Source organism: Wolffia australiana, chromosome 11, assembly GCF_029677425.1.
Source record: "Wolffia australiana isolate 7733 chromosome 11, ASM2967742v1".
Lineage (NCBI taxonomy): Eukaryota > Viridiplantae > Streptophyta > Magnoliopsida > Alismatales > Araceae > Wolffia > Wolffia australiana.
This window is the reverse complement of record NC_135845.1, coordinates 17,187,049-17,238,590: the sequence shown is the minus strand read 5'-3', so window position 1 is coordinate 17,238,590 and position 51,542 is coordinate 17,187,049. Positions and strand designations below refer to the sequence as shown.

Sequence of the window (51,542 nt, the reverse complement as noted above, 5' to 3'; positions counted from 1 at the left end):
GTCTCACGCTGGTGATGATGTGCAGCTTACGTCGTTATCATCGTCATCCTACAGTATCATCAACTTCATCATCGTCATTATCTACAGCATGAAGAAAATTTTACAGTTACAGAACGGGACAGAAAAATGGATTAAAGAGATACTATCCATGAATTAGCAGGTCGCCAATCAACTCTAGATTTGACGAGCAAGATGTATGTGAGCTCAAATGGCAGGTTCCACAAGATGGGAGGGGCCATCCAATGGTGACAAGACAATTGTTTGGAAGTAAACTTAGTTTGGCATATTGGTGGGGGTTGTTGGCGATGAGTGAAATTGTAACAGATAGCAATTCAAAGATCAAGAGGTAGAAAGGGAATCGTGTTCACACTGTGCTGGAGTGAAATGTTCATAGAACAAAACTTATATAACTTCTCGACGATGGTCGAGAATCAGGCCTCGATCGAGGAAGGACGCTGCAGTAATGGTCTTCAGTAACGTTACATTTAAAATAAAAATTTAAAAATTAATTACGTCAGCCATGTTTTTGGATGGAGAAATGTCAATGACGTCGCCGGATTGGGTTGTAGGGCGCATCCAATGGTGTAATGCACACAACATCTCAATGCTCTTGACTTCCTAGCTTAATCGTTGAGGCGTGACAACCTGACCGCCGACTGAAAAGAGTCGCTCTGATGGTGTACATGCCGCTGGCATGAAGAGGCCCTCCATGGCCAACTTTGCCACATGTGGATAAGCATGCGCACTGGTGAACATCCACCATTTAAGAGGGCTTTCACCTTCTTGAGTAAGGGGCTCGTTGAGGTAGACATCCAAATCTTGCTCGAGTCTTGCTTTTGGATTGGATTTAAGGGTAGTTCTGGCCTCTTTTACTGTCTTCACAATTGCAGGAGTAAGCTGATGACCACCTCCAGCCTCATCCACCTAAATTCGATCAAGATGCTCATCAGTAATTAGTGAAGTATGGAGTCAAAACTGCAGGTTCGCAACAGAATCTTCAAGGGTTTGCGGATCTATGAGAGCCATTTTTGTTGGCGGGTCAAGAAGCGCTACTGTTGTGATGCATGTGATACTCTCATACTTGGCAAACTTAAACTTCATGGCCACGCATGCGTCCCGGAGGGATTCTCTCTATAAGTTTGGTAGCACGTTCATCACTGCAAATTTACCATCCCCGTCAAATCGGTCCATGACATCGTTGAGGTGGTTTGATATAGTCTTGATCACGACAAGCACCATCGTTGTAGTAACAACCTTCGAACTACTTATGAAGTTTGTTACCTCGAGAAAGACTTCTAAGATTTTTCAAAAATCTTCCAACATCCACCACTAATCTACCTCTAATCTATAATTCTTTGTGCTTGTCGAAATGAGCACATGCGCCATGTGATCAAGAACGTCTCGCTTATCTATGGCACCTCGCGGCACAATGTATGTCGAGTTTCACTTTGTCGGCCAGTCCATAAGCACTTTATTGTCGTTTGGCATTGTGAAATTCTTGCATATCTGCTTGTAGTCTGCCCTCCTTTGGGAGAAGCGAGAAATGGCCTTTACTAGTTCACAAACTCGGGTCACTGCCTCCCCCAAGGAGGTTCAGGTGCGTCCATACAATGTGTCGATGGGATCTCTGACTTCATCAAAAACACACATTTCTGTTTCCTTGGGTGTCGCACCTAGGCTTTTTAAACAAGCCTGCACAATCAGGTTCAAGACATGTGCAACACATGGCACATGTTGATCACTACTGAAATCTGGATTTGAATCACACAAGCTTATCACCAGAAAGTGCATCATAGTTGTGTTATTTGCAGGATTGTCGTTGGTGATAGTAGAAATATGCATGTTATTCAACATTGAAATACATATGCTAAAATAATTATCAGTAATAACAAGTTGCTATTGGAATGTTTATCACACCTTCGATTGAAGGTTGAAATCTTCTACGACCTCAACGATAAGTCCGCTCATCGTCTCCCCGTCATGCTTGTCTTTCATAAGGCGTAGGCCAAGCACCTACTCTTGAAGCTTCCATTTTGCATCGATCCAATGGCCGGTTACGCCTAACATTGAATAGCCATTTGGAGTAGTCCAGGCATCTACTGTGAGGGCCACACGGTGGACATCATTAAACCTATTCGCTATGGCTATTTTTTTTGGGTGTACACTGTCCTACTGATCTCCTTAATAGCCCATCGTCCATTCATCTTTATGTTAGACTGAGTTGTGAATCTCCATTTCCGTTGGAATTGCTCGGTATCGAAAAAGGACCAAGGCAATGCACTACGGGCAATAAGCCGTAGAATTTCTTGCCTCTACACCTCCGGAGTTACCTTGGTGAAGTACTGCTTCATCGATGACAAATCCGAAAACTCCTTTGCAACAGAACGTTGCGAATAAGGTATACCTTTCAGTTCATCGTGTATCTTTTGATGAACCGTTAACGAATATCATCAAAAAAAACATTTATGATCCCATATTTAGGCCGTTGTAGATAGGCTTTAATGACAGGGTTCATAGCACTACAAAGTTCACATATCTACTTTGAGTCTTCCGCTGCCGTGAAGTACTCAAAGATTTTTTCTCTAGGTGGCTTCCTCGAATTTTGACTCCGACCCTGACGGTCGTTCCTAACCTCATCCTCAGCCCACACTGTCGGCACAACGTCATTGGTCTGTTGTGGCACATTGTCGGCACTAGACTCCATACCACGCTTAAAATTTTGAGGATATACTTTTTCTTAGAAAAATGTCCAAATTTATCTGAAAAATAACAAAAAAAGTATGTTGCGTATTTAAAATGACAAAACATATACATCTACACTAAATATAAACAACAAGGCCACAGCATTTTGACATAGATCAACTCAACTAACAGCTATAGCAACACCAACTATACGCAGCTACACCAAAGCAGATTAATATCTACACTTGCACCAAAGCAGATTACCACAACAATCAAAATAACATCAACAGCTGCACCCTATATAAATAGCGACAACATACCAACGCGTTTACAGTTACACACAACATAAACAGCTATACAAAACCAAAGCATCTAGGAGCATAACGAGCTTGTGACTTGGCTCATCTATTCCGAGTGAATCAAACATATGAAAAGTAAATGGAATTGATTCGGGAGGTGCATAAACCATTACATTGTTCCATAAAACAATTCTCCATTTTGACATCACTTGATTATTTAGGAGCTATTTGGGGGAAAAAAATTAATATTCTTTATCGTCAATGAAAAACAGTTTTCTGCCGGATGCATCTCTTTTGCATTTTATCTAAGACTCTTTTGCAGAATCATGTTTGCTTATAGGGAACATATAATTGCCTTGTAATCACGATGTGAAACAGACTGGAAATTTCCCATTCTGATTTATGTTGAATTTTTTTATCATAGAGAGAAGGAAATACTTGTATCAAAAAACTGTGTTTGATTTATCATTACAGGAGTTGGGTCTGATTAACAACACATTTATAATCACTGCATATCAACAAAATATAAACAGCTAGCAACACAAAAGCATTTCCAAATAAATAAATTATACTATCAGAATAACATCATCAGCTACAAAAGAATATAAGCAACTAGCAATACCAAATCATTTTGGACCAGATCAACTAAACTATCACATCTACAGCTACACACAACATAAACAGCTATACAAAACCAGAGAAATACCTGTTGTGTATTCAAAATGTCAAACACATTTCTAAATTGATAGAATCTCAAATCACCAGGCCCAATCAAAGATCCAGCGAGGAAATATCCAGCAATCACCTGCATATAATTAAACTCTTAATCAATGTACATGCTATACAGAAAATACAAGCACAAGGTATGAGATGATTATACAGCCATGTACCACAATAACATCCCATCAAAAATCTAAATTCTGAAGGAGATGACTAGAAACTAATTTGATGTATAAAGACATAGGCCCAAGCACCTATTCAGGGTCAAGATATTCATCTTATTGGAACAAAATGAAGGTAAAAAAATAAAAAAACAAATAAAGATTTTGGACTCAATGCCGATGGAGGATACATGGGAAGAAGATGCACCTCTCTTGCTAGCACCACAAAATCTGCAACCTGATTCATCCGAATTCACAGATTCTTCATGGATTTGTCTGGCATTGCAAGAATGTAGCGTTCAAAAAAGCAAGATCCGCAAGCCCAGGAAGAGTTAGAGAGCTGAGAGACAGAGAGAAGGAGATGCGGCGACCGTGGAGGGGGGGAGAGATGCTTCAAGGAGGAGAGAAGGGACAGACAGAGAGAGGGAGAGGGGCGAGATACATAGAGGGGGAGAGAGTGTCTGGTTGAAGAGGGGGCAAGGCAACAATGGCAAAGGGGAAGAGAGAACTGAGAGCAGTGATAGACGCGCGGGGGAGAGGGTGTCGGAGAAGAGGGGAGAGGGGGAAGAGGGCCGAAGGGTTCATGAGATTGGGGGGGAGGGGGGGGGGGAGGAGATCGCTGGAGGGTTCGGAGAAGGGGGGGTGTTTTTCATTTTTCATCACCAAAACATCCATTCTGTACTGTTTATATAGTGTAGGGACACGAACAAATGAATTTTTCATCCCGTGGGATGAAAATCGTCCCGTCCTTGAGAGTCAGACGATTTTTAGGACGAAAAATTGTCCGTTGGTCGTTGGGATGGGACGATTTTCGTCCCATGGGACGAAAAATTTGTCCGTCCGAAAGGTTTGGACGGTTGATGGACAAATTTGGACGGCAAAAAAAAGGAAAAAAAGAATATTTAATCCCCTACGAAATGTAAGGTTTATGATTCAAACTAAAATTCCTAATACAGCAAACTAATTATTATTAGAATTGAGTTCAGTTCCATTTTATTGAATCGAATTTATTTGGGTAATTTACTAAATGAACATTAATTATAGATCTGGAGAAATATTATGTGTATGGGTTCAATTTTGAGTGCTTAATTATATATACGTTGAAATTAATTGTAGTATTGCTGAAAAAACTAAGAAATTGCACTATTACTTATTATTCTCGACCTATTAAAATATTATGTTCATGGGTTCAATTTTGATTACTTAAGTCAACTAATATTGATAACCGATACCTAAAAGGGCTGTTCCCTAATTATTTTTTATATTGCTCCTTCTTCAGTTTAATCACTCGATCTGAGTATGTAAATAAAATAAAAATGGCAAACCTTTAATTTTTCAAATTCAAATAAGTTGTAGACATCAACTTAAATGTTCAACAAGTATTTATAGTATTTTCAGTATGAAGGAAGTGGATCAACAATACGACGCAGAAGACTGGTAAGCACCGAAGCCGCACCGTAGCCACACCATAGCTGCCTCCCCCCGACCAAAGGCCAACCACTTCCTCAAAGTACATGGAATGATCAATGTGAGTTATAATTGACTGTTAAGTAAGAACCAAAGTATATGACAAAATAATTCTGAACCAAAATATATCTCAACGGTTCGGAATGTGTTCATCTGAGGGAAGCACATTGGTGGGTGCGACAATAAGCACCGTTGGCCCCCATGTTCTTATGTGCTAGGATCGTTGACTTTGACTCATCTTATTGCATTGCCTTTGACTTGTTTCTAGCTTTGACCGCCATACACAGTGGGGGAAAGCTTGTGCCCTTCTTGATTCAGTCTAGCGCCCTTATCAATCCACCAGCTTGGGGAAATAAGATTAGTATCTTGTTCTCGCTATATTTATATGAATATTGTATGATGATGTCTTGTTTCTATGGAGTTTCTGTATTTCTGTAGGAGGTTGGTCATTGCATTGAAAAGTGTGTAATTCATTTGAGCGATAAATTCATGCTGGAATATCTCAACGAAAATGCACATGTCATGGAGTCATGCCCAAGAATATCAACTTTGAGCAATAAGACAAATCAACATATCTCAACTAATTTTTAAGGAAAAATTAAACGCCACGTTCCACTGCTGTACACCATAGGTGCTCACGAATAATCAGAACATGTCTACAGCAAAATTTGTAGAGCAAAGCTGAGACAAGTTTAACTTAGTATTTGTTTTTAATCAAAATTGAAATAGTAATTGGTAGAGAGAGAGAGATTGAAATAGTAATTTGTAGACAGAGTGTACTTACAATGACAATATGTGTGGTGAGAGAATGACACAACGCGATCATATTGTCTCCCCCGTTACTCTGTAACATGAAATGTAGAGAGAGTCAATAAAAGAGAAACATGTTTCTGAAAAATGGAAAGCGATAGAGCATAACCCACCATCACCCGAGCTGTCATCATCGTCGGAGTCATCATCGAATTCGTTGGAGTCCCGCTCTACACGACGGAACCATGCGCGAAGCATCATCAACATCTCAATGCTCTCCGCATCGAGCCGTGATCATCGGTACGTTGTGATGCCTCGGCTGACTGAAAAAAGTCCCTCCACCGGTGCGCTGGTCGGACTGATGGCGAGGAATTGGCGAGCAATTACTGACAGATTCGGCAAGTACCGCATCCCAACATCCTTCCACCAACCTAGGGGGTTGTCTTCCTCCTCACTACATGGGATGTTAATATACGTATCCAGCTCTTGCCTCGGCATTTAACGTGGCCGTTGACGAGAACAAGAACGCGTATATTGCCGCTTGGATGAATATTGCTTTGGACGTCGACTTAGTGACAACATTACCCGCTCTGAGTCGCATTCATCTGCTTTCGTCATAGCTGTAGACTCCAATAGACTGCCAAGATAAGAAAGCACACTCTGTCTACACGACGAATGAACCACATCTAATTTTGAGAGCGGATCTAATGTCGACACTGTAGCGACGGTATTATTGCCCCGAAGTACTACATCAATTTGCATACTACATCAATTTGCTATGCATAGCACCACATGCTAACCGCAAGGCATTCCGGCGATCGGCATCCAATGCTGCCCCTGCATTGTTTGTTTGCATACTATTATTGCCCCGAGCACACAAAGTCAGTTCCCTGGCATAGTGGCCGAAGGACGCCCAGGTATTCGTCTATCAACTCCCAGTCCTCCTGACATAGGCCATAATCTCTGGTGGGCGTGGAAAGGAATCGCATAGCCATGTGGTCTAGGACATCTTTCTTACCAAGAGCACGCTTCTAACATCGTGAAAGTTGAGTTCCAGCGTGTTGGGCAGTCGATCTTTATCTTGTTCGAGTCCGGTAAATCAAACATCTTGCACATGTCAACATATTTTTCTATACGCTGCGTGGATCCTTGAATGGCATTCACAATGGCTCTCACGCGTGAAACGGCTACCCCCAAAGGTGCAACTAGTGCCGCAATATCTTCCTCGACATGAATCAGTTGGGTCTTCCGTGTCCAACGGTGTTACTGGGCGAAGATCTCGGACACGTAGTAAATTATTGTATGGGGTTCTAGATTGTGAATGACTTTGAGACCAGCCTGAACGACGAGGTTCAGGACATGGGCAAAGCATGGTACATGTCGGTCCATGGTGAATTGGGGGTTTATTGTCTTCAACTGATCCACAATGGAAGCAATCATTGTTCTGTTGTTGGATGCATTGTCCGTGGTGATGGCACATATCTTCGACTCAATGCCGTAATGATATGCAAATTCCACGACGATCGTCGCTAAGTTTAAGCCGCTATGTGATCCCTTGATCTATCGCCGTCCTAGAAGAAGCTCACATAGCGTCCAATCGTTGTCGATCCAGTGGGCAGTGATTCCTAAAAAGGCAATGTTGTTTTGGGATGTCCAAGCATCCACAGTAAGTGATACGCTGGAGACATCCGCAAACATTTCCACCAGCTTCCCTTGGACATTGGTGTACATCCTTTCGGTCGTCGCCTTGACCGCATCCAGACCAGGGATGTCCCCCACCACCTGTGTCCCATAGAACCACAGCCTTCGGAACGACTTCTTCTTCACAAGACGCCAAGGAAGATCGTTGTCGCAGATGAACCTAACGAACTCTTCTTTTGTCTGCTCCATGGTGATGTCGCGTAAGTATAACTTACGTGAGGGTAGTTTGTTGTGGAGAATGGTTGTCTGCTTCAGCTTGCGTCCCCTAATTTTGTTGTGAAATCTGCGGTGCACCTTCTCTAGATGTCTCCAAAATACATTTGTGCTCTTGTCTTTATTCCTCCTGATGACGACCTTACGGATGGGGTTCTCTACTTGACATAGCATGCACTAATACTCGTCCGGGCCAACTTCAACAAAATGATCTAAAACTTTTGACCGATTACGTCTGTCGGTACGAGTTGATAGGTTATCATCAACCTCGATTGTGATGCAATCTGCGAACATCGATGGCGTAGCCTTAGCGGTCGATTTTGGGGTAGTAGCAGAAGTGGATTCCATTACTCTACCTGGGCAATAAATAAGACGTAATCATTTATAAAGTACGTGTGAGTTATAGTAATGAGTAAATTCGATCGACCAGGAAATTCAGTAAATAATTGCAATCACATGATATCTTGCAGATATTTTCCTCGTACATAAATAAATTTGCCATTACCATGGTTGCTTGATGAACATTTACAGAAATCCTTGGAATTCCTTAACCAAAATCAAACTCCGCAATCCATAAAGTCGAATAATATATCGGCATAAAAAAATCATACCATCGCTATCCATCAAACGCAGTAAAGGAGTAAAAATATTAGTAAAAATTACTCATTATATCGTTATCCCAATAGGTAACTTCATTTAAACCGCTAAAGATAGAGAGAAGAGAGAACGCTAGATAAGGAGAGGAGAAACGCTAGACATAGGAAAACACTTTCACTTCAACAACAACTGTGTTCTTCCCCGTTACTGGAGATATTTAAAGAAATAGTAGTCTTAAAATTTTTAACCAACTAAGCTTGTTTTTGTACATGGCATGGTCGTTACTCAACTAGCCACCCATTGCCACCGCTATCCGCCAAGGGGACTGTAGTTGTATGTGCACCAATTATGACGTGGTCGTTGCGAAAAGGCTGGGCTACCATAACTCGTACTATGGCAATCATCTCCTGAGAAAAGTTATGGGCTTCCCAAAAAGCTGTATCCTTGAAACAATTTTCTGGTACCTTTTGGGGGGGATTCGGAACCCCGAAAAGGAAGGGCCACAGACGGGAGAGAAGACGGTGTGAACTTTCAATGATAAGGGCGTGCTGTCGAGGCATGCCATGTGGAAGCAAGACTGTTGGGGACGGAAGGAAAATTTCAGCCGGTGGTGGCTTCGAGGAAGGCTTCGGGGTGTCGGAGTCCGAATCTGAGGTAATGTCGATGACGTCTTCATTTGGGTGATGATAGGCCAGGCGTTGGAGGAGCAGACGAACACTACAGCACGGAACGCATCGACTACGATGCAGGGTATCCTCGCATGACTCGACATGATGTTGGGTTGTCAATGATGATCGAGGAATAGCTGTTGGTCAAGCCCGCGACTCCCGTGTACCTGCAAAGTACTCGTCCCACAAATGCGGAGCAAGTTTTAAAACATCGACCATAAACGGTGTGGCGAGAATGGATGCCTTCTGCTAACAATTCCATCAAATGAATTGTTGGAGTAAAACTGACCAGTTTTGGTGAATCTGATGAGCAGGAGAGCCTTCCATTGGATGAATTGTTGGAGTAAAACTGACTAGTTTACGGCCGGGAGAGAGAATTGTTGGAGCCTTCCATAGGAGAGAAAAGCTAGAATGATGAAGAAAGAGAGGGATGCGATGGAGGAAGAGAGACAAGATAGACTGTTGAAGACAGAGGGAGAATGAGGTTTTTCTATCGCGGGACGAAAAATCGTCCCCTCCTTCGTCCTTACGCTAACATAGGATGTTTGTGGGGACAAAAATTGTATGGAACCATCCTCGTCCTGTTCCGTCCCCATCCCTGAACTATTTTTGTCGGAAGGGTCGTGAACTTACAATAATACATTAAGAGAATTTTAATCCATCACAAATACTACGGAGCATACATTTCAAGATTTATAGGGATTAAAAAAAGATCTCCGTAGTATATACCAGACTTGGGAACTAGTGAGAAGAGAGTAATTTTGTATCGCAAGGATTAAACACTCCTCTTCCCCTGCGATCGATCTCTGCATAAGACATATCTACTTGAGCAGACCAATATTGGAAAAGGATTTTTACACAGCATACTTAAATCTTATCCAGAGGAGTAAGGATAAGAAGATCTCTAGACTGTACGGGACTTAGGGTTGTAAAAATCAGATTTAGGATATTTAAATGAAGTTTAAAATACTCTTCAAGTTCCCAAATTTTTTACTATCCACTAAAGGAAATCTGTTATGCTGGGATCAGATATGGACAAGGGGAAAAAAGAGTGATCATGGACACGATCAGAGACACTTACAACCGCAGCCGGACTTTGCTGTTTTGCCTTAATGATAGCCGACCGAATGGCCACCATACATACAAAACGCTAAACCAGATAATCGTCTCCAAATTAAGCTGTTCATAAGACCATCCCCAAGTCAAAGATCTCAAGGCATGGAATGATCGACGTGTCTCTTTCTGCTCGTTATCTTTTTAAGTTTTTTTCCAGGGCCAATGAAATGATAAAATATAGCCCGCTTTCTGCTTCAGTTCTTTGACGTACTAGATAAATTGCTCAAACCCAAATCTTAAATTTAGCGTCATATCTGAAAGAAACTACACGTGTCAACTTGCGACGTGGATTTAACATTGTTTATAATTCGGATTTTAAACATTGTGCATGTCCACCCCCCCTTCATCAATGACGCATGTGTATTGAGGATGACTCCTTAACGGAGCACATATGAGGGGAAATAAAATTTGATTTCCATGGGCGCAGCTGTATCCTGGTCATGGCGGTAGTTATTGAATGGTGAGGAATTGGAGACGGATTAAGTTGACTTTGGAAGAAGATTGGTCCAGAGATAGATTCAATGGAGTTAGAAAGGAGATAAAGTCGGCAGATCGATTCAATGGATTTAGAAGGGAGATAGATTCAGTGGATAAGGGGTATTTCCTAGAACCTTACAAGGAAATTGAATTGGAGAAATCAAGAAATCTTTTATTCTGCGAGTCGGCAATTAAGCGATACCTCACTGTTGGCATGTAAGAAAGCCCCCATCATGCGCAACCATCCCCTCAAATAATTAATTAGTTATTAAGGAAATAGGGGTCTATAAAATGGAAAACGAATGCGTTACACAACCTTTCTAGGCTTTCCAGACCCATTTTTCTGGCCAATGCAGGAGAAAAATAGATTTGCTAACTATGAGCACGGCTTCTGGAAAATGAATGCGTCACACAATAGAAAGGCGTTACGCACGGCACATAGGCGATGATCACGAGTTCACAACACAAATGCACTTAATGGCGCAAAGGAATGACATCAATCAAGCTAAGAAAAATGGGATGCAACAAAACGACATTATAATAAAGCCTTTGAAAGAGAAAGAGATGAGAACATACCTTAACGTCAAAGAAGCGGCGGAAGAGCGCCCTGCGTCTGCTGGGAGACTTCACGTTTCAGAATAAGACGACGGGTGAGAGTTCCCGAGTTCAGCCTCCAGAGTGCTTCCTCCTTCCTTCAGAGTTACAGGCTTCCAGTGGATGCCCTAAATCTGCCGGGCGCGGGAGAGTGGAGACTGGAGATTGGAGATTTAGGGCTCCAAATCTGGTCCGGCCGGGTGATTTATCATTTTTTCCACGATATATTTTTTCGTCCGGGATGAAGGACAGGACGGTTTTATGCCGGGACGGGATGAAAAACCGTCCCGTCATTACTGGACGGGACGGTTTTCTGTCGTGGGATGAAAAATCGTCCCGTCCTTCGTCCTTACGCTAACATAGGACGTTTGACAAGATTAAATTCATCCTGAACCGTCCTCGTCCCGTTCCGTCCCCGTCCCTGAACTATAACTGTTTATGTGAATCGACGAATGACGGAATGGACAAATGATGGAAACCTGCAGATGACGAATGACAAAAATGACAAAAATTTTTGCTCTAGACGGATATCAGAATGGAATTCTGTTCCGATACATTCCGTTCGTTCAATTTTGTCGTTAGTTTTCATCCTCCAGCTCTAGACTCAACAGCCTCTACCCCTGGGTATCATCATACCTTGTCTAGATGATGAGCTTTTATAAAGGGGGGACCACTAAGCTGATCTTACCGCACATGGAGGATCTGTAAGGTCAGATTATGACACTTATGGTCTCGAAGAGTCCTCTTAAAATCATCCATTTTTTCTACAATTCACCATCTTCCTGTCAAGAGACACATCAGCTACGGAAGACCCATGTGGGGCTCGTCCAGTCAATTCAAAGCACATGCAAATCTTGAGGATGGCTTTGTGAGCTCGGGAAGGCATCGAAGGAACTCCATTATTTCACAGATCTTGATGGATATTATGTGGCTATTTAGCCAAATCACACCACCATGTTTAATTTAACTTCGTTGAATAAAATATTAGTTCATTATTATTCCTATGTAATGCTTATAATGAAGTCCATGAATACATGTAAGAACCTAGTGAATTATGGTGAGATCATAATACAATGATTGCTAGTCTTTAAACTTGTATTCTGAATATTCATTTTTTATGAATATTCTAGATAGACATCAAATTATCTCGATAGAAGAACACTATCGGATCCTACTCATATGATAAGTATGGTTGATCCTAGAACTGTTAGTATGAAAATACTAATGATAGATGGTGGGTGCTCTTGGGATAAAGAGTTCATTGAATTTATTTGTATGAATCCTTGAATGGTATTATACCTAAACATAAAGCATGTTGATTCCCTTTCATGGTTGTATCTGTGATCCATTGACATGAGATACCAAAGACATATCATGGATGAACAACTATGTTTTGACTATGGCTTACGAGTCCATAGCCATGGGATTCAAACAAATCATGGCTCGTATATAGGAAGAAGCTCACATAACATCATTGAGTAATCAAGATGGGATCATCTGCCCTTGGTATTAGAAGATATTGACTCAAAGAACATGATAAAATTTAAAATCTGACGGGGGTAGTGAGGATATTGGAGAAAGTGATCTCCAATGATCTCTGTCACATCAGTACCAGTCAAATGACAAAATAGGGTTTAACGATCAACCATACCCAAAGTTATTTGAGAGTCTCACGCAGATGAAGGGTTATAGATATACGGTAACTGATGATGGTAAAGGTTCCATGTGGGAGTTTGAAAACTATTCAGTATATTCTAGATCATGAGGTGTAGCTTGGCATTTAACCTATCGATTGGGTTAAATAGATCCTTTGTTTAGTAATCTATATGTTGACATATTTATTTGGTAAATTTGGCTAATAATTATTATAGGGCCACTAAAGTTATTACCTAAATGGATATATGGGCCTCAAGGGTCACATGCATAAAATCATAGGGCCATTGGTGAATATATTTTACTTCATGGGTTTTAATTAAAAATCTTAACTAAAATATGAAAAAGGAGAGGGGCACCCATTTTAATCACCCAAGCCAACCAGAGTTGGGTGCCCACCTGATGATACCAAATATTAGTGATAAATATGTGTTTTATGACTTATATTAATTTATATCAAGAATACACACAAAAAGTATCACTTATTGATGTTGAAATTAAATTAACATTCATTTTTTGTAATTGGTCCTTACTAAGGGGTTTACTGATTTATGAACTAACCCTACTTGATTCCATGAATCAAGTTGTTTATTGATCTCATGATTTACTCAGATTTCATTGTATGAAAATACTTGAGTAATTGAAATATTAATGATATATCAAATGGTGGAGAAGTGAGGGACCTAAAGCACAATAAGGCCTAATATGGAGGAGGCCCAATTTGAATAGCAAAAAGAGCTTAAGCCGAGTTAAAGGAGAGGCCTATTTTTTAAGGAGAAATTCAAGTGGGTGGTTGTTGTTTCTTTTCTATTAGGGGGACAGAAAATCGACCTGTCAGATCCAAAAATTCTGTCCATACTTTCTAGCTTTCTCACATTGAGAATCTGGGATCCCAATTCTCCCACAGTGTAATTATGCCTGAATTTATGTCCAAATTCTACTTTGGCAGCCTTTAGTGTAGTAGTGTTTATTGGATCCACTCTATATGAGTGTCAGGTTGAGTGAAGAAATGAATCAGATCATCAAATTTGGAGGAAACTAAAGAAGAATGCATCCTTGGCCTGAAAGTGAGTGACGCCAAAGGTTTGTGCATCCTTGGCCCGAAAGGGAGTGACACCAAAGGTTCATGCATTCTCAGAGTTTCTTGCCTTAGACACTCATTTTCTCTCGTTTGTTCTTAAAGGATGTGATATTCAGAACCCATGTCTTCCCATGCCACAAACGGCGCTAAGAAATATTTCATACAACTCAAGTTATTGTATTTTTACTGAACCAAAAAACCAGAGATCCGCTACACATTTTTCAGCGCCTTCACACCAAGTTCGAGGTGTTCTTGCAGGCAAATCTTGGGTCCTCTACCAAGAAAATACTGTAAGCTATTTTAAGTAGTTATTATTTGATTTCTTAACATTAAAATATTTCAATAAGGTTTCTCTAAAATATATTTTAAATCATTCTCAATATAATTTAAGTTTTCCTTCATAGCATTTTCTTAAAAAAAAGAACTATTGCTTCTCTCATAGTTAGCTTTTGGCTTTATCTATAAAAATATGTAAATATATATCATCACATGAAAAAATATTCTAATTGATTTCTGTGGTTCAAATATTACTCAAGTCTATACTGAGTAAGGAAACATTATAAATTAATTTTTTAATCCAAGAATTAATGATGACTTGTTCCCTTTTTCTAGCTTATCACAACTTTTTTGTTCCTTCTGAGATTTCTTCACTCAATCAAGAAGATATTCTTCATGGTGAGAAGGTCTAAAATATTTTCAAGAAGAGTAGGAGAAGAAGTGGATATCCAAGAGCAACTTAATCACTTGGATACTTCTAGAGGCTAGGCATGTGAACGGCTTCAGAAAAATTTCAAAGTGAGAAAGTCAAGGGTAGACCAATTTCTTACGAGGTAAATGTGATGTATTATCTTTAAAGATCAATTTTTTCATCAATCAATGCTTATGTTGCTTAGATAATTATTTTCTGACATTAAATCAAGGCATAATAACCCAACAATCCCTATTCTTCAAAATAACGGCAGATCTGGCAGAATTCTAGAAACCTTGGTAGTTATTTGTGTGTTGATAATATTTTATAGAAATATTAAAGTCCAAAAATATATTTTAATAGCAGGTTTGAAGTATTTGACCTGGACGTGCCACCATAATTTTCTGTTTATTTTTCTTAATTTTTTTATTCTAATTTACCAAAAACCAAAAATTACTTATTAAATGTGTAAATCAACTAAAACATATTCTAGTAATATAATCTACCCCTGAACCATATATTAAGACATATAAATCTCTAATATATTCTATTTTTCTCTCATTGTAATCTCTTAAATCCTCGTAAGATATTAGCTTTAAAGTCCTATCCTATATCTATAATCTATCGTCCATCTCTCTTTCTCTATATATAATTGCTTCTTCCTATCTCTTTTATTCTTATTCAGTTTGTTCTAATCTTCCCTAATATATCTTCCAGAAAACAGATGCACTTTAGTACTACTTCCCACATCTTAGTATATCTTGAATTACAATATCTAAATTGCATATCTGACATATAACCTAATTATCAATTAATATTAATCATGCTATAGATATTTCAAAATAACTATGTTATCTTTACTAATCTCTTTAGACCTTATTTCTCTTATCTCTTAATCAAAATCTAAAAAACACAATTTCCACTTCCCATGTTAATATTTGATTTCCTTAAAATTTTATGAGTGTATTCATCACCCGATGGATTCGCTTCCTATTATATCTACAAAATACTAATCATATTAATAATATAAAATATATCTTATCTTATAGATTTCTCACTTCTACCTTTCTCTAGTTATTCCTAAATCTACTTATCATTTCTTGTTATTTTATTTCATTCTAATTTCTACACAACTTTAATAAACTTTTTCTAATTTTTACTTGTCTTCTCACCTTGCATTATCTTATTTATTATCACTTTATCCCTTCTATTATTGTAAAATATAAAAAATCATCTTATTTGTCTCATTATCACTTTTTTCTTCTTAATCCTAACTCAAGCATTATATCCGTCTTTAAGGGCCAATCCCTTTAGAAATGAACTCACTCAAAGTTAGACATACTGGAGTGAACTAAAATTTTATTTCTTAAAGGTAAATTAATTTACAATGATATTAAAATTAATACCCTAATTTGTGTTTGACAATGGGAAGACTTAGGATCAAAGTCATGAATTTTTTCAATGACTAGCCATTTACCAGAAGCTGAATTCAATTGGTGAGACTGATCTGAACTGCCAGTCTGATCTTGAGCAGTCCTCACGATCAGAACATATATTCTCTAGATATAACAATTAGGTAGACCAGATTAATCAGTCCTAATTGATGAGACCGCAATATAGGCAATCAGATTGATCATTATGGTTAATACGGCTATGATGTCATTTGTAGATCTAATGCTCATCCCCTACTTATCCTTCCTCACAATAAGGTTCTCTTGTGATTTTCAATTCAGAAACTTCACTCAGGGCTTAATAATTTGGTTATGTGGTATCAAAAATCAGATTCTTCTAGAGACCCAGGATATGTGAGTTCAAACCCAAGCCCTAACATTATTAATACCATGACTGCATTAGAAAGATTGATTCTCGCTGTCTCACTTTAAATTTTTATATATTCATTTTAGTTGTCAATGCCCTTCCCATACTAGAAAGTGATACTTTATCTTAAGACAAATTCTCTACCAGTTCATTATTATTTTTAGTTTAAGTGGAAGAGAGAGTGAGTCAATCATGGAGACCCACTCAATATTTCTTATAGAAGGTAGTGGGAGTGCATTTTAGTTGTATCATTCCTTCTTTTATTTCATAAACTCCTGATGTTTTATGTGGTCTCTAAGCCCATTGCATATTCTATATCTCATTTAATGTTCATTACTAAAAATATATTCATTAAAATTCATGTGGAGTATTTATAAAGAAGTCCAAAAATACATGTGATGGATAGGTTAATTATAATGAGATTATAATATAATAATTACTTAGCCTCAAAATTAAATCACAAGTATTCCATTTCATAAGTTATCTGATAAGTACATCAAAATATCTTAAAAGAATGACACCATCCGTTCATGCTCATATGGTGATGATGGTTGATCCCATAACTACTTATGTGTAGAATATAATGATACATACTAGGTGCTCTCAAGGGAAATGTTTCACTGAATTAGTCCATAGAAATCCCTAGATGGTTCTGTACCTGACTGTCAAACAATTTGATTTATTTCACAATTATTAAATGTTCCTTAGGCCTCGTTTAAAAAAGATATCTTGTGAATGGAATGTCATATTTTAACTATGATATATGAGTCCCAAATTTTTTAGTTCCAAGTTATCTTATATTGGATGCATAAACAAGTGCATAAAGGGGAATGTGTTATAAATATGTCATCCTCCATGTTTGGTATTAGAGGAGATATACTCACCTGTTAACTGGATTGTTTAGTTTTTCATGTTATTATTTATTTGTATAATTTTGGTATTTTTATTAGTTTATTTTAAGAATGAGAAATGTTTTATGTGTTCATTTTCAGAAAAAAGAGGAAGACAGTATCGAGACACACATTTATATAACATAATTATGCATTTTACGATTAGTAAACCATTAATTTTTGTTCATTTGAATGGGTTTGGCTAAATGAAAATTCATTCTAATGGCTTAAGAAGCATACATAGTATTTAAATTTTTATTTTCGATTTTTATTTATTTATCTTATTTTTAGAAAATAAAAAGTGCTGACATATCACATGCAATGTTTGGGATTCATAGAAGATTTGGCAAAAAAATTTCATTCTGCTTGCTGAGTTGGGACTCACAACTTTCTTGAAGTCAATCTCTCTTGTTCTTGCCAAGTCAGTATTTACAGCTGTCATGATACATTTTACTTCTCTACTTTAGAAAATTGAGTGTTGGGAAAACAGTTGGTGAATCATTTCATATCGGGTTTCAAAATGAGAAGAGTACTCTTTTTCACAACATTGAAAACAATTGTTCCTACAAGTTTCTACTGAAAAGAAAATTTAAATTTTAAGAGTTAATCAAGTGGTTTGATTTTATTTTTTCATTTAATTTTGATGATTCCCAAATTAATTTTTTCTCTATCATATTTATTTCCTTTGTTGATTTAATATCATTGCATTAGCTAATCAAGCTCATTTTTTATTAAGTTCTTCAACAATACCTTGCCATTTACGAATCATGATCTGCAATAATTTATTTTGAATATTTTCAAACCATTATGTCATTAATTATATTTGATATTTTTTGAATCCATGTACGCACCATTTGATGGATATTAATGTAGCCAATAAGCTAATTACAGATTCCATGTCTCATTCAATGCTCCTTTCGACAATGTAATCATTATAATGGATATGTGTAATGAATTCCTTGAATACATGATCTAACTTAGTGAATTATGATGTCAGGATATTACAGAGAAAAGTAAGTCTTTAGCAGGTGTTATAAATATTTCTATTTGAGGGATACTTGGGAAGGGAATCAAATATCCTTGTAGAATACAACTATTTAGTCTCACTCATATGATGAGTATGGCCAATCCCATATCCATTAGTTGGAGACATAAGGGATAAATATTGGTTGCTTTTAAGGAGAAAGAGTTCACCAAATTTATCCATATGAATCCCTAAATGGTATTATACCTAATTGTAAATCAAGTTGATTAACATCATGCTTGTGTGAGTGATCCTTAGGTCGGAGACACTAATGATAACTTGTGGATGGACAATTTTACTTTGACTATGGCGTACAATTTTTGGATAATGGAATTTCAAATAGTCTCACTTTGCGTGCTTGAGGAAGTTCATGAAGACTATTCAGTGGTCAAGATGGGATCCTCCACCTATGGTATAAGATGATATAGCTCAAGGAAGATGATGTAATGAATTACTTAACCAAAGTAGTTGAATATTATAGAATAGTTGTATGATGATTTCATGACACATCAGTGCTATCTCAGATGACCGATTAGACAGTCAACCATACCCTAAGCCATTCTAGAAGCATCAAGTAAAAAGGGGATTATACATACACAACAACCAATGAAGAAAAGTTCTATGAATAAGTCAATACACTCCTTTATAACTTCTAGAGCTGAGGTGTAGCTTGGCACGCCACGAGCTGAAAACTCCACCTATTGATTGGGTTATATTCATCAGTGATCAATTAATAAATTTGATGATATAAATTAAATAAAGGTTAGTAGACCACTTAATTTATTAACTAGACTGATACATGAGCCTAGAGGATCGCACACAATTGGGCTCGTGGCTGGACACATGAACATCTCAACTGGTCTTGCTCTAGAAACCAAGAAATCATGGACGTGATCCACACAACTGATTTAACATAATTTGTGAGTGCCAATACAATTACATTATTCATCAACCACTGCATGAACCAATTTACTTTCATCCCAATCAAGGACCTAGAACCAAAATATGTCCCTTGTTATCATTGATTTGCCAAAATCTCAAAGTCATTTTTCATTACGAGAATCATCAATATTTGAACTTTGATTCCATATTATGAATTGACCATCTATTATTTTTTAAAAGTAAATATTCTTTAAATAAAATCAGGGTGAGCTATATTGTGATTCTAAAAACTGAGAATCAACCTAATAATTGTGTCCATTTAACATATCTAAACAGTACCTTTTGCTACATTTTACACCCCATAATCTTTAACATATGCAATCATATAGATTAATTAACGTCAGACCGATTTAACCCAAACGATAGGTTGAGTCTCCAACACGTGGGGTGCCAAGCTACACCTTGTGCTCTAAAAGATACAAAGGAGTATATCGACTCACTCATGAAACTTGTTTGTCATCGGTTACCGTGTATGTATAATCCCTCATCCACTTGACGCTACTAGGATGACTTAGGATACGGTGAACTGTCAAACCCTAATCGGTCATCCAAGTTAGTACTTATGCGTTCGTAAATCGTCGGAGAACTCTTCTCCCAATATTTTACTGCCATGGCCAAGGACTTCATCGCATCGTCTTCCTTGAGCTTTCACCTCTTATACCGAGGGTGGACGATCTCATCTTGATCGCTCAATCATCTTCGTGAACTTCTTGATGCACCCAAACTAGGACAGTTTAAATCACATGATTAAGGATGATAACATGATAAATGCATGCATATTTCCAGATATTTTAGATGCTTTTGGTATTATTAATTTAGAATTAATCATGTTATCACTTGAACCAACTAAATATTTATGCACTAGCTATAAATTCTAATTTTTGTACATTATGGTTATTTTTTTACTAAACTACTTGACTTCTTTGAAGTCAATAAATTATAGTACTGATACTATAGTTTTACATGTGCAGAAATTTACAGGAATGAGAAGATGGAAATTCTTAAAGAGTTGAAGAATTTTTGAGAGTTTAGTGATTCTCAAAGGGGGCTTGAAAGGAGAATAGGGTGTTGTGGGTCTTTAGAAGAGAAATATGAAAGAGATGGGCCATGACCTGGCCTGTCCATTGGGCTCTCAAAAGCCTTCCAAAGGAAGAAGTTGAAGATCACAAGGGGAAGCTCTCAACCCATGGAGAAAAAGAAGCAAAAATGGCAAGAAAATAAAATAAAAAATATCTAAAGGGGTATTTTAGTAAATCTTAAAATGTATAAATAACCATTTTCTCCCTCATTTCCCCTCATTCTAGATGTGCTCCAGAAAGTGGCTGGAAAGCAGGACAAGGCACATTTCAGAATCCAAGTTGTTCAACCTACTTAATGTAAGTTTATTGAAGTTTTCTCTTAATCACATCTCTTGTTTTCATTAAAAAACACCTGATTGTGGAAAAATATAAGGATACAGATTTGAGAGAAAGCATGGAGGGCTCAGTATACTTTCATTGAGGTTTTGGGAACCTAAAAATACATTTTCCCAATCATTAGCCATCCATTTACCCTTAAAATCCATCATTCTCTTACTATAAGCACTCATTTTATCTACTTTGTCTCTCTATAATTGATTATTCCTCTCTCTATAAGCACTCATTTCAATTGCACCTTCAAATTCTATCTCAAACTCCTACACTCTCTCTTCATTTTCTCTCTATATCTCCTCATTTTGATCTTTCATCTCTCTAGAATTGGTTATTTATCGCTCTAGATCTTCATCCATATCCCCTAATCATCCCCTCAAATTTCATAAATAATATCCTTCATTTACAACTTCAAATTCCCTCTCAAACTCCCTCTACACCATTTCTTCATTTTCTCTCTTTATCTCTTCATTTTCTCTCTCTATCTTCTCATTTTGACATTTTCTCTCTCTAAACACGTTTATTTATCTCTATAAAATCTCTCCCTATCTATCTCTAGATCCTCAAACGTTCCCCACTTTGAATCCTAAAAATTTGTGTTTAAATATCATTTTTTATCTTTTCAAAACTCGGATTTTCCCCCTCATGGCTACTGTCGTGCGGTGATGTGCTGCAGCGCTTGTGCGGCAGGGACACCCCTCTGCTTGCCGGTCGGCGTACGGGCAGTGCACACGACCACAGGGCACAAGAGATCCATGTGCAAGACTTAGCCAAATCGGCTTAGTCCAGACCATATTGGGTCAAGCCAATAGGGCTAAGTCCATTTGCCTAAGTCCTAACTTAGCCAAATTGGGTTGAACCTTAGTGGGCTGACCCACTAAGGCCAGCCCTAAACGGGTCACACCAGGCCCGCGAGCCCATCCGGTCTACCGCCCCTGTTACTCCACTGTTGCCGCCACTCACCACAGCCGATGTCGTCGTCACCGCCGCATTGCCAATGTAGGTAAATTCTCTATTTTTAGGATTCAAAAATTATTTAAAAATCAGTAAAAATCAAATAAAATTAGAAAAAATATTTGATTCATTTTAAAATTCCAAAAAAAATTAGGAAAATCCATAAAATTCATATGATCAATTTATAGTGATTTTAGTATCCAAAAAATTCTAAAAAATCTCTAACTGTCATTTTTAATATTTATATTGGTTTTTTGTGTAAATTAAATTCCATAAAATTTTAAAAATATTTATTTTTTATTTCTGTCATTAAGAAAAATTAGGAAAATTAGTGTAAAATATTTTTAGTGTTTTTCTTTGTATTTCTTCTTCAATTAAAATCATAGGAATTTATATAAAATGATTAAAAATCCATTAAAAACCCATAAATCATTTTCTTCATTCTGCGTTTGAGAAAATTTCTGAAATTGAATTTCTGCCACTCTGTGGATTGACCCTTACTTTCCCTATATTAATTATAGCATACTTAAATGGAAATTTTAATAAATATTGTTGGTTAAGTCTGAATCAAAACAACGATATAAAACCCCTAAATTTGGAGTTACCAAACGACACGTAGGTCATAATCGAAGTACAACCATCTGTCCCCAAGACGTCTTTGGTGTCTCAGGTCTAAGGACCACTTACACAACCGTGACATGAATCAACTTGATTAACAATTTTGTATAACCATTCAGGGGTTCATAGGGATCAATTTATTGAACTCTTTCTACTAAAGAACACCCACTATCTATCCTTAGTGTCTCCACACTAATGGCTACAGGAATGGCCATGCTTATCATATGAGTGAGGCTAGATAGTGCTATTCTATCTGGATACTTCGATGTCCTTCTTGAGTATCCTTTGAATAGGAATATTTAAAACACATGCTTAAAGACTAGTAATGTTCGTATTACTATCTCATCATAATTCACTAAGTCAGATCATATATTCATGGACTTCATTATAAGCATCACACGCGCACTATAATGAATATGGAACAAGATAAGGAATGTGTGATTGGCTTGTTGGCCACATATATTTCTATCAAAGGAGACAGAAAATGTTACTAAGTTCTAATTAAGTGCCTAACATTGGTAATTAATACCTAAGTGTTGATTTGATGAACTGATGTGTTACTAACCTGAATGCAATGAGGAATCAATCCTATTGATCCCAGGTGGAGGATTTTTGTCCAAAATTCTGATGTTGAAGCTTCTAGTTCAAGCACCATGTTTATACATATAAATCTTTGCTCCATCGGGCACACGATGATACCCCATCATCCAATTCAACACCACCACTACAGGAGGAGATGACTCATGTCCCGACACGTCAGAATCGTCAACCTCGGACCCGAGAGCCAAATTGCGTTTACTATTAGATTTGATTTCTTAAATTTCTTTCAAACCTCTATTAATTTTCTCTTTCCTCCAAGGCCTATAAATTGGCCATTGCTGTAATGGACCATTGGTAATTTTTGGAATTGAAGTTTTCTTCTAAAAATTGCCCTAATTCCTTCTCTAGCGCCGTCATCGTCGCCGTTGAGAGGAGGCCGCCCTCCCTTTGCCTATTCTGATCGTGAAGCTTCCTCCACATCCGTTGCCACCATGATGTAGCCAAGAAGCCCACTTTCTAAGGCCCATTAGAAACTTGTGGCCCAAAAAAGAGATTCTTCTAGAACTGACATGATATGCTGAAAATTACCTAGAGCCCCTCAAAATCCTCTAATAGAATTTTCTCTAACAGGATTTTCTCTAATACGATTTTTTCTGACAGGTTCTTCTTATGCATGGATCTCTGCTCTAACTTGTCAGAATTGCATATCTTTTGTTTTGTCCCATCATGATCTTCTTGAGCAACACAAATATCTCCTAACGGCTCCTACAGGCCCCAAAATCTATAGGATACTCTGCTCAAGCCTAGCATGCTGCCTATCCTCCATTTTAGCTTGTTAGAATTGTTTTTCTCAATATTTTGAGTTGTCCTTTCATGGGTGTAGTCATTATGGATGACCTTGCACTTATTGTGGCCTATATAAGCCCCCATGTACCCCTGAATGAGGATCATTGAAATCTATTGTCTTGTTGAGACTGTTGTTTCTCCTCTTTGAGTGTTCTCTTTGCTAGAGAGTGCTTAGTTGATTGTGGATTCAAGCACAACCCCTTGTGGGCTCAAGGATTGGAGAAGCTAGTTCTGTGGATTATGGACTTGGCTCCTTCAGCTTGTGGATTCAACTCATGCTCCTATATTTTTCATGTACAAAGGCTCGGTCACGCCTAATGCGGGACCATTGCACTGAACAAGCCATGGAACGTCAACAGACCTCATCGTGCAGCTTGAGCCAACATCCATGACCGTTGCTCAAGTACTCAACATCGTCAATGATTGTGAGCTATGCACTTATTTTCTTGTATTTCTATTTTCTGAACAGTTTGGATTGGGCTGCCATGTTTGGGCTTGTCCCTAGTCATTTTCTTTCACGTTGTTTTGACATTTCTGGGGAAACCACGTCACAAGACGGTTTTCCCCTATTTCGGCCCGACTTGGGCATCCTCCCCCCCTATTTAAAGAAGTGGTACGCCCAAAGGAAGCCTTGGAGTATCATTGAACAAAGTGAAAGTTCATCTTCGATTGGTCTCCCGCCTCCTCCCATTTCGGAGTTATCGTTTATTGTTTTCTAGCCTAGTATAGATTGGGAATTGCCTGCCATGACATTCTCGCCATGTCGAGAATCCCGTGGAGGAACTGTCACTGCAGCATCCCATAGCTGTTCTTGAAGGTCTGCATCAAGAAAGTCAGTTTCTTGATTTGTATCTGACTAAAGAAGTGTCAAGAATCCTCCTCTTGGACTGTTCTTGAGGCCACCATCGTTGCCTTGGCTGTGGCCCTTGCTGCCATCGCCTAGCCTTGTGCGTCCACGCACTTCCACACCGTACCTGGGCGCTCGTGCACACCAACGCCGGAGCACTCTGCTTGGTTGTCGCCCCCCCACAAGCCGTGCACCCACGTGCCTCCTCTGCACTCGTGCCCCCGCTCGTGCTGCGCCCCCCGGTGTGCCCTCGCGCCCACATGTGTGCCACGCGACCGCGCGCCCTCGCAACCCACGCATACCCCGCGCGCACCTCTCGTGCCCCTATGCCACGTGCACCATGCACCCCCGCGTCTCGCGCACTCCGTGTGCCTGCCCATGGACAGCGCCGCCACTGCCTTCTGTTGGCCACAACTGTTGCAGTCCAAGCGTTGACCCACGTGTGCTCTGCGCACTCCGTGCACTCCATGCGCGCGTGGGTGCTTTGCACTCTCCGTGCGTGTCCGCGCGCTCCACGCGCCCTCTCGCAGGACAACGCCCACGCCTGATCCTCCGCCAACGACGTTGGATATCACCTGTGAGACGACTCCTTGCCACGGACTTCCGGGTCTCGACCCATCTGGTAACATCGTTCCCCCTTTTTAAATTGGGGTATTATTATTGCTTTCAGTGACGTCTTCCGCTACATGCTCCTCTGCCTAGTATTAACATTGAGAATATAGGACTAGCCACCTACTTGTGGAGGGGTAGGAATTTTATTGTGATAACCATTAGGTCACCTATCAATAGAGGTCGTGGACGCCTCTGGACACGTCGTGTCCCTCACTACATAGACGTCTAGTTGATCATATCGGGTCATTGGGAGTCTGGCTGAGCCAGTCCACTCTCGATACTTTAGTTGATTGACAAACTAATCAGCAGATTGTAATGACAGTTCTCATTGATTTTTCTCAAAAGGTTGCATACTTTGTAATCATTTCATTCATTGATCGTTAATATGTGTTCTAACACGAGCCATCTGGTCCTGGCACCCTCCATGTTACATCAACACCACCTGCACGCCCGTCCTAAGCGCTCTGATGTTGTCCGCGCGACTACCACACACATCCCCAACCGCTCGCACACGCAGCCACCATGTGAAGTTGCCCACCCCCTTGGTCGTCTGTCCACGCGGCCGTAGCGTGCAGCTGCCTGGCTCTATGGTCACCACGCGCAACTGTGTCCACCCTGTCAAAGTATCGATGGCGCGGTTGCACGCAACTGCAACCGCGTCTACCCCGAGGGCGCAACATTGCCATCGACACTTTGACAACTTCCCGCATCGCCCCATCGCACTATGCCGCTGTTAAAGCTCCACTCTTCCCTCTTTGGTGTTCTGCATTATTTCCTCTAGTGTTTTCTCGTGTGTTTTACCACCACCGCCGGACGTAGTAGAATAGGTTTGCATCTTCTCGTAATCGACCGTTCAGGATATTGGAGTTGGAGCTTTGTTTCCACCGTGGTGGTTGTAAGATGACCCTCTCACCCTCGACCTAGGAAAGTGACTACACCATCAACGTTTTTGTCAGATTTAAATGGTTGACAATCGATCGTGTTGATTTGTGGTTTGTTTTATCCATCCTTAGTTGACCCTTAGTCTTAAGGAAGGACATGGTCTGACAGAACTTTGGTTAGACCAGACCGAACCGGATTGTTGGTCAGCCCTTTTGGAGCTGACCGAACCGTTCAGTCCAGGTCTGATTCGCAAGTCAAACCCGAACGAGGACCGTTCGTAAATTAATAATAACATTATTATTATTACAATAAGAACTATGGAGGAAGAGGAACGGGTCAACCTCTCCTCCATTCCTGTTCCATCTGTCAATCCATTCCCTCCATGTACTTCTCTGGGAGAGTATCCAGACTGGACGCCACCCCCCCCCCCCCGTCGTCGCCACCACCATAACGTTTGCCGGACTCTCCTTTGCCAGACTCGCCGTTGCCACCGCTACCCTTGTTTTCCCCACTTGGTAAGCCTCATTTCCTTCTCCCTATCTCTCTCCCTCTGGCAGTCCCTCCCTCACATGCTCTCCTCTCTCCATCTCCCAGTCTCGCTCTACCCCTCTCCCTCTCTCCCTCACTCACTCTCTCCCTCTCCCTCACAGCCTCTCCCACTCTCATTCCTACCATCGCATCCTCCCACTCTCTCCTCCTCTCATGCTCTTTCTCTCCCCTCTCCCTCTCACGCTCTCGTTCCCTCCCTCTCACACTCTCCCTCTCTCTCTCTCGCCATCTCTTCCGCTCTCATTCCCTCCCTCTCGAACTCTCCCTCTCACTCTCTCTCTCTCTCTTGCTCTCTCCCCCTTTCAAACTCTCCCTCTCTTCCTCTCTCTCTGCCTATCTTGTTCTCATGCACTCATTGCCCCCTTCTTACACTCTCTCGCTCACACTCTCCCTCTTTCCCCCTCCCACGCTCTTCCTCTCCCTACCCCACGCTCGTCTTCTCCCCCGCTTCCTCTCACCCCCTCCTACACTCTTCCTCTCCCTATCCCATGCTCGTCCTCTCCCCTTCCCACGCTCTTCCTCTCCCCCAACCCTCTCTATCCCCCCCCCATGCACTTCCTCTCCGCCGCACCCTCTCTCTCCCTCCATGCACTTCCTCTCCCCCTCCATCCTCTCCCTCTCCCCCGCACCCTCTCTCCCCCTCCATCCTCTTCCTCTCACCTGCACCCTCTCTCCCCCTCCATCCTCTTCCTCTTCCCGGCACCCTCTTTTTCCCTCCATGCTCTTACTCTCCCCCCCACACTCTCTTCTCCTCCATGCTCTTCCTCTCCCTCTCCCTTTCTTCCTCTCTCATTATCTTCCTCTCTCCTTCTCTCTTTATCTTCCTCTTCCTATCTCATTGTCACCCTCTCTCGCTCTCCCCCTCTCCCCCTATTTCACTATGTCCCTCTCTATTTCTCTCACTATCTTGCTCTTCCTTTTCCATTAGCTTCCTCTCTCTCTCTCCCTCTCCCCCTCTCCCCCTCTCTGCTTCTCTCACTATATCTCTCTTCCTTTCCCATTAGCTCCCTCTCTCCCTCTCTCGCTCTCTCCCTCTTCCCCTATTTCACTCTCCCCTTCTCTGCTTCTCTCACTATCTCGCTCTTCCTTTCCCATTAGCTCCATCTTTCCCTCTCTCGCTCTCTCCCTATTCTCCTATTTCACTCTCTCTCTCACTATCTCACGCTCCCCCTATTTCACTCTATCCTTCTCTCTCTCTATCTCCCTCTCATTATATCCCTCTTTCGCTCTCTCCTTCTCCCTCTATTTCACTCTTACCATCCCTCTCTCCTTCTCTCACTATCTCCCTCTTCCTTTCTCATTAGCTCCCTTTCTCCCTTTCTCACTATCTCCTTATTCCTCTCTCATTATCTCCCTCTCTCGCTCTGTCCCTCTCCCCTTATTTCACTCTCTCCCTCTCTCCCTCCCTCACTATCTTCCTCTTCCTTTCTCATTAACTCCCTTTATGACTGTCTCACTCTCTCCCTCTTGCCCCATTTCACTCTCTCCCTCTGTCTCTATCTCCCTCTTCCTCAATGTTTGTCATTGTAACAATGTTAGATCCAAGAAGGAAGCTTCAGTTTATCCATGAGGATGAAAAGTATTTCATTATCAATACTGTTGTTCGGCTTCTTGATCAATTTCCCAGCCCATCAACCTCAAGTGACCGGACAAATATGGAGGATACACCTACTACACATGTCAAACGATCAAAATAGATGATTGAATTGATGGAACCCGAAAAAATAAGCAAACATGCAACATCAAAATCTAGTAGAGAAGAAGTGGAAGATTACCTCAAGGAAAGTTCCATTGGTTCTCATGAGTCTGCACTCCATTGGTGGTGCACATTTAGTTCAGAAAAATATCCACGCCTTGCAGTGTGATAAGCTCAAAAATACGTGTTTATATGTCGTTATTTAGGGAGTTTTTCGAACTTAATCACTAAATTTATATATCCCTTAATACTTGAGTACGGGGTCGATCCTAGGGAGGCGACAGTGATATTCAGATTTCTGTCTAATTAGGGTAATAGAATTTGACACCTAGATGGAATGATGTGTAACTACTTATTTAAATGGAACTACTTGTAATTTGCACTAAAACTATATATTTTGAACTCAAATGATTTTAGTGATTCTCTGTTATTAAATAACAGAGATGTAAAATCACTTACTTTATCTTTTTAGTTGATTTTAAATCTTTGTTGGTTTTGAATTATATATATATATATATATATTTGTTCCTTTTTTAATTTGAATCGATTCTGAAAATGGATTCAACTCTAAGTTTTTTAATTTCTTTAATTTGTTTTATTTTTCATAGGGTATTTTACTATTTTCAAAGAATCAGAAAACTAGGTTTTATGATAGTTTTAAGAGTATTTTTATTATAGTTTTTTATTTTATCTTTATTCATTTGAAATTGTAAATATGTCCTAAATTCGCAAATAGTGAATATAATTCACGCGTTGCTAATTTAAGAACTATTCGATCGTGAAAACGATTCACGAATTTTTTGCGATTCAGTGGCCAGATAGGATTCGAAATCAAAAATTTATAATCAACTAAGAGTAAACGATTTTAAAAACGAACTAAAATCTATGAAATTTAACGACTAAAATCGGAAATTAAAAAGAACGGCGAACATGAATGGACATTCAGATTTGAGAAATTTGAGTGCGAAATTAACTGCAGATCGAATTTATTTTGTGCCTAGGATTATCAGGAGGAGATTAGGATCATTTTTTAGGCGAATCCGCGCAACGAACAACACCGAATTTCTGCAAAATTTGCAGGTGGAGTCGCGGGAAGAACGGCGGCCAGATCGTCGAATTCGTCTTCAAACTGAGCTCAAAATTGCTCTAGGAAGGGTCTTGAGTCTTCTAGGAAGTTAGGCAATCCTTTCTAGAGCTTCAAAAATCAAGAACAGCCAGAAATTTCGTTCTCTGGCTTTTTATCGCCGCGGAATCGGAAGAACAGCTCTTCCGATTCCGTTAGAACTTCCATCTGTTTCACGTCGTACGCTGGGCGTATAACGCGACACGATTAGCTCTTAAAGCCTTTGCGTGTCTCTCATTTGTGCGCGACACGCACAAAATTGCGTGCGTGCGTGTCGCGCAATGAAGGCGCTATTGAACGTTCTGATTCGCCGACACCGCACTGTGTGCGGTGCGTTTTCCGTGCATTCTGCGGGTTCTAAAAGAAGAAATTAGCACTCAAACCGGCCCACTAAGGGCCGGTTTTAATAAAAAGATTTATTTATATTTTTTTATTAAAAGAACACATAAAATAAATTGTAAAAATCATTTCTAAATGCATGATAAAAACTAATTTATTCATTCGAAAAGACCTTTAATTTTTAGCTTCTTTTTATTTATAGAAATAGGTCAATTAAATCATTTCAATTGTTCTAATCATCATTTTAAATCATTTAAATGTGTAAATTGACCTAAATATTGATTAAAGGTATTATTTAACTTGCAATTCAAGTAATTTATTATTTTAACCTAAAATGATGATAACATGCATTAAAATTCCATGTTTTATCCATTAAAAGCCCTAAAAATATGATGAAATTAGCTCTTTATTAGCTTCTATTTGCATGTTATCACAGTGCTTGCAAAGCAATTCCTTTCTATTTGTGCCTCGAGTGCTCCATCGGAGCGCCTTTTTTCTACAGGACGTGGTATCGTGACATTTAGACGAGGATGCCTCTCTGGGGACACTATATCTATCATTATGACTATAAAATATTTGGCTTCAATGAACATCATGGAATGCAAAGGAGAGGACAGTGAAGTTGAGGACATGGGAGTGGAGGAAATCAAAGATTGAAAAAGGTACAATTTTTTATACTATTTTTTTGGAAGATCTTTTATATTGTGGGCATATTATTTATGTTTTCAATCATCTTGAATATAATTTCTTCTCTTAGGTACACAATATCAAGCACTCAGATGAAGTCTTGTAAGATGAGTTGAGACAACCAAGTGCAGCAAAGGCGAGCTAAGTAGGAGAAAGGGGACTACTTTCAGTGAAACACCAGAAAATATTAACCTATTTTATAATTTTGATTAAAAATACTTTCTAAATTTTTCTTGAATTTGGCATTCACTTTCACATGGACTAGTCAACCTGACCGGATCGAAGACTAGACTGAGACAGAGACCAGACCGAACCTTAGGTCTAGGTTTAGGTTTTTGCTGAAACCGGACCATGACCAGGCCGTGTCCTTCCCTATTAAGTCTTACCTACCTGTGTCAGTCCTAGCCATCCTGCATCACTCCCGGAGCATTTTCCACCCTGAGTTAGGAGGTTTTGTGTCGTAGAAGAGGCTGGGAAGCACCGGGGATCATCCATCAAGCTAGGGCTGAAGTTTAGAGTGATTTGGAGCAAGAACAGAGATGTTCTTCATTGAAAATGGGAAGAGAAGAAAAAGGGAGATCGTGACCATTTCTGGCCTTTGGATTGTACCGTTCGGCGATGGACAGGATTGTCCCTTTTAACACATAGAAGTCAGTTGATGAGATCCACTTGCTCAGATGGAAAACAATAAACAGAGGAAACAACAGGGGTGCCCTTCGTCAACGATAACATCTTACAATTCTAACAAGGTTACAAACGTTCTAGACAAATGAGAATTTCAGGGACTACAAACGGAGTTGAAAACTCAATTTCACTCCATTATTCCCCAACACGAATCGAATGGCAGGGGATGGCTGTCCGGGGCCGGAAATATCCGAGATGGGCCTCCCGGACATGCGGCGCTTCCTCTTCTGATTGGCCAGAGCAGGCTTACGTGGCATCCCAGCGTAAGAAGATCTTCCTCGGAGACCACGTCACCGCGTAGCCGTGGTCGGACCAACCTCCAGAAAATGAGAAAAAGTGTTGCAACCGAACTCTTCTAGTGGGCCATTCCAAATGGGCTATAAATACCCCAGCCCAGTAACCTCCTCCACCCAACACGCAAAGAAACCCCGGCGACCCTCAACTCTCAACGCAGAGAAGCAGGAGAAGAGAGACGCCATGGCCGTCGCATGCTTGAACTGCAGCCTCCGAGTCCCCCCTAACCCCACCACCTCCACCGTCTCCAAGCTCGGGTAATCATCGATCAACGATATTTCTATATAGTCCGCCAATTATTATAACAAAGTTAACGATGTTCGCGATCCGACGATGCAGCGGGCTGCCGGCGACGGGGAGAAGGGAGGAGGGGTGGAAGGGGCGGTGCGTGTCGACCATGGCGTGCGTGATCCTCGGCTCAGCCGTCGGGCTTACGGAGGTGACCACCGCGTGGGAGGGCGCGGCCGTCGCCGGCGAGATAAGCGAGGCAGCGGCGCCCCGCGGCGGTTCGGCGGCGCGGTGGAGCGACAAGCGGGAGTGCCCGCCGTGGCACACCAACGCTCTCGAAAACATCGTCCCGGAGAATCTCCCCCGTCCATCCGCGCGCCGACGGCTGGAGTCCGTCAAAATCAGCCGCCGCGCCCCCGCCGTGTCCTCCTGCTTCAGCCTGTAGCCCACCCTTGGTTAATTCTTTATCCAATTACCGCGCCCGTGTAAATACTAGATAGATAGATTGATGACTCGATTGCAAGGAAGAAACCGCGTGCTCCTTTCGCTTTCATCGTCTTCATCGCTGGGTTCATCTTCTTCGCGCAGGACAAGGCTTACGTTCAGTAGTACATCGATGATTTCCGACGTACGACGGAAAGAGACCGGAGTCGTTCCGCCGTCCAGGCCTCGCGCTCAGAGAGAGAGAGAGAGAGAGAGGAAGGAAGCTCGCGGGATCTTTGGACTATTCTCCCGCTTGGCTGCTGCACGAAATTCCGACTTTCGTTAAGCGACCAGTACAGATAGAGAGATAGAGAGAGGGAGAGAGGAGAATAACACACGACATGCCGTATCGCATGTACTATGTACTGACGTACGAAGCCAAGGATGTGAGTATTGTATGCTTTTCAGAATGATAATTTAACTGAGATCGTAAATGATCATGGAGCTTTTGTTGGTTCTTCTAGCTTGAGAGGTAAGTTGGGTATTTGAAACTAGTTACTGAGGTAAAAGAGATGGCTGAGACCTGTACTTTAGTTCAGGTTAGGGGGTTAGCCCCTCAAATCTGTACTGGGTGACAGCCAACCCGGAATAATTTCACTTTCTCCTGATCTTAAGTGCCTAAATCACTACGGTACGGTGATGAAACCATAAAAATACAAAATTATCCGTAAAGGATTCTCTTCTATCCTCGACCCACAAGGTCTCCATAGATGGGCGAGTTGGCTCCTCTTAAGCCCCTGTAGCCTTCTAGGATATATTGCCCTCCTGGATAACAAAATTACTCAAACTAGTCAAACATTATCAAAGCCTCAAGACATTCCAGATACCAAGAGTCTATCTTATATTATTAATAGTAGCTCCATCTCGTCACTAATTCACCAACAGATCTCAACTTATTTTATTTTAGATCCATTCAAATTAAGCCAAGCGATCTTCAAAGTTACCCTAATTTCCACCCAGTCAGCTACTGAGCAATCTGATGCTTTCAATCTCTAAGAAACAGAGCTGTTTTGTTTATTCTTTATTTCAACCAACTATATGATTTTCATTCCAAATTTTGAAACAACTAATGAATATTCAAGAATTTTGATTTACCTTTTTATCTTGTACCTGGTTTCTCCCCATTTTACTTAGTCTTCAGTCTTTCATTTCATTTACTGTGGGAGATAGATGTTGGCATGTCCTATTTCCTAAATTGATTGATCTACAAGAACAACAGATTATTAATAACAAGGCCCTCTCTTTATTTTTAGTTTTATTTATTCATAGTTTCGCTTAAGGTTTCATCTTTGCCTCACACCTCTTATACTCTAAAGGGATCCAAGTAATTTGATTTGTTTCCCTACAAAGTAACTCAATGTGATAAACAGGTAACACAAAAATATAAATATCCCTCTTGTTGTTCTTTTATTTTTTTTTTGCTCTGTCTCTGTGATATATATCACTCTCTATATATTTATCTCTCTCTATCTCTTTCTATCTTTCTTTCTCGATATATATATATATATATATATATATATATATATATCTATTTATCTCTATATATCTATCTATCTCTTGATCTATCTACCTATCTATCCATACATCTATCTATCTGTCTATCTATCTATCCCTGATATATATATAGATATATATATATATATATCTAAATATCTATATATTCTAGATCTAACAATAAATATATATCTATGTATCTCTCAATCTCCATCTCTCTCTATCTTCATCATCGCAAATTATTATGAATAGTACTTATATAAATGAAAAACGAATGTTCGGCTTGAAGATCATATATTGGATCATATATATATGAACCAATATAAGAACAAGTAAAGGGTTACAGTAGCTTTAATTGGTTTTCTACAAAATATAGCTTCGTCATCTTTTAGGACATCCAGGCGAGAGTTAGAAACTATAGTTATTGTTATACATCAAGAACGAGACGTGGGTGAATGTTAATGTCAATTTTATTAGCTTGATAAATGGATACAAACATATTATTCAGCCTCCAACGTTTTCACTAATGAAGCATTTCATTTGGTACACTATTATATGTGGGGACCTTATCTAGAAAGAAAAATCCATGGTTTTCATGGTTTATACAACTAGTCAACAATTTTATGTGTCTTCCAGATTTATCTAATGAAATTAAAATGACATACCAAAGACAATATGTTATTTTACTTCTATGATGAACCAAAATTTTGATATTTGGAAATATTATAGTTTCCTTTGAGTAATTTACTTTCCAAATATTATATCTGACACAGTAGACTTTTCTTTTCATTATAACAAAACTTATGTTCCAACCTACACAGAAGAGGCTTTAGGACAGGACCAGTGGAGGAAGGTTATGGTTGATGAGATGGGGGCAATACATCCAAACATCACTTTGAAGATAATATATCTCGATCAAAATATGGGCCAGATTACTCGTTAACATTTTCACCATTCAAATATTGGAATATTTGGGTACAATGCAAGTCCGAAGTTGCATCAATATGAAGTGAATAATGTTTTATCGCAATGAAATACCTCCTGGATATTATGACTTAGTTGATTTCCGATCTGTATGCAGATTAATACAGGCCGTTTATGGACTCAAGCAATCACCCTGAGCAAGGTCTGACAGGTTCGCAAAATATATGAAATACGTTGGATATGATAATGCAATGCTGACCCTACCTGATTTTTTTCAGAGTTCACGGTAGAGTAGTTTTATAACTGTATAAGTAGATGATAGTTGTCGTCAGTGATCCAGAGAAAGTTTTCGAGTATTCAAGTGGGATACTCTTATTCCAACATAAATAAATTTCTGACCTTCTAAATATGACAGGACACCTACACTGCCAATCTCTTAATAAACAAATAAATGTTTATCGCAAAGGACTCTTTGAAGATGAGCAAAACAATGATCACATATCTTATCAAAGGGTGTTAGAGAAACTTATGTGTCACGCACAAAGTACCCCAGATTTTTTTTATTAATGCATAGTAAATTTATGAATTAATCTATGATTTCTTATTTGTAGGCGGCATACCGAGGACTAAGGTACATGGATGGTAATATTGGGATAAGCCTTATCTTCAAAGGAGGTGAGAACTTTAATTTGGAAGTTTAATCGACTCTGATTATGCACATTCACAAATGGAATGTAGTACCTACGGCTTAATGGATTACTATTACTAAGTGACTCACGGAATGTCGAGTGCCAAGACAATTATATGTATTCAGTGGTTAGCTTTAACAGTATCTCTTGGTTCCACCCAACAGGCCCCATACTATGCCTAAAAGTATTGTTACTAGGGAATGGCACGTCCGGGACGTGATGCCCCGGACGTGACGGGACGGATGACGAGCCATGACGAACAGTGACATGACAAAATGTTCGTCACGTCACCGTCACGTCACGCGTCTGAGGATTTTCAAAAAATCCGTCACGTACCTGTCACGCGTCCATGCATCCTCATTCTGTCACATCACCATCACGGTGACGGAGTCACCATCACTGGTTACGGAAATTACAAAATTATGTGAAATAATAATTATTACTATTATTATTATTTCTTTTAATATGTTATTATTTCACTTACTATCTAACGTATATTCTCCTCTTCTTCTCTGCGTCGATTTCACATTCTTCTCCTCTGCCGTCGAAGTCGAAGCCCCCTGGACCTTAGGTTAAAGCCTGGAGCAGCAGCTGGAGACGGAGAAAGCGAAGAAGAGGAAAGAGCTGTCTAAAGAAATAGAGATGAAGATCCGACGGCGGACTACAGCAATAGGCGGAGTACAAGGAGGCAAAGATGGTGGAGTCCTTCTCTGGGCTGTTGAACGACCGTGGATGAATGTCTGCAGATCTTCTCAAGAGGAGCTGACAATCCTTAGATTGAACGTTCAATGCATATTAGAGGAGCTGACAGTCTTCTACGCTGGCAAGATTAGTGTCTACGAGGGCGTGACACCTGACAAGGTTGGCCGAGCATTCTCATCTCAATTCGAGTATGAAAATAATGAAATTGCTTTTTCATATTCTTTTAGTCATCGGGTTATTTCAAATCTGCTTGATCTTCATCTTAGATCCCCATTTGAGTTCTGTTGATTTTTGGGGGAAAGGGAATAGATGTAAATTTCATTCTCCAATTATTCTATTTACCTTGTCGCATTTCAATTGGATATTCTTACTGCTCTGGAAGGAAATTAAATGGGCGTTATCTTTCCTTAGATCCCTCTTTTTTCTGAAGACGAGGCGACGACATTTCTGATCCCTGATAAGGTACTCTCTTCAGCTCTCTTATTTGCTTTTGATATTGTTCTTCTTTATTTTCTGAATGGCTTGCTAAATTTTCTGAAAAAAGGTCTCGGCTCTTGACGTCTGCTTAGTAGGATTTGAACTCAAATGAAGTTCTGGCCATTTTTCAGAGCAAAAAAAACCAACTTGATCGTGTAGGTTTTTTGAGCTTGATAAGGTACTGGCCCAGTGGCCTTCGGGTTCAAATCCTGATAAGGTACACTCTTCAGCTATCATGTTTGCTTTTGATCTTGCTATTCTTTATTTTATGAATGGCTTGCTTACTTTTTTGAAATAATGTCTTGTCTCTTGAGGTCCGTTCAGTAGGATTTGAACCCGAATGAAGTTCTGCCCATTTTTCGGAGGAAGTTCTGGCCATTCTCTCTTCACTCTCATACTCTCTTCTCTCTCACCCTCTCAATCTCCTCTCTTACTCTCTCTCATTCTCTCTTCACTCTCATACTCTCTTCTCTCCCACCCTCTCTCTCTCCTCTCTTACTCTCTCTCATTCTCTCTTCACTCTCATACTCTCTTCTCTCCCACCCTCTCTCTCTCTTCTCTTACTCTCTCTCATTCTCTCTTCACTCTCACACCCTCTTCATTCTCTCCTCTCTTACTTTCTCTCATTCCCTCTTCAATCTCACACTCTATTCACTCTCTCCTCTCTTACTGTCTCTCATTCTTTCTTCACTCTCACATTCTCTTCTCCCTCACCCTCTCTCTTACCTCTCTTACTCTCTCTCATTCTCTCTTCACTCCCACACTCTCTTCAATCTCTCCTCTCTCTCCTCTTCTCTCTCTCATTCTCTCTTCACTCCCACACTCTCTTCAATCTCTCCTCTCTCTCCTCTTCTCTCTCTCATTCTCTCTTCACTCCCACACTCTCTTCACTCTCTCCTCTCTCTCCTCTTCTCTCTCTCATACTCTCTTCACTCTCAAACTCTCCTCACTCTCTCCTCTCTTACTCTCTCTCATTCTCTCTTCACTCTCACACTCTCTTCTCTCTCACCCTCTCTCTTACCTCTCTTACGCTCTCTCATTTTCTCTTCACTCTCACACTCTTCACTCTCAACCCCTCTCTTACCTCTCTTACGCTCTCTCATTCTCTCTTCACTCTCTCCTCTCTCTCCTCTTCCTCTCTCTCATTCTCTCTGCACTCTCTTCTCTCTCACCCTCTCTCTCACTCTGTCTTCTCTATCACCCTCTCTCCTCTTTTACTCTTCCATTCTCACTCTCACACTCTCTTCTCTCACACCCTTTCTCTCCTCTCTTACTCTCTCTCATTCTCTCTTCACTCTCACATCCTCTTCGTTATCTCCTCTCTTACTTTCTCTCATTCCCTCTTCACTCTCACACACTCTTCATTCTCTCCTCTCTTACTTTCTCTCATTCCCTCTTCACTCTCACACACTCTTCATTCTCTCCTCTCTTACTTTCTCTCATTCCCTCTTCACTCTCACACTCTATTCACTCTCTCCTCTCTTACTGTCTCTCATTCTCTCTTCACTCTCACACTCTCTTCTCTCTCACCCTCTCTTTTACCTCTCTTTTACCTCTCTTACTCTCTTATCTCTCTTCTCTCTCACCCTCTCTCTTACCTCTCCAATGAAATGGTCCCTTGTAGTGAAGAGACTATATATCTAATAGTTTAGACGTTGAATTGTTAAGCTATTTGATTATACTTTCTATTATCAAATATGTTGCACTAAGGGACACAGTCATGTCAAAACCATTTGATAGATTTAGTCCTTTGGATAATTTTTTTATGTCTATTATATCAAAAGCTAAGCTTTGGGTCTGGGATAACTTTTAGATATAATCTAAAATAATCATCAAATATATGGCTTTGAAGTCTCAGTCCACCCTTTCATGGCTGCGAGGATCTCCTACTGTGTAATAGATTCATTCAATAATCAATTTATTTTAACTATTGTATTATCATCTCTAATATTTTTTCCTCATACTTTTTATCATGAAGTTACATACACAAGAGACATCTAATATGTATACCTAATCCTCTATATAACTTATGCTCTTTCGCATGACTGAAAACCCATTGTGTAAAAACCTTTAAGTGCAGCCCTTCATCTTCTTCTACCCTTCATAAAAAATCCTATCAGTCCCAGCTTAAGGTGGTAAATTGATTTTTCCCAAATAATTTTTCTAACTCACCAAATAATAATTTTTCAATAATGTCACATCCATTGTTTCCCAAACATTTAAACCTAGACCTAGTTTCAAAAATCACTATTTTTTTGTGTCCTTTAAATTCAAAGTATATACTATGATTTTCATGTCTCTCGTGGGATAGTCCAAAACTGCCACATCTGAAAAACAGTTGTAAATTCCTCTATGCGAGTGTACTAATCCTTCAATAATAACCCTGAAAATAGTAACAATTATTTCCAAAACTTTCCACTGCTTCGGATGTTAATTTTAAGGAATAGCGTGAATTGACTTTTGTTTCCTGATTATAAATTAGGTCACTTTTGGGGATATTGAGTTTTTTAATCTTCCTATTATCTTAATTTTGGGTTATTGATTTTGTTAATAGTGGAGACGAAGGGGTCTAGTCCTCGACCTTTCTTACACAATATCTACTAAGGATATGAGGGTCCTGAAAGAATTTGGTTGTCCTTTAAGTCAGAGGATGTAGACTTTAGGGATCAGTAATTGCTTATATATTAAATGATATCACTATTTATAGTTATCAAGTACATACAGGGACCTCTATTGAGTTCAGATGTTCCTATCCATAATGTGAGTAGGGTTATTTGGGTAATATTTAGTAAATGAAGTTAACTACCCTTTATTTATCTAAACATAGGATTAGAGGTTGGTAACTCATTCACAATACATTATTCATATTTAATAGTAATATGGACTAATAAATTTAATAAGAGGCTGGTGTTACAATATATTTATTATTTTTAGTATTTATTTTTATAACTGCCATAGGATTTTTAGGTATTTTTAGTATTTATCATAATAAAATATCTTGGATAGGATATGTAGGGACAAATATTTTACAAATAAAATGCAAAAGTAGTTTTATTTAGTATGGTGGAATAAAATAGAAGACATGTTCAATAAAAAATAAATTGTTGAGATAGTTTATTTATAATCTCAAAATTAGGGTTTCAATCTGTCGTTGGCATTTGAGATTTTTCAATAAAAAAAACATTTACTTAGTATGATGGCGCACACCATCAAGGATCACCAACGACGTCGTCCGCGCCGCCGGCCACTGTCATCGAAAGCCGGGTGAAAGATGCGTGATTATCACGTTTTGTTTTTCATTGTTCTTCTCTCGTGTTTTGTGTTTCCCGTTCTCATCGTTGTGTTTTCATTGCTTAGCGACGTGCCCCGTACGTCCATCGTCGCCATCATGGGGAGGGCCCCCTAGTCTTTTCCTCCCCCCTTGTTTCCTTTTTATGTTTTCATTTTCTCTCATTTTGTAATGGGGGAGCCCATTTATACAAGCCCCCCCCCCCTAATGGACCTATTCCCTCTCCCCCCCCCCTTATTGACCCACTTAGGGGCTCATTTGACTTCTCCCCTTTATAAGGGAAGAAGGGGCGCCCTAAACAGGCAGACCAGGAAGAAGAAAGATCATCGTTGTGTTTTTTTTCTGGTCTCCCTTCCTCGCTCAGAGAAGAAGAAAGAGGGAGGAGGAGGTGTGGGAAAAGTAGGTTGTGGAGAGGGCAGAGAACGGGGAAGCCTCTCTCAATCCCCTTGATCGCCATTTTCCTCGGTTCATTCACACCGCAAGCTCTTGAGGAGAAGGCCTGACATCAGTTTCCATCAACATAACTTCCCCGAAGTCGATTCCCCAGTGGGTCACCTCCGCCGGTGAAGGGTGCAACCCGTCCAGCGCATTAGCACTGCCTCTAATTCAATCGAACAAGTGTTAGTGAAAGCAAACAGTAAGCCTGTTTTCTCGTTCATGTTCGGATGATAACTTGGATCCTGACGTTTCGTGGAAGGGAAAAGCAGTCAAACCACAGTGTTCGTTGAACTCCTAAAGCTTGCCAACGTGGGGGTCTCGCTCAACCGACGACCTCTCGACGTCGGGATTCATTCCCCCAACAGAGTTCAACCTCTCTCGGCCCCAACAATCTCTGGACTCGGGCGGATCATGAGAAGGGGGAGGTCGGTCACTCTGGCGCCCCACGGAGCCTGTCAGTGTGTGAAGCCCTCACTCTGAATCCAACGACTTAAGGAAGCAGCAGTCGGCGACCACCAGATTGCCGACTTGATACATGCCCCTTCACAACCTCCTCCCTCTTCAGAGACGAACGCCAAGTGGCGCCGCTGACTCCAACGTAGGGAGAGCTGATTCGGGGCAATCCGGGAGCTACTTGGGGTGATCTTAGACCTCTTAGGCACCTGCCTGTTTGTACCTGGTGCCCCATGACAGGTCCGCTACACAACTGGTGGATCCATCAACTTGTGCTCATCAACTGTTCAATGAATGACTCAACAGAGACAAAACAGCCGTCATAGCACTAATCCTTTGAGCCCAGCCTAACGCAAAGCATGCTACAACTCGCCATAGTTCCCAGGTCGCACCGCGCCACCACTCGGGACACACCTGTTGTACTAGAGTGTGAGCTTGAGCCATCCAGCCACCGCCCTCTGGCCGCTCTTCTGCCCTCTCCTCCTCCCCCCTTTACCTACGCTCCAGCATCATCACATCGCTCGTCAAGGTGTCGTCAGCTCTCCGGCACCTCTCCACCACACCCGCTCTGACCGCCGCCAATCATCGACATCCTGCAACAAGCCACGCGCCGACAAGGTACGCCATCCTCTCCCATCGCTAGTTTAATTAGCGCTTGTAGTATGATTTCATCTTGACTCCACTGCGCTCGGGTTAGGTAGGTGAGAGAGGAATAAGTGAGAGAATTATGACAACTTTGAGCATCTTACCAATACGAACGAGTCCATCCATTACGTGCGAGCACTACGGATTGATTCCATTTAGCCGTAGACGTCTTCGTCGCTTTGACAAAGTTCGAGAAGCCACCATCGCTGTCACCCAGCGGCCCCATCCAAGCTTGGAGCTCGACGCCTCCCTCGAGTTGGAGCCTATACGTACAACATGTAGGACGCATTTCATCACGTCGTAGTTACATAACCCGTTAGGGTTTCATTCATCGAATGACGACACCGTCGACGTTCGATACCACCATCTCTTATCCACACCAAACCATCATACTAGGTGCCGATCAGACGACTTCCTCGACGACGTCCTGCATCATAGTAATTTTTAGCTATTGATGGGTACAAATTGTCTCCTCAGCGGATGTTGATTAAGGACTTAATATTCTTACTATGGGATTATAAAGATGAATAGAGATAATTTGTAACAAAGTCAAGTGACGAGAAAGTACTAGGCAAGATAGTGATGTCGAATCAAGGAGAGTAGACAGTGATAATTCAAGTTTCAAAGAAATGGAGAATGAAATAATGATGACATGAGGGATGATGAAAGTAGCGTGGACAATGAGTTGAATACGATAATTAATGAGTACTTGAATGGTAGGATGATGGTAATACATATGGAGGTGGTGTTATGATGTGATGTGATGTGATTGTGGAATCAAATTACACTATAGAAGATGTCAAGAATATCAATGTAAGGCGAATAGGCTTACCATAGATCCATAGGTTCGACCAAGATCATTGTGATATGTGACTGAAGGTAAGCTCCCCCTCTTCTCTGATGCCTCTTCCCACACACCCAAGGAATCAAGAATACACTTGATGGATCTTAAAACCTCACCATCTTTCAATCATCCCATATGAATACGAAGCAAGTTTAAGGATGATTTTGACAGTGATCCACGCCTATATTTATATATCAGCCTATGGATGGATAGAGGAGGGGGGACAATGCAACCCTGAAAATTTCAGCTCAATCGGACATATGGATAGTCAAATATTGTGTTTTGGATTTGGAAGAATCCTTGCCCTTCATTTTTTCTCTCCCCTCATCATCTACACTAATGTGTCCTCTTTTTTATTTTGGTTGAGCTGTCCAGTTGTGAAATACTCACAATGATTTTGATTGTCTCATCTTTTGCGTTTGAGCACTTCAAAAAATGACATTGTGGTGGTATTTAAAAAAAAAATTTAATATCCCATTTTTTTTTCATGATGTGGCACACCACGTCATTGAATATTCTCCTCTTTTATCTCTTTTTTAGTGAATGACATGTTGATGTGTGTCAGTCTCGTCAAAAAAAGAGAATATGCCCTTTATCATTATCTGGTGTGGCACGTGTTTGTGTGTGACATGTCAAAACCTTTTTACTTCTTTAATCAATTGATTGGGTACACGTGTGTGCCATGCCGCGTGTGCACCACAATTGTTGACTTATTTCTTCCTCTTTTTCAATTATTATCCCCCTTATTCTGGGATTGCATTTATTGCTATTAAATCAGTGACTTACTTTTTTTGCACCAGGCTATGTCGCCTCTTTAGAAAAAATGTGTCAATGTATCAGCTAATAGTTGACGCATTTTGGCACTGTGATCTGTGATATAATTGTGGCTTTTTGCAATGATTAACGCAGCTAATCATTGCAGAAGTGTGTGATTGGTCGCCATTTGACAAATTGAATGAAGACACATGGTGCAGGCATATTGTAACCAAAAAACTAAATTAATAAATTATTTTAAAATAAAACTAATTCTTAGTAATATAATAAGTATATGTTGCAACATAGAAAATTAATATCTCTCTGAATATAAGTTCAAAAAATTCATATAAATATTTTTGAATCATAAAATTAAGTTCTTTAAGGATAAAATGTTGAAAAAATCCTTAAAATTTTGATTCAATCTACAAATATCATAATATCAATCTAAAAATAGATTTAATCCTTTTACCATTGATAACACACATATCAGAATATTTAAATCATGAAATATGTAAATTTCATAAAATTAAACCTATAATTTGTGTGTTATTGTTTACCGGTATTTATAATAACTATTGAGGTGTATATTTTATTTTTTATATTGCAGGGTCTGATATGGTTTTATGTTATTTGTGAAGATGAATTAAGAAGTAATTTTTGATAAAAACAGTATAAATATTGATATGGATATGGGTATGTATAAACTCCAGTTGATTAAAAAATAATGATGAAGTAACTATGAAATGATCAGATGATATCGAATATCATTTTTAAACATTTTATAAGGCATAACTAAAATCGACAGGAATATAACTTCTATAATGCATAGGAGATGTACATTGTAATAATAATTTATATGACAGAGGACAAATTACTTTAAAAATAAAATAATATGTATGTATACAATTATTCATATATTGATATTTGCAAGTAGTCAATTAATAAATTTAAATATATAACATGTAGTGTTATAAAATAGTTCAATATGCCAACATATATATGTACAAACATTAATTAGACTTAATTTTGAAGTTTTATAGAGACAATTCATAATTCTATTTCACCATTTTTGGTATTAACATATGCCAAAACTCACAAAAAATATATCATTATACTTTCAGGAAAAAACGGCCTGTGAGAAGATATATACTCATAAAAATTAAAATTCAAGGAACTAAATGGAAATTTCAAAATCTGGAGACTAAATTTAAGATACAGAAAAGTGTGCCTGAAATGTTATATTTTTTTTCCACCGAAGATTACATAAGAACTGGTTGATAACAAATTAAATCAAATTCAGAAAAGGGTAAATTAGAAATATACACATTTTAACAAATTCCTTTTAAATAATGTACTTAACTTCGTTCAGCAATAGTAAGGACCATTATGAAGTGTTCATAACAATTGTATGTTTATTTCCAAAACCATAACACTTGAATACCCGAATGTAAATCAAGATATATCAAATTTTCAACCCCAGTAGTCAATATCTATTCAACTTCAGTAAGTAAAATTAGGTTTTAAACTACATCATTTCGTAGAGATCAAGATTAAAAAAATAATTCTCAATCGTATTTCTTTGATCAAGAAATGATCTTAATATAATAGTAGGATTTATATGAGTATCTTTGTCAAAAATGATCTCTCAGTAATTATGATAAATCAATATAGCTCGTGAAATGTAGCGTTTCATAAAAAAATCTAGTGCAATGAGCTATGATTTTTCACAGACACAGATGGACAAAAAAATCCAACTTAAGGTTTTATATATTGTTCTCTAATGTAGACAAATTGTGTTAGTATTTAGTGTCATTGTAGAATATAATTCATTAAATCATATAACATTTTTAATTCTGGAAACTCTCAAATATATGTATAGGAGAGAGGTCATCTCCATAGGGACTCGCTTTTAAAGATGGATCTATAGACAAAATAAGATGATAATAATGATAATAAGATATATATTATTTATGCGTGGAGTAAGAAAAGTGATAACAATGATAATGACGATAGTGAAAGGATGGAAGATAATTAATAGTAAGTGGGAATAAATTGTAAGAGTCAGAGAGAAATAAAGAAGGTTAAGGTAAGGTGTTTTTAAGATATTAATCACATTTTCAAATAATAATTATATGTATATTAGGAGATAGTGTGCAAGTGGAAAATGAAATCTACTTATATTCCTAATAATGAAGGAAATAAGATAAAAGGTGGAAGAATTATGTTTGGAGTTTTAACTAAAATGTATGGGAAATAAGGTGTAGAGAAATAAATAAGTGTATTATCCTTGGTAGGAGCTATACTTAGCATTGTTATATTTTTTAAATGATATTTAGATTTGATGTAGGGTAAGATAGATATATAGGTATTGATGCTGGACATTGTTGGTGACGTCGTCCGACGGGTAAAAACTTACCGAGATGTGACTACGTGAATACGGTGACTATGTGTACGTGTAGGCCCCAACTCATGGGGTTTTCACCAAGCTCCAAGCTCCGAGGTGGTGACCAGTGATGGTGACGCTGACCTTCCAACCCTCGTCGGAGTGCAATGACGACTACAGCGTTGAACAGAGAAATTCGTTGACGCTCGCACATAACGGACAGGCTCAAACCATACCTAAGATTTTTTCTCAATATAATCTTGCACCTAAACTAACCCGAGCACGATGGAGCAAAGTCGACAATATACTGGAGACGGTAATATGACTGACGAGTAGAGGAGAATGACATACCTCGTCGGTGATGTTGCTCGTCGATGGGCTCTTCTTCGGTGCACGGGTCAGCGTGGGCGGGTAGGTGGAGGTGTGGCTGAGACAAACACGGCTTGGCTTGACTTGCAGTGATGACGATGCACACAAGTGTAACGTCAGAGATCAGAGGCGAGGAGAGAGGTAACAAGGCGGACAGCATCACAATGGCATGGTCTGGAGCAACACGGCGAGGCAGCTCAGACAGTGCAGCCGGTGTGAACTGCAGCGGGTGCGGCTATTGCAACTCGGATGTGAAGTCGGTGCGGCCCTTGGCTGGCGCAATTACGCGGTTCGGTCGTGCGGTTAGGCATTTCGCTGCATGACCGCACAGATCGTATGTGCGGCTGACGGCTCGATTGCAGGAGCTGCACGACTGAGGCTGGTGCAGGCGGGTTTGGCTGCGTAGTTGAGTGCTCGGCTGCACAGTCGCATGGCTTGGCCATGTGGCTGACAGATCGGCTGCGCAGACCATGCGAGTGTAGCTGGCACAGTCAGTCTGGCTACATGGATGGGCGCTCGGCTGCACGACCGCATGGATTGTCTGCGTGGTTGATGGCTTGATTGCGCTGACAGCATGGTTGTGGCAGGCGTGGTCAGAAGCTCGCCACACGAGCAACGTATAGACCCAGTCGCACTAGGATCTGTGCGGTCTTTGTCTTGTCAACGATGACAATAGGGGATGAGAGTTAGAATAGAATAGGGGAAGAAGGGATATTTAATAAATATTGATTAATTGACAAGACAAAGACATATATATATATGCTAAGAATTTATGATGAAGAGAGATAGAGAGAATATGTTTTATTTAATTTTAAAGGAGTCTAGTATTTAAGATTTAAAAGATAATATGAGGACATTGAAATAATTATGAGGTTAATACTTATATTATTTTATTTTTATGGTAGTTTAGAATGATTAAAAGAAGATTTATATACACAGATATATTTTTTAATAAGTATTTTTAGTACTTTTTATAAAAGAGAATCAGAGAACACAAGATAAATTCATTGACAGAATGTTTCAAAGAGACCGTGACATGAAAACACGATGAAATCAAGTTTATCTTCAAATAAAAATCTATTTTCCTCAAGCAAGTATGTTCAATAACTGATTTTCAACCAGAAAAAAGTCTACACGAGTGCTGGATCAGCCCTGATTTAAAGAATAAGGGGGTGGGAACACCAATTTCCAACCCCTAACCTTGGTTTGCAACTTCCTTTCTCTTCTCCTCCATTCTGGTGTAGTTCTTCCTCTCTCTCTAATTGTTCTACCATCTTGATGCTCCCACAACTTATTGAGGCTGTCATGATCGTAGAATGGCTGAAAATGACCTAACAGGTCTCCGTCATTTCCCTGATTTATGGAACAAGAAATTCCTACTTAGACATCAACATTAAGATTTAAAAGGTCGAGAGAGCTTAAGGTGCACCCCTCCTTTGCTCAATCAGCTTCTCCATCAGTTACTTTGTCAGTCATTAACCTTCTGATTGGTTTGTTGAGAGGTCCCACCATCCTCGTCGGGGGATCCTAAAGAAATGTCAACCTGCAAAAGGGAACAAGGGTAAGTATTAAATCCCGATCATCCTTGCTCCAATATTTAGAACTGGTGCCGCCTGTTGGGCTGCAATTCGTGTATCATCCTTGACAACATGGTCTACCTGTATTTAACAAGATAGACAAATATTTATCCCATATGGAGAGAATTAAAAATATGTGTTTCTATATCAATATTGTGCATAATCAACTACTAAATAAATGAAACCATTCCCTGGTGCTGGGATACTCTTAACAAGCCCCTTTTATTATATTTTATTTATTTTCATTTATTCCCTAAGAAATCTAAATAACCAACTTGTAAAAACCACAAATCCATTAAAAATAATAATCTTGAAACATGTTCTGAATGATAATTTATGGAATTTACAAATTAAGTACAATTTTTATTAAAACATATTTCTTTAAGTGATTCCAAACAAATGGATGTGATCAGAAATATACCAAAACGGTGCATGAAATGGTGTATGAAATGTCTCTAAGATGTGTATGTTTTCATGACTCATAATAGGTTTATCATTGTATTAGTTTATACCTAAGTAACAACATTTATAATAATACTCCACTTCACTACTCAATTTGTAACACTGTATAATATAGAGGTAGATGTTTAAATTATTACTAATGTCAGATTTGGTTGGAAATAAAACAGAAAAATCTAGATGTAAAATATATTTTCAGAATATTTTGAATGTATTGATTTTATTTTAATTTAAAGGATTCTTATTTCAGCAGAACGGTAAAAAATGATTTACAGTTTTTAATAAACATTTTCCCACTTTTAAGGTTAGGAGAGGAGATACCATTTTTATCTTCAGGGATTGTTATAAAACTAATTTAATTTTAAAAAGGACTGTAAATAGTATTTTTTATTTTTAGATAATGTTTCAAAAAAAAAATTGTTTTAGTGGTTGAATACAACAACTAGCTGAGTGAGGATTCATTATAGAAGTAAAACACTCAGCTGAGCCTCCTCATGATCTCTTGGGTTAAAGGGATCCATGCAAGCCATGGACCACTCAATGGATCCATTCCAAAAAGTTGAGGACTTTTTCTAAGTTTTAGTAGCCTAGCTGACGCCCACAGTGGTGATACAGGCACACCACTATGATTGTTTGGGATGCATGCTGCCTCTAAGGGGGGGAGTGGGGTCCTATGTGGAGGGGTTGCAGATGCAGGGCAAAACAGTAAACAATTATGGAACTAAAATGAAGAAAATTGTCACAATATTTAGGGAGATATAGTAGAAATAGAATGTAAGTTTCTATAGCAAAAATAGTAGATTCTTAAACTATAAAATGGTATAAAAGGATGGATAAAAAGAGAAAATGACATCAAAATCAAGTAAAAGTGTCAAATCAATGAATGGGAGGATGGTGAAAACATATATCTAGGTTCCTAAGTTGCAGATGCTTGTCTCTTGACACTGGAATCATTGACATCAATCATTACATTTCACCATGGTCATGTGGTTCTTTTCTATAATAAAAAGAGTGACGATGTGGAACAATTCAAAGACTAATATCAATCAGGCTAACTAGCAATTACTTAAGAATGTCCAAAATGAGGTAAAATAAAGAGGAATTACATATTTGTACAAGTGAATGATTATTAAAATGTCCACATAATATTCACTTAATTCTCTCGATGACATTTCTTCTTCTTGCCTCTTTTTTTCTGGAGCTACATCTCATTAACCAAGTGCTGCTGATCAAAAGGAAAGTGGGATTTTAGTGGGCATATCAAAGGCTAGGGCTACATCCATATAACCTCCATTAAAGCACAAAACCTAAAATGATCCAATATTGTATAATAGACAAAAGAACTAGCTTTAAAAGAATGGAATGATCTAGCTCATTAATAATCCAGCCATCTAATTGCACCCATGGGACCTGAAAATATGCATGAAAACTAAGACTGCTTGAGGCAGATCCAAGCAGAATTAGCTTAAAATCCACATAAGATGCTTAAAATTTGATATCAAACAAAATTCAGGAATATTAGAATAATCAAGCTAATAACGTTATTGATTTCGTACTTATATGTTTAAATTCATCAGAAACGCATAAAATGTTCAGAAATGATATTGCCTCATTACACAACTGCTATTTAGTCAAAAAATGGTTCAAACATTACTTTAAGAAGGCAATGTTTCTTTCATTGTACAGGTTATTTAAATCATTAATTTAAAAAGGGCAACATGTAATACAAAATCATAATGCTTAATACTTTTATTACCTAAATTTCCTTTTATGATATACTAATGATTTAATGATTTAACTACAGAACCGTAATTATCATGGGGGGGAGTTCATGTTTTATTCAGTATCATGTTGCATTTTTCTTTATTTAATAATCCATCGTTTTCAATAATTCCATTTTTTCTTTATTTAATAACCCATTATTTTAAATAATTCCATTTTTTTCTTTATTTAATAATGCATGGTTTTCAATCATTCTATTTTCAAGATATCCATATCCTCCAATGACCTTTTCGTTTTTATTTGCCACTTCCTGAATTCTCCATATCAACCAATGTATTCTTATGAATCATGTATGTTCTAACTTAATTTAAACTTAAAATTAGATCATTGTTGATTTAATTTCAATCGATGAAATTTACTCACGTAATAATTCTAGCTGTCGACGAGCAACGGGTAGCCGATGACTGGGGTCGACGGGGTCGCCCGGAGATGGGAGGGGACCTTCCGACCCTTGTCTGGTGGGACGAGGTTGCTAGGCCGCCGAAGGGGAACTGCCCGCCGGAGGTTGCCCGCACGCCACGGGCGAGCCGACTCGTACCGGAACCAGGTGTGACACTCGGTATAACGTTTGTTTTCACTCGTCCTGTCTCGCTCACCTACGTTTGTTTTCACTCGGTATAGCGCGGTGGAAGCAATAAAAAGCGTACTGAAAGAAATAAGAGACGAGGGAGGGGCGGCGTACCTCGTCGTCGTCGAACCTCGTCCGGACGAGTTACGGCGAGTTCTGGGCGATGCAGGCCGAGGGGCGTTCCGGAAACCTCGCGGATACGACGGTGTTGCTGTGCGGATTCTTGCGGCGGCGAGATCGATGGCGGCTGGCGCAACGCGCTGTGGGGCAAGGCACGGCACGCGAGGGCGCGCGAGCTTAGTTCCTTCGCACGCGCGCAAGTGGATTCCGCCCGAAGGTGGGCGGGAGTAGGGCGTACGGTGCAACCTCAGCCCACCACGGACGCAGCAGGGCGTCGGGACAAGGGGTGGTGCACCCAAGTCGTCCACCTGCGTGGAGGACGGCAGCGGCGCGCCCGTCGGCGCTAGACACCAGGACAGAGATGGGAGATCGCGTGGCGCGGGCGCGACCGACTGGCGGCGGGGCGCTCGCGCGGTGCAACTCCGCAGGCCCGCGGTGCAACTCCGCAGGGGCGCGATGCAGTTACGGCAAGACGACTCAGGAGTCTACGAACAAGTGACGGGAGCAGGGGGCACCGGATCCAGCTGTGAATGAACGGCGTCCGGCGAGGACGTGACCCGCAAGCGGAGGCACTGCGAGCTTAGCGGCGCGGTCACGGGCGCGGCGCGGGAAAGCCGTGTAGGCGCGCGCGGGCGTCGGTCGACGCGTGCGCGGCGCGGGGGCGCGCCCGGCGGGAGCCGGGGCACCGGGGTGATGGCGACCTCCTTCCGCGATTCCCGTCAGCCTGGGTCCTCCTTCCCGTCGACCTTTCTTCCTCCGGCGGTAGCCCTAGAAATCCCAGAGCGGGCGCACAGAAATTTTCCGATAACCCAACGAGGGGAATAATTTTCCTTTCAAAAAAAAAACAACCGTCCTCTTTAGGGCAACCCAGCTTCCGATATATAGGGGGAGAAGTGGGTTGGCCCATTAAGCACAAAATAACCATAAAATGAGAAAACTAAAGCACTAAACCTAGGACTTCTAGGGGACGAAAATGACTCAGGAGTCAAGGGGCGATAGCAGGGGGAGGGGAGATCCTTATAGGATGAACCTCCCTCCTTGCACCGACCTTACGGTTAAGCAAAACGACGAACGACGATGACTCAAAGCAAAACAGCGAGTAAAACAAATACGTAAAGAAAACGATACGATGTCCCTTACCCGGAGTACTTGAATCCGGGTGTGTGTACCGATGCCTTGGCTTACCAGGCGGGCTGAACGCGGACGGCTGGCGCTATTGAAGGCGGCGATGACGTCTCCGG

General features: G+C 39.8%; 2 protein-coding genes and 1 long non-coding RNA gene across 3 annotated transcripts; 1 reads left to right on the top strand and 2 right to left on the bottom strand.

Moving 5' to 3' along the window:
- Window positions 1-7,639: 7,639 nt before the first annotated feature.
- LOC144709114 (putative transcriptional regulator tpeD) lies at window positions 7,640-7,969 on the bottom strand. Its single transcript, XM_078582514.1, has one exon. The coding sequence runs from the start codon at window positions 7,967-7,969 to the stop codon at window positions 7,640-7,642; it is 330 nt and encodes a 109-aa protein (XP_078438640.1).
- A 23,750-nt stretch (window positions 7,970-31,719) lies between these two features.
- On the top strand, window positions 31,720-32,400 carry LOC144709715 (histone deacetylase-like protein). The gene is made up of 2 exons (XM_078583337.1): window positions 31,720-31,878; window positions 31,961-32,400. Exons 1-2 carry the CDS (start codon window positions 31,805-31,807, stop codon window positions 32,292-32,294), a joined length of 408 nt encoding a protein of 135 aa, XP_078439463.1. The 5' UTR covers window positions 31,720-31,804; the 3' UTR covers window positions 32,295-32,400.
- Window positions 32,401-47,260: 14,860 nt separating this feature from the next.
- LOC144709450 (uncharacterized) lies at window positions 47,261-51,140 on the bottom strand. The gene is made up of 3 exons (XR_013583034.1): window positions 50,296-51,140; window positions 49,977-50,209; window positions 47,261-47,338 (listed from the first exon to the last, which is right to left on the bottom strand). It is a non-coding gene; the product is annotated as an uncharacterized LOC144709450 (long non-coding RNA).
- Between the last annotated feature and the right edge of the window lie 402 nt (window positions 51,141-51,542).

Excerpts from the sequence above, each read along its gene's own strand:
- LOC144709114 (XM_078582514.1), bottom strand. The coding sequence starts at position 7,969 with ATGGAGCAGACAAAAGAAGAGTTCGTTAGGTTCATCTGCGACAACGAT.
- LOC144709715 (XM_078583337.1), top strand. The coding sequence starts at position 31,805 with ATGGCCGTCGCATGCTTGAACTGCAGCCTCCGAGTCCCCCCTAACCCC. Across the intron at positions 31,879-31,960 it reads TCCACCGTCTCCAAGCTCGG|CGGGCTGCCGGCGACGGGGA; the intron begins GTAATCATCGAT and ends CCGACGATGCAG.